Here is a 72,089-nt window from a genome sequence, read left to right on the forward strand (position 1 = left end):
ATTAGATTTTCCATCGAATATTGTTGTAGGTAGGTGTATAAGTTTTCTTTAAAATTAGTTTCTTATTTCTATTAGCTGGCATGTACACATTTATAATATGCCAATTAAACATTTTAACACGTAGCAACCGTCCCTTAAAAAATTCCCCCCTCCTCAAACCTTTCCCAGCGTTTTAAAAATAGTATTGTTGCAACCAACTCTAATATCATTATTTGCAAAATTGTTGCATATCTTTATTGCGTTAAGTTTGTCTTCTACTAAAATTTCGAACTCTGGCTTAATTCTATAGTGTGTTTCTTGTATCATTATTACACCAAAGTTTGTTTCTTTGGCTACTTTGTCTGCTTTCGCTTTGTCTATCCCATTGCTGTTGATAGTAGCGATCCGGAAATTTGTTTCTTCCATTTTTGCTTTACTCCCAGGTGCCGCATCACTTTTATATAGAATTTAATTGTATATATTTCAGTTAAAGTTATTATATTCCATTTGTTTTTGTACACACACACCAGCACGCTCGACAAAGAGCGCTTGAGTAATATACAGTTTGATACATCCTACATGGTAGTGGGCAGGAATACATATATAGGTCGTTATCCTTCTCGACCGAAGTAGTAACATTGTTCCAATGCTAACACTCGACGTCCTCGATTTGTGCTTCATCGTATTTGCAGTCTATACACTTAAAGTTACAATGGAAAAGTGTACATGAACATATTTATACCATAGACAGAGCCTTGAAGTACTACTTTTTTCGGTCTAAAACTGTCCCCCAAAAAAAGAAAAAAAAAACAGCATGTAATAGTTCATTTCGATACAGTTGCACAGAGCATTTGACGTTCATTTTGATGTCAATATATATTGATATCGATTAAGTGCGATTTGTTTTCAAAGCTGCTTTATTGCTGGTAGTGCTTCTGTTTTCAAGTTCGATATATAATATACCCATGGAGCAGTAGTAATACAGAAATCAGAACAACAACCATCATCATCATCATCGGGAGTATTATTATCGTATATGTTGGTCACATCGATGATCATTAATAAAAAGCGGTTGAAATATGAACAATATTCCATCTCTTCAAATAGCAAATAACTAAGCAAAGTGTGTGTGTGTGTGTGTGTGTGTGTAATTTTTAACGTAGCTTTAAAAAAAAAATGCAATCATATCGCTACCATGTCTGCATTGTGACAGTTTATAATGATGTCTAGCAATGTGGCATCATGCCACAAACATACAGCATTTTGTCCCACCCAATCACATTATCCTCACACCAATATCTTAATGATGGGCGCCAAAAGAGGCAGCTGCTAGTACCATTTTTATGTCTTTAGTGTGATTCGGCAGGGGTTTGAATCCGCGACCTCTCGCATCCAAGGCGGACGCTCTGTACAGACACTGCACCACCTGAGCGATCGCTTAGCAAAGAATGTACGATACTGTTTCCTGTTGTTCATAACAACTCGACCTGGAGACCCACCTGACGGAAAATGAAAGCGCATTATAACGTTATAATATACGAATCCGGAATTTTTTTTGATTATTATAATTTTCAAGAAAGTTAGTGCCTTTTAGCATTTGACAAAGTGTGCTTGCAGTTGCATACTAAGGGGAGGGGGAGTTTACAACATACTTCGATGCTGACTACTGATTTGAAGCATAAAATTAAAACTAAACAACAGCATAACATGTTTATATATCTTATTAAATACGTCTTCATTTGTCTTTCCGTGCGCCAAAATGCCTTCCTACACGAACATGTTCCATATAGGTAAATAAGTTGTACCAATCGTAAACAACCACCGATTTCGACATATATGATATCAATTTATAGGTTTCTCATCAGTTTAAATCGATCTCTGCAAAAAAAAAAAAAAAAAAAAAATAATTAAAAAAAATGTGTGAAAATGAATAATAAAAAGGTTGCTATTTGCGACTCATTGTCGCTTGCGACTTTACCGATCTTCGTATCCTTGATGCTTCCATCCTTCCCGTTTAGGGATGGTAGCACCTACTTGGATGCTAATACTATAGATTTGAAGCATATAATTAAAGCTGTACAACAGTAAATAATATGTTTATGTATCTTCTTATTAAGTACGTCTTCATAATGTATGTTCGTGCGCCCAATGCCTTCCTCTACGAACGGTTTCGATATACACGAATAAGTCATACCAATAGTAAATAAACACCGATTTTGACAAATTTCATATTAATATATAGGTTTCTCATCTGTCTAACTCGATCTGTGCCAACAGACATGTGTGAACATGCAGAATACAAAAAAGTGTACTTTTTACTGAATATTGGGTTCGACTTTACTGATCTTCATATCCTTGCTACGTTCATATACCGTTCCCGTTCTGCGATGGTAGCACATACGTCCATGCTAATACTATAGATCTGAAGCATAGAATTAAAGCTGTACATAATTATAAAATATGTGTATGTATCTTATTAAGCACGTCTTTATCTGTCTTTCCGTGTGCCTACATCTGACCTATACGAAAGTTTTCCATATGGGCGAATAAGTCATACCAATCGCAAAGAACGATTTTGACACGTTTGATATCAGTTGATAAATTTTTATCAGTCTAAATAGATCTGTGCCAATATAAATGGGTGAAAATGCAAAATAGAAAAGTTGGTATTTTTCACTCAGTATCGCTTGCAACGTTACCGATCATCGTATCCTTGCTACGTCCATCTGCCATTCCCGTTTTGCGATCGTATCACATTTTTTCGATGCTAATTCTATAAACCTGACACATATAATAAGAGCTGTTCAACGGTAAATAATGTGTATGCGTCTTATGAAGTACGTCTTCATTTGTACGTCCTTGCGTTTAGTGCCTTCCTAACCGAATATTTTCCATATAAGCGAATAAGTCATACCAATCGCAAACAACCAACGATGTTGACAAGTTTGATATCAATTGATACGTTTCTCATGATTCTAAGTCGATCTCTGCCAATAGACAGGTGTGAAAATGCAAAATAAAAAAGATTGTTCTTTTTACTGAATATCGGGTGCGACATTACCGATCTTCATATCCTTGGTACGTGAAACTACCATTGCCGTTTTGCGATTGTACCACATATTTCGATACTAATACTATAAATTTGAAGAATATAATTAAAGCTGTACAACAGTAAATAATATGTGTGTGTATCTTATTAAGTACGTCTTCATTTGTCTGTCTTTTCTCCTAATGTCTTCTATACGATCGTTTAACAAACAGGTGAATAAGTCATTACAATAGTAATAAACACCGATTTAGCAAAATTTGATATCAATTGTTAGGTTTCTCGTCAGTCTAAATCGATACGTGCCAACAGAAATGTGTGAAAATGAAAATAAAATAGTTTGTATTTTTGACTCGATATCGGTTGCGACTTATACGTGCCTCTACCATTGCAGTTTGCCACGGTACCACATATTTCAATTTTAATATTATAGATCTCAAACATATGAGGAAAGCTATACAACAATATATAATATGTGTATGCATCTTATAAAGTACATCTTTGTGTGTCTGTATGTCCGCTCAATGTCTTCCTCAATGAGCGTTTTCCATATAGGCAAATAAGTTATAACATTAGTAATTTTTTAAAAACGCGATTTAGACGAATTTGATATCAATTGATAGGTTTCTCATCAGTCTAAATTGATCTGTGAAATATATAAATGTGTGAAAATGCAAGTAAAAAAGTTGATATTTTTTACTTGGTGTCGCTTGCGATATTACGGATCATCAACGGATCATCATATTCTATATTCTACCTACGTGCCTCTACCCTTGCCGCTTTGAGATGGTACCATATAATTCGATGATAATCATTTGAATGTTAGTGCTCCTAGATCTTTACAACACGAACGTTTATCTTAGAGTCGAATAAGTCATACCAATCGTAAGCACACACAGATTTTGACAAATCTGGTATTATTTGGTAGGTTTCTCATCAGTCTAAATTGATCTATGCCTACAGAAATGTGTGAAAATGCAACCTAGAAAAGTTTATATATTTTACCCAGTATCCTTTGCGACTTTACCATTACCAGTCTTCATATCCTTGTTACGTGCCTCTAGTATTGCTGTTTTGCGATGGTATCACATACCTCGATGCTGATACTAGTGATATGAAGCATATACTTAAGCAATAAAACAGTAAAAATTATGTGTATGTATCTTATTAAGTACATCTTCATTTCTCTGTCCGTGCGCCTATATCCTTGCAACATGATCGTTTTCTATAAGGCTAAATATGTCATGTTAATCGTAAAAAAAGCTACAAAGATTTGGACCTATTTGATATCCAGTCATTGGTTTCTCATTAGTCTAAAACGACCCGTGTCAATATAAATGTGTGAAAATGCTACCTTGAAAGTTGCCTTTTTTGTCTCGGTATTGCTTGCGACTTACCGATCTTCATATCTTTGCTACCCGCTTCTACCCTTGCCGTTTTTTGATGGTTTGTATATAACCAAATAAGTCATGCCAATTGTAAAGAACCACCGATGTTAACACATTTGATATTAGTTTATAGGTTTCTCATCCTCCAAATCTTTCTGTTTTTAAGAAACGTTTTTCTAATTCAACTAACGGGTCATCACGCTAAAATTACGCTACTGACAAATGTCACCTTAATATCCTACATACTAAACTTAGACAAGCAGGTAGTCTCCTGAAATCCGACCTTTACATGGTGAATTTAGTTAACTCTTTCACGTGTGCATGTGCTTATGATAATGAAGAAGTTGAACACTTTGTCTATTGCCCCTTACCTAATGCCAAAGATCCCAGCTCTTTCGCTCTACCTTTCAATACACTTCTTGGTTAAGTCTAGATTTATCATTGAAAAGTGACGTGACTACTCACCTACAATAAGATGTCTTTCTGCTTGTGTGATGACCCGTTAGTTAAATTAGAGAAACGTTTCTTAAAAATAGAAAGATTTGGAGGATTTCGGATATCATCAGGCAGAGAGTTCTAAAGACGAATCGTATATGGTAAAAGGTCGTGTGAAAATATAAAGTTTGGTTGAGATTGGTGTGATACTTTGAGAGTAACGTAGACGATAATTAGATGCCTCATATCTCCTTTGTGGAAGAAGTTCGTTTAAATAGTTAGGTACTTGAGTATTTATAATCGAATACATAATGCATAATCTCTTCCTTTTCCTTCGTTGTGCAAACCAAGCAGTTTCCGCATAAAGAGACTATCTAGAAGAATTAATGGGTATAGATCTGGAACGATCCGTGCATCTTCCATCTGATTTTCCCCCCTTTATTCTGATCTTTCCGAATCTTCAATAGAACAATTATCCCAGACTCCAGAAGTATATTCTAAGGTTGGACTTATGAATAGTGTATATAATTTAGCTGAAGTCAACAATTAGTCTGCATTTAGACGGTAGTGTTTTATCTCCTTTCTTATACATCGGTATGTCATACGCTAGCTTGCACTGTGTTAGGAACACGCTGGCTGGGAGTGATTTATTTAAATGTATTTGCAATGGAACATACATTTCTTCAACTATACTTGTACAAGTTTATTACTTATTGGATTGGTTCCAGCGGTTTTGTTTAGGTCAAGACTAGTTACTACATCTATAATTTCTTGTTTATATATAATGATGGCAGAAATAAAAGTTTCATTTCTAACTTCAAAATGCGGTAACTGTTTATCATAATTTTTTAAACGTGTAACATATCAAACTTCCGAGTTCAACAGGTCGCACTTCTCCTGATCACTTGTTGCAAATTTAGATGATCATTTCGTACGTTTCAGTGGAGGTAATAGGTTCCATGTCTTTGTAGAATGTACTTGTTATCTCATTATTTTCCAATAAGGTCGAGGATTTGATCCGATGGCAGGGGTTGAACCTGCATCCTTTCGGTCGCAGGTCTGAGACGCTAACCACTGAGCCAATGTTGCTCCTCTTAAGATTAATATACCCATATGATATTTTCCAGTATCATACGTAACTATATGATACGTTTAATAACACCCAGTAACTCAGCAAATGCCGGCATGACGACATATGAATTGAAGGTGTAATGACGAATGTAATTTAAAGTCAATTATGTAACCTATTTTTATGCGTTTTATTGAATATCATTTCTGTCATGTGATACACATAACATAATCTTACATTTAAGTTTATTTAAAATGAAATTTATGAAATTCGTTAAATAATTTTAATCTTTTGCGACTCTCGTGAAAAGATCCTTCATTGCTGTTCATGTAATTTTACATGTCATTATATTTCTTTATTGATTTGCACTTTGGTTACAAAAGAGACAACTTTTGCAATTTAAAACTTATTTCATCTATACTACACTAGTATAGCTCATGAAATGAAGGCAGTTTACTTGGCCTCTAATTCATCTATAGGGAATGATACCTGCGGGAGACTGCTCTATCTGACCAGTGTGTAACTATGGAAACGGTAATTTAGTGACCTCTTCTCCAGCCTCGAGCTTTAGGTTAAGACTGAAATTCGCTGTCTTATGTAATGTTCTGTATCTGTAGTTTAAAGCTGGGAGAATTATACAAAGAGAATAGCAAGTAAACCCTTCTGTAAATGGAGCAAACTCGCACTTTTACACTGTAAAACTAATTTATCTTACAATCATTTATGAATAATTAAAAATTACTGAGTAGTAACTAAGAATATATAAATTCTTTAGATGGAGACCCAAATTTCATTTTTTAAATTATCGTATTTTTTATGTTTACTTTCCAGATACTTTTTTAAAAAAATTCTCAAGAAAATATGAAATCTGACAAAAGATAACGAAAGTCTTATTATTTTGATTTTTTGTAAAGAGCAAAGAAAGAAAACTATTAATGACATAAGCTTTCATCATGACATATACACACTAGCCTCCACAGAAGTACCTTTATGACAGTACGGTTAAAATAGAAATAAATATGCATATACAGTTGTAAACTTTCCCGATTTATGACTAAACATTTATACTGTGATAGGGTATTCTTAGTAAGTAAAATGTGTATTATACAATGAATGAATAGGAGGTATTCGATGAATGGACTGCACGCATTTCAGGTGCAGTGGCTACTCAAGATTATTTACTGATGCACAAACTAGTTATAGTTGTCATACTGGTTGTCATTCCAGGGATACTGACAGTCAGTGATTTCCACCTTGTAAAATCTTTCCTCTAGGGCGGACAATAATAATAGTTTCTGAAGCTGATTTTATTAGCAATGGTTTGCAAAATAACAACAAATATCCTTGTATTTTATCAACTCATTATGGTTCCGCTGCTTTGGTAGAACAAAAAGGAATGTTCTTTATTGTTTTATGAATTTTATGCCCTGTGACAATGGCCAACATTTTGTAGGTCACGATCACTTTGGCATAAACTTATTTTATGCATGGCAGTTGGAAACTACGAAAATCTTCTTAGAGGCGAGCTGTATAATCGGCAGTTACATTGTTATTCTGAAAGAGTTCTGATAACTAAATAAATAAGTAAATAAATAAAAACACCATCTTTTATCATTAAAAGTTGCCAAGTGTTGTTTATACATTGTACGTGGCGTAATTCGTAAGTTTACTCGGCATATTTTCAACTCGGTAACGCCTGGTAACGGTCATACTTTTATCTAAATATGTGGGTCCTTTGAGAGCATCGTAAATGTATGGAGGAAAAGAAATAATTGTATTTTATGCTCAACTCAAAAGATTTGTTTGTATTTCTGCGAAATAGTCATGCCTAACCAGATAATAGTACAGACCCCCCCCCCCCATTGTAACTACAAAGCCTTGAGCAAGTGCGAAGTTACCAGTTAATTTTATTGTTTGTTTCTATTTTTCAAGTTGTCTTCGTGTGTGCGCGCGTAAATTGAAAGCTTGTTATTACCAGTCAATATCGTCAATCATATTTGCTCCATTATTCCATGCAGATAAGAAAGGAACTAATTTTGTGTTGAATTTGTGCCCCCCCCCCCCCCATCCCACCCCGCCCCGGCACGGTACAATAAACAAACACTTGATTGAAAATAAAATAAAAGAAACTAACCTTGCATTGTTATAATGTATTCCTTCTTTTTTCATCATGCGAAATTTACAGAACAAAATATATCAACGAACTCCGTAAATGTAGCGGATGCCGGCATGCGTATGCATCCTTACTGTGTGTGTATCGCTAATGTCAGATAAAAAAAATATCGCAAAAGAGACGAAAATATCACCAGATTGCTTGAAGGCGCCTGCCATTCACGCATGATAAGTTTCAAGGTGCAAACGGACCAAGATTATATTGTATCCAGGTTAACTATACGACGATATCTCGCAAATAAAAAAAAAAATCATTATTTTAAAGAACATACAATGTGAGTGCAAATGATAACCTTTCGCAGGTATGAGTTACGAAAGTATCATGGGGGGGGGGGCACCAGACAGATGACCCCCACCACATAAAAAATAAAGTGTTTTCATGTACTCTTGTATACCCCAAGATGTGTGTGCTTGTTTAAAGTTTAAAAAAGGAATTTTGATCAAACTTTTAGTTTATAATTAGTCCTAGTGTTTTCTAAAGGGTAGTATTCTGAAACATGGGTCTTATTCCCATTTTCAGATTTCATATCCTTGATTTTTAGTGATCTTTGTCAAGAATTTTCTATGTTCCGTGTATGCTATGTGTATCAATGCTATGGTGTGTGTATGCTATATAGTCTGTGTGTAGGGACAGCAATACTATGTCAAATTTGTCTCTGTTGTCTTAATATATATTTTTCTATGGACTTTTCAAATTTATTTGTTTGTCCTGGTATAAATTTAGTTGCTTTTGAATTAATTTGCAATTTAGAATTCCGGCGAGATGAACGGTATACTACCATTTGAAATTAAAATAAAACCTTTTGTTTTATGTGATTGACTATGGTGTGGTGTTTCTCACATTAAAGTCTATTTTCAAAATGAGGTAGGCTGTATTCGAGTCAGGGTCCGCACTTTCTTTCTTTATTTATTTGTGTTTCTCCCGATTCGAGTTAGGCCTCCTCTCTAGTATTTAATTTATAATGTAAAAGAAGTAAATATCCAACCCAAAACCCCTTAGGAAGCTTTATACATTTACTGGTTTAGTTTTAGCATGAAAAACATAAGTGACATCTACAAAAATAATAAACTGGTAAAAAGACTAGAAACAACAAGGACCTTTAGAAGTATAAAGGAACTTTTATGTAAATATAGGGAAAATGAGGAACTTTGGGGACTTGAAACTAAGGAAACATATAATTGGATAAGGGAAAATTTAACCTCTAAAATTAAAAATAAAGTAGAGGAGGAAATATCTCGGTTAATTGGGACAGACCTTAGAGGTACTGGACCAACATCGGCTCTCCAAAAATACAAAGCTTGGTATTCAAATATCTACACGACATATGCATACATGTAAATTATCTCATGTGCAAATGTGCGAACTTCACAAAATATCATGCGATGGCACAGTGCGAGTTTAGGAAACAAGACAGGATACAATTAATTATGGAGATATCCAAGAAATAAAAATACAGAAGAAACCAAGTTTTATATCAAGACGGCAACTTTAACAAAACTTTAATAGGAAAAATAACAGATAACATAACTAAAACCATGATGGCGTGTGACCAAGTCATAAACATAAAAAAAATGAATAGGCCAATTTTTTTGTAATCCTTTCAAATTAATTAGAAAAAAGAACTTCTAGGAAGATTTGTGAATGGGAGGGACGGGGCTGCAAAGGGTGAAAAGAAGGGGAGGGAGATGGGGCAATGGATAATCTCCCCTTAAAGGGGACCATCACAAAGTGAACCCTTGCCCTCATACCCCCACCCCGGATTGGAATCTGCTGTAGCCGCCACCCTTTTAGATTCTTATAAATTTTCCTAAACAGCTTCAGTTTCTTTTTATTATCCATTACAATTAAAATTAAATAAATAAATAGACTTTAATTATATTACGTAAACTATCACAAATCCTAATTATCGGGACAGAGAAACTATATGGGAAAAGAACGAGATAATGACGTCATGGGGCTATGAAAGAGTCGGGGAAAAACACCTCATATAGGAAACTTTACATACATACACGAAAACAAAGGATCTAATAAGTCTCTCTTCTAATTCTATTTGCTCAAAATGTGCAGCTCTCGCACTGCACGGTAAATCCCCACTGTGTGTGTGTATGTGTGTGTGTGTGTGTGTGGGAAGAACAACCATTTTTAGAGATTTTGGCAGAAATCCAATAAATAATTTGAGACGGCCTAATTCTAGGTGGGAGAAATACAAGCAAATAAAAAAGTGTATGGACTCCAACTCGAGTACAGCGGATTTCAATTTACAAATCCAATATGTGAATAATGACACAATATATTTGCACACAGAACACATTAAGTTTTTTTTTTCTTAATTAAATTATAATGCACCGTTACTTAGCCAAAATTCAAAAATATATTAAATAAATAAAAATAAACCTTTTCTTGATCCGATTATAAGGTCCTAAGATTACTGGGGAGATTTGGGAAAAAATAAAGGCTATCCCAACATGGAAGCAAAATATAGCATACACAAACTATAGCATATATATATATAGCACACACGGGATATAGGCGACCTCTAGCCAAGGTCAACCAAGAGTATAGGGAAGGGATTTCAAGTCAGGTGATGGAAAGATGGAAACCTATTCGGAAAAACAACCCTATAGATAAAACTAGGTTTTAAAAGAAATACCCCGTTAAAAAGGAGAATTAAATTTTTTTGACCTAAATTCTTTTGCATAATATAAAACATACAACACATGGGGGGGGGGATAAATACACATAAAACACTATAATTTTTTGGAAAAGTGGGGTGGGGGGTCTGTCTGGTGCCGGCCCCCCCCCCCACCAGTACTTCGTCTTGTGGGGATAAAGGTACGTCATTTCCTGCTGGCGTCCTCTATAGGTGGAAAATCGTATCTAAGTAACAGTGATGTATACTTTTATTTCGAGAAATTAAATTATTTTTTCTGTACACTTTATAGGTTTTTTTTGGTTCTTTTTGTTCAAGTATAACTACTTTTAATCATGTTATGCAAATCTGATGTATAAAGAAAAATGTTGGTGCATGGCCGGTAACTTTTATACGTCATGGCAACGGAAAATAAATTCCGCGCATGCGCATTTTGTGTGGGAGCACCAAAAAAAACCCCACACAAAAACAAGCAATCTACTAAAACAAGCCATTACGTGAGAACTTGGCCTGAAAAGAGCAAATATAGGTACTATAAAATATTGCTAGTCTCGGATTTGACAAGCCTTAGTTTTTTATGCTGATGAAACATTTTTCAGTAGAATTTTTTTTCCTACAGTTTAAATGCCTAATTTTACTGTTTATAATCATACATGTTCAAATGTACTGGTCACATATAACAATATCGTCGAAATATTAACTGATACCATGCTGGATTTATATAGAATGTCTAAATAATCATAAAACTAAAGGTGTAATTGATTATAACCAATATATATTTTTTGCAATAACAAGATAATGAGATCCGAACATTGACCAAACAGTACTTAGAGAAATTCAATATCGATTAGTTCATCCTCAACCTCCAACTGATATACTTTATTGCAAGGGGTAAATGGTACCGTATTGAAAGACGTGTTAGGATAAAAGATACCGTTGTTAAAGAATATCCTGACCGACTGAGATCTTAACATCGTACATCATAGCTGCAAAAAGTGCAAGCCAATATACACATTTGCATTATGCTCACGCAAGAAATATTGTATCAACCAAATGGGTTTCTTGACCGAGCGATGTCAAGCCCTTGCGCGAATCCCGCTACGAGTCATAGGTTTCCCCGATTCAAAGGAATCCTGTACAACTACTTCTGCAAACTGGAAAGTCCAACGCGTCCAATCTATCAGTAATGTTACTCTAATTAATACATGACCACAAATCCCAACTTCCCAATTGTATGTCAATGTCACAACTGCAAAGCTTCTCTTCGTTAACTTTCCGTAACTTACCGCCAGTATTTCACGCCGTGAAACTATACAACTCAACAACCTAATACAAGGAACCGTTTTTACTACGCCACCTTAGGCCTTTTAAATCATGATTTTTAGCTTCATTTCGCCTGTAACTTTGTAACATATTTACCACCACAGCAACAATAAATGGCGCCCGCCGACGGCGGAACAGTCCTTTTCTGTTGATTCCATTGTATAATTTACCAATCTCCAGTCATAAATACTGCACCTGGAGTCACACGATCAATTCACGCAATTAGATTTGAATAGGGACTACTGAGTGACAGGGATACTCATGCGGCTCTTACCTGAATTCACCAAAAGTAAACCATGTCATCTTGAAACTCACTTACACTTCACTCCGTAACGTTTGCCCCTAGTAATTGGCTAATTATTTTGGTCTAAAGACTATAATCCCAGCACCGACTTCCCATATTCAAGCAAGTATATAAGGAATCCTTAAAATGGAGAGCGGTAAACAAATGCGCATACTCCAAAATATATTACAATATTATACATACCTTGGAATTTTATTAACTATTTTTGTTTACATATTTTCATTGTACTCGTGGATGGGTAATGTGATTTTGCGTTCTGCCTTGTTTATAAAATGTATTGTCTTTGGTCAACAAAAGTTGATTTAGAGAGGATAAGAAAAGAAGTTTTGTTAAACGATGATGGAATTAAATAAACACTGGGGACAATATCGTACGTTGCACATAAATCGCAGAGATTAATTGAGATTTTGCTTCACGGTCAATCAGTCCGCACTCGAAGTAGGGAAATAAGCGAATAGTGCAAAAGCCGACCATTGTCTGATAATCGACGTACATCTGCCACAGCCATATATTGTAAAAATCCCATTACTACAGGTAAAAAAGAATTAACTACAACTGCTTCTTTGGGGCGTCATGTGTGACCAGTGTATATTAGTACTGTGTTAGAAAAATATTGCGACAAACCAAAGTAAAGAAAACAGTCACTTTTATCAATCAGTCCATATCGTTTTACAAATTATACTGAATAACTGACTTCAGTAGAACTCAGAAGAATGTATTCCTGTAAGCACATCACGATTGCGGTGTTTGTACATTTATATAAAGTGGGATCATTTTACAAGCAAAGTATACATTTAAAAATTAACACTACAAATGAGACAACGCTTAAGTACATACGGATTATAATCGTGAGATGGCAAAGAATGGTTCATATGTTGAGAGGTAACCAATACACCAACAAAATAAGAGTTTGTAAGAACATCTTATTTCCTTCTTAGATATACTTAGCCATAATGCAAATTGTTTCCTAATATGAAACATGTAAACATATTCCGACCATGCTGGAAACAAAAATAGTAAATTTAATTTAGTTCAGCGTAAACTGTAAGTTAGTTCTTTCCTTTTGGCATGGTGTCTGAATAAAAAAGTATATTTCTCAAATTTGCTAACCACTACACTGTCATTATGTAATTAGATACCTAATTGATGTACCATGGTTGTATACATATATCTATAAATATATATAGTTTTGTGGACATGTACGGTTGAATAATACCATCCCGTGTTTGTGTAGGGAAATGCGTACATCACAATCGCACTCGTAAATTTGAATCAATACCATCTCATGAATGGTTAGGGGCCGTCCATTTAGTATGTACGCATGGGGGGGGGGGGTAACCCAAATGCATAGGCTTGAGCATGGAGGTATACTGATAATATATGTACGCATTTAAGGGGGGGGGGGCGCTGAAACCTCGAAAATAAGTTGTATAATACGTAACCTGTTCGACTTGGTTCAGTAGGCTTTTGCATTTTAGCGGACATAAGACAAACTTGTCCCACCCAGTCACACTATCCTGACACCAGGCCGACTAATCCGAACACTAACCTCTTAATGATCGGCACCAAAAGAGGCAGCTGCTAGTACCATTTTTATGTCTTTAGTATGATTCGGCCGGGGTTTGAATACGCGACCCCTCGCATCCGAGGCGGACGCTCTATAGACACATTGCACCATCGGAGAGGTCGCTTAGTAAAGAATGTACGATACTGGTTCCTGTTTTTCATGACAACTCGACCTGGAGACCTACCTGATGGAAAATGAAGGCGCATTATAAGGTTATAATATACGAGGCCATAAATACATAAATATTTTTAAATTATAATTTTCGAGCAATTAGTGTCTCTTAGCATTTAACAAAGTCTGCTTGCAGTAGCGTACTAAGGGGAGGGGGGTTACAACATACTTCGATGCTAATACTACTGATTTCAAGCATAAAATTAAAGCTAAACAACAGCATATAACATGTTTACATATATTATTAAGTACGTCTTCATTTGTCTTTCCGTGCGCCAAATACCTTCCAACACAAAGATTTTCCATATAGGTAAATTAGTTGTACCAATCTTAAACAACCATATATTTCGACATATATAATATCAATGTATAGGTTTCTCATCAGTTTAAATCGATCTGTGCCAAAAAAAGTCGAGAAAATTAATAATAAAAAAGTTGGTATTTATGACTCATTATTGCTTGCGACTTTACCGATCTTCATATCCTTGATATGTGCATCTACCCTTCCCGTTTTGCGATAGTAGCACATACTTGGATGCTAATACTATAGATTTGAAGCATATAATTTAAGATGTACAACATTAAATAATATGTGTATGTATCTTATTAAGTACGGTTTCATATGTATGTTTGTGCACCCGATGCCTTCCTATCCGAACGGTTTCCATATAGGTGAATAATTTATACCAATAGTAAACAAACACAGCTTTTGACAAATTTCATATTAATATATAGGTTCTCATCTGCCTAAATCGATTTGTGCCAATAGACGTGTGTGAAAATACAAAATAAAAAAGTTCCACTTTTTACGGAATATCGGGTGCGACTTTACCGATCTTCATATGCTTGCTACTTTAATACACCCTTCCCAAGTTTGTGATTGTAGCACATACTTCGATGCTAATATTAGAGATCTGAAGTATAGAATTAAAACTATACAATATTATAAAATGTGTGTATATATCTTAATAAGCACGTCTTTATTTGTCTGTCCGTGCGCCTAGATCCGACCTATACGAAAGTTTTTCATATGGGCGAATAAGTCATAACAATCGCAAAAACAACGGTTTTGACACATTTGATATCAGATGACAAATTTGATTTTAATTGATATGTTTCTAATCATACTAAATCGATCTGTGCCAATAGACATGTGTGAAAATGCAAAATAGAAGGTTTTGTTCTTTTTACTGAATATCGGGTGCGACTTTACCGATCTGCATATCCTTGCTACGTGAATCTACCATTGCCGTTTTGCGATCGTACTACATATTTCGATGCTATTGCTATATATCTAAAGCATATAATTAAAGCCGTACAACTGTAAATAGTATGTGTATGTATCTTATTAAGTATATCTTCCTTTGTCTGTCATTTCGCCTAATGTCTTCCTATACGATCGTTTTCCATACAGGTGAATAACTCATAACAATAGTAAATAAACCCCGATTTTGACAAATTTGATATAAATTGATAGGTTTCGCATCAGTCTAAATCGATCTGTGATAGTAGAAATGTAAGAAAATGCAATATGAAAGTTTTGGTATATTTGACTCTGTATCGCTTGTGAATTTAAAAATCTTCATAACCTTGATACGTGCATCTTCCATTGCCGTTTGTCTCGGTATCACAAACTTCAATGTTTATAGTATAAATCTGAAGCATACAAGGAGAGCTATACAACAGTATATAATATGTGTATGAATCTTATTAAATACATCTTGATGTGTCTGTATGTCCGCCCAATGTCTTCCACAGCGAGCGTTTTCCATATTGTGTATTGTTCCACTTCCTATTTTTACACTACTTAATTTTGACCTAGTTTAATAAACACCCATTTCTACAGAGGACACATCTGTCGCAGCCTCGACATTTTTTTACACTTATCAGCATTGAGTCACTTGGACAAAAAGATTTGTCAAAAGTCATATCATTATTATTAATGAAGTGAAACAAGGACACATACGATGAAAAAAATAATACATTTCTCCAATTCACTTTTTTCCAACCAGGAAGTCCTCTTAAAATCTTTACCAACTATTCTGACAAGGCAAATACAATTCGTTCCATACCAATCATCCAGTCTGCTACTCAACATGTGTTAGCTATGTGACTCACAGCTGATAACTGCATCTCCATCACCTTTTTAGAATTGTGTTTTGTGTTTTACGTGAATATGTCATTACTGATTTTCTGAGGTGGTTCTTGGGTATTTTACTTTGGAGTAATGAACATGAAACACACGTTTATGGTATATTTCATAAATAAATCAGCATCCTCTACATTACTGCTAATTTAAATAAAATTACGTGTATTACTATTAGGATTTTTCTCTCAAAAATAGGCAATTTTACTTTAATAGTAAATTTTCAAACGTCCATTAAACTAATCTTGATATTTAACTTATTTTGACAAATTAATTCTTTCTAAATGTCTTCTGTCTCCTATTATTTGCACTATTAGAGAAATAAGTTATGAAGTATGCAAAACAGTTTTGTACCTTAAACAGTACATGTACATTAAAGAATTGGGGTTCTGCATATTCACAATGCCATTTAATTATTGCAAGGATGTTGTACACTAAATCCAGTATTCTTTTATTATAAGTAAACAATTGTATTATTATACCATCATGATTTTCCCCCAATTTTATTCTTTCAGCTTTTCCAACAAAATATCTGTTCCAAAACAAATTTTTTGATAAATATAGGAACAAATTCTGAGTAAACACCATTTTTCTTTTGTTCTCGTTGTTAATGGTAGACTGAGAGAAGAAAATGCAGCAGCATATAATATGAACTTAAGTGAAGTTATGAACTTACTAAGCCTGGATTTAAATAAATGGTATCACTTGTATTTCTAATGACAGCCACAATCCTCTTAGTTTGGGCTCAAGACCAGCAATAGTGAATAGAGGTATTTCGAAAGACATATAACAGCTCACTCATTATAATGTTACTAATTAGCATTATTGAAAACTTCTTAGATATCAAAATAAATAGTATATATGTATGGTGCTTGTTGGCGACATTGGCAGATTATTCACTCCACATCCTGGTTCCCGGGCAGTTTTGATCTCTCACAATAATAATCACGGGCATAGTGGCTCGTTACAAAGAAAATCAACAGATTTGGGTTCTAACCTGTAACACTGTTAACATATTATATTGTTACAGGTTAGAACCCCATCCCTTGATTTTCTTTGTAACGACCCCCTGTCATCATGGGCAGTAAATTTGAAACATACTACTTCCGGGTCAATCTATTTTTAAGGTGCAATATATACTAGTACATAATGGGAGGTAACTCAAGTTGTGCTATTCAATTCAATTCATTAATGAAAAAATGGAAATAAATAGGTAAAAAGGCAATTATTTATTTTGCAGATGAATATTTATCGAATATTTAACATTCAGCAGCGTAAATATGCATTTATTTTATTGATATTTGTGGCAAGAGTGCAGAAAAGGACGACGTGCTTCGTGGGCAGATGGAAATCTGCCCACGAACTTTTATCTGCCCACGAAACCGTCTGAGGACGACAAAACTGCCCACGACCCACCTTAAATAATAGTATATATATATATATATATATTAACGAAATAGTTTTAAAATATGTAGAGAGAAAAGGAACTGTGGGGAAAGGAGAGAGAGAGAGAGAGAGAAACATTCAAATGGATCGTGGGGAAACAACAAAAGCTGTCAGATGTAAAGTAGAATAAAACATCGGGAGATTAACTGGGGAAATCTGTGGAAGATATTGGCGGAAATTAAAGTACTTACAAGTTCAAAGTATGATATTTAAATTTGTGCATAATGTATCGCTACGGGTTAGTGGCTTTCAAACGCCACATGGTAAATGAAATAGCCAAATGCCCAAGATATAAAGCAGACACTTTACAAAATATCATTCAATAGCTCAATGTGAGAATAATAAAGTAGAAAGAAGTAACTTCATATTGCAGATATGTAAATAAGGGAGATATCGAAGAAATTATTTATTATATATAATGATTATCTGATATAAAAATGTATACAAATGATAACTGTTTATATTGTTAAAACAATGTTGAAATGTGGTCATGTAGTTAGGATTAAACAATAAGTGATTGACTAAAACATTTTTCCTGCACCCTTGTAGACGACCACTGTGGGAGATCGGCCTCAGTTCATCGACCAACTTAGGAGGCGGTTCCAGCCCGTGCGCGGGCTTGGGCTCCTCTCTCACATATCACAATTACACAGGGATACTGTAGTGTAATTTTTAAATCTTTAAATATTTTGTCCTTTTTTGATCGGTATCCCCCTAAGTTGTTCTTTTTATTTTCGCTCATTAGCATAATATAACATTTAAACTCGCATTCCAAAATGTGGGAAACCCACCAATCTAACACAACATTAACAATCTCTTTAGATAGGTACACCATGCCTCTCAGACGGGGAACAGGGAACCTACTCGTACAAGAGAAAGTAATTATCGTAGATAACAGAAGTGAACAGGGCTGTGGAGTAGTTCATAAAAACCTCGGACACAACACATGGACAACCATACAAAAACATAAGGGATACACGATCCCAAAACTAACAACATGATTTCCCTCACAATAACAAACACACACACAAATAAACATACAGAAGCACGGGGAAAATGTTTTCCCATTTTATTATCTTTTCGATTTTCGGTCTTGTGTTTCTTCAGACTTCTTTTCCAGCTTTAGGAAAACTCGAGGCACCGCAAAACCACGCCCCAAAATAAGGAGCAGCAAGATTATCATATAAAGGCAGTGTAGCCCTCTTATCAGGCTAGGCAAAGTGCCCCGAATAATATTAAAAGAAAGAGAGATAAATTTAAAACAATCACAAAGAAAAACACAGTTTAGGGTTTTCTTTGTATTTTGTACCTTTTGATAGAATAAATAAACGTTCCTCATTCTTAAAGAAATTTAAAAGCAATAAAGAACCAAAAAGTACCCTAAAACGGAAAATGTTCCTATTTTTAAAATAAATAGTAAAATAACAAGTGTACAACCAGGTGAATGATATGACATAATGCCGTCCTGATAATAACTTCTACAGCATATAAACACGATAGCAAATATACATATAGCAAACACAGGACATAGGCAATTACATAACAACAGGAAGAAGGGAATCCGCCATAAGCAATGGTCTTTGGTCGGATGAACAACCCCCATTAGCTAGAGGAACCAACCTGGGTACCTCACACATGCACATAAAAGCTTTCTCATATTTTGGCAAGGGGGAGCAAAAAAATAAAATTTAAAAAGTTAAACATTAAAACGTTTGCAAATAGATAAGCAGACGTTGTAATACAGTTTTTAAAGGCATATATTTATGATTTTGATGACCTTAAAATATTAGTTTATTTCTTTGTTTTGTTTGGTATGGCAATAAAGCCCTTAAGAACACTGTCGCCTTAAAGCTGGATTAGACACAATATGTGTGTCGGCATAATTATGAATGTGGATGCACATATTTAATACAGTTTTAAAATCCATATATTTGAGATGATTATCCTCTAATATATTTTTAGTTTCCTGCTGTGTTTGGTATGGCAATAGGGACATTAGAAACGCTGTCACGTTAACGCTGGACTAGTCGGAATATGTGTGTGAATGAGTCAGATTTGTAAAAAAAAATTATTCCTTAACTTCGCTTGCATTTAACAAAAATAAACTCATTAATATATGACTATATAGTGAAAAAAAATGTGATCAGAGTGTTCTGTTCATCTGGAAAGATAATTGTATTTCAGCAATGTTGACGAAGTACAAACTTTACAATTGGCCGATTTTAGTTCATACTTTTGGTCAGCAGTGGCTTGTTATAATGAATATATGAACAGGAATAAAAACAACCAACCATTATCATGATGAAAGTAAGTGGTAATTAAACATATCGAACCATTTTGTAAAGTTAATTGATGAAACTATTAACATATTAACTGCTTGAAATATCTGTACATTAATTGTAATCAAGGAATAACATCGAGACATTGGTACAATGAATATGTGGGTAGTAATAATTAATGCTCCTCGAGCACTTTTGTCGTATAACTGTGACACTGACGATTCAAGTTCATCAGCTACATACATAATCATTGTTGAATTAGCACAAATTGCCACGTTATAATATATGCCTGTGACAATAAACTTTGGTTTCTTTTAACTGGCAGCACAAATTGTAAGATATGAATATATTATATTACAATTTGATGAAAATAATACTAAATAAGCAAAAACCGGCTACGTTTTGGTATGACAATGCTTAGACTGGAGTAATGCTTCCTTCACAACTAAGATTTACTTCAGTGCGTTTGACTTGGGCAGTTTTTTAAATGTACCTAGAATTATACGTTTTGACATTGATATGTTTCAGTTTAGATATGTTTTGACTTGATTCCATTCACTTAAAGTACATTTTCGTGTGGGTACATTTTGAATCATTATCAATAAACTATGTTAATTTCTCATTGTGGGGGAGTTTAGAAAAATTTTAACAAATTATAAAATCAGGATGAACGAGATTAAAATAAATTTTGAACATAAAATACCAGAAAGTATAAAATATTTGAAAGCCGCACCGAGATTCAAACTCGCGGACCTTTATTTGGCACGCGTCACACACATAAATACCAATAAGGGTGTTTGCACTTAAGAGTATATCCAAGTATATGCCATGGGAAATATATCTGTAATAACAAAGGAAAACCGTTGTTCCCATTGCAAATGTAAAACACGGAGTTTCAAGCACGTAAAAGAATATCATAATTTGAAAAGGGTCGCCAAATCACTTATTGAAGTTCTGAGAGAAAAGAATATGTAGCTCGCGTAGCAAAGATGATTAGGAAGATGACTTGTTGGATCTACTGTAGATACATCTAGCATTATACTATAATGTAAGATACTTTTTTAAAAATACATATACCAATGCCGTTGATAACAAACAATTGAAGTTTTCCAGAAAATGAATAGAAGACAGTATTAATTTAATCCTATACTAAAGTGTGAACGTGTTACGTAGACGGCCTTATACATGTCATATTTACAACAGTATCTCTACTCTAATCATGATCAATAGTGTTGCAAATAAACAGTAACACAGAAAGAGGAAAAATGAAAAAAGGAGAAGAACTTACGGTTTCAATAATCAAACCCAAAAATAATCTAAGAAAGATCCACGAATTAAATTGCAGAAGTCCATGTAATAAATGTTTTAATAATGTCAAGTTCGAATCCTGATGGAAAATCCAAGATGGATGAAGTATGATGTAGTCAGTACTGTGCTTATCTACAATTTCTAGTAGAAATACAAATAATGACACTCCGGTGTTGGAAATAAAAACACATTTGTAAGCATTGTCTTTCTAAAATTTCTGTGTGAACACTCATCAAAATATTTCCAGAGAATAAAGAATTAATCCTTTTGAAATCCAAATGATCTGTAGATAATTAACTCAAAGTCTGCCAACAACAAAGACAAAACTTGATACCAAGTGTAAAACCCCGAAAACTGAGAATTCTCTCCCAAAACAAAGGTTATATTGTATCATAAGACGCATTTTCGAAATTCTCCAAGTTGCGAAATCCGGAGGGGGTCACGTGATCATGTTTATATCACGTACACAAAATATGGCCTTGATCAGACGAATAATTTTCTCTAAGAAATAAAAGATAAAAAGGTGTTTACATATTAAATGTAATCCCATCATGACCTTGGAAACAACAAATCATTTTAAAATAAAATAGAATTTTGTTTACTAACTTTGAATCAAGGTCAGAATTTAGATCATCACCTGGTGTTTATGAAAAGAATGATTCAGGTCAATCAATTTTCTGAAGAAAATATCATCTCCAGTGAATAAATTTACATTACAATAGCATATAAGACAAATAAAAATTTAAAACTGACAAACAAACAAAAAACAATCAATTTGTATATATATATATATATATATATATATATATATATATATATATATATATATATATATATATATTAAATAAGATATACGTAACAATAGAAAACCATTTGCTACCTGAACTACCTGAATAATGGGGATGACAATCCTACTGACCCTTAGTCATTGATATGACAACTCAGTAGGTCCTCTAATTATGGTAGTAACAATCCTAACAAACTCTCGATTTGTCATAAGGTGACAAATTTGCCTCTCCGGTAATGACATGGGATAACAAGCCTACTTCTTCCTTAGTCATTGGGACAACAATCTCACCTGTAGTCCTTTAATCATGGGATGAAATATTAGTCAATGTACATATAACAAGTAGGTACCTTTGTTTGTTTTTTTTAAAAATTAAGATCTTTAGCACTAATACTATGAATTTTGAAAAGTTGTTTAAATTTTAAAAATTCATAATTATCATAAATTGTATTGCAACTCTATATAATCTTGCTCTAGCACACATAGTGAGCTAGTACCGCAAACACAACATTATGTTTAAATTCCTTATTCGCGTCTACGTCAATCAAGTAATTCGGAGTTTTCTTTATACGAGATGAGCTTGCATCAGTGATTCCACGCACAGGGTAAATTGGTACTGCAAAACTGGATTTGGCAACAAAACATTAATCGCATTGGGTTGTATGACCAAGAACACCAGAACATCTCATATTTTGAATCGTATGGGATTGCACCACAAATTGACGTTATTGGTTATTTAAACCGTAACGCCAGCACCCTTAGCGGTCGATATGGATGAGAACAATCGTATACCACTGCTCTATTGAACTTTAACCTTGAGATCTCGGTTCGACTGGCCAAAATGATGTCACCTTGTTGCTACAGTATAGTGTAGTGAGCACGTGCGTGAAGCACATCTTTCTCATCATCTACACCACAAATGCTTGTGGATTTTACATAAAACAAATTATGCCTAACACTTTAAGTCTGTATATTAATACATACGGACGGTACACAACTAAACAAGTCGCTGGTGTGGATCTGAATAGGTTTGCCACCAAAGTTGATAGCTGAGTTTACCGTTCGGGCTTTTGCTGACATTGACTCCGGTTTGCTTGTGAATTCTGATGATAGAACTGGTAAACATAAAACGTCTAACTTGGATGCTGTAGCGCAAATCCTTGCCGTAATCGATTAAGTTGGAGGAATCAAATAACTACTTCACTGATTGCGTTTAACAAAGACAACTTTGAGACAGATACTGTATCGAAAGTTAAACAGTCTTGTCACGAAATGGATGGAGACTTGATCATGAATATAAACCGAATAAACTGTTGATAGAAGAATTATAATGGACCCTCTTTGTTGCTGGCGTGAAAAAGTAATCGAGAAGGACCAACAACTGCCAGTGTAAGTGGCTACGAGAAAAGTGTTGCTCATAAAATGTTTGAGCATGAGTGTGGTTGTAGATGCGATTTGTTGGCTTTCCGCGGCAGTAGATGATGGCCTTGTCGTGGAGCAATCAGGACAGCTACACATCTTACAGGTGTGCCAATCGGAATTACTGTCGGTGATATTAAGCGATACGGCTGGAAGTTGTAGCAAATTAATTTCGATACGCCCTTTTTCGCGAATACGTGCCTATTCAGAATATGTGATGTGGCACAAAGTAATCTCATTACGATTAATAAACTCTACTCAGTAGCCATGTATCAAAAAGTGACAAATCATGGTGAAAAGTTAAAACTACCGCCGACCACAAGAATGGATACAGTACCATGGTTAGTAGATTTATAGATATTAAAAGTGATTAATTTCCTTTAAAAACAAAATAGTTTATAAATACTATAATAACAATGTACAGTGTCCTTGTTGCGTCATAAATGTAAAGACGTGTATTGTACAGTGTCCTTGTTGCGTCACAAATGTTATGACTTGTATTGTACAGTGTCCTTGTTGCGTCACAAATGTAAAGACATGTATTGTGCAGTGTCCTTGTTGCGTCACAAATGTATAGACTTGCATACAATATTAGTGTCATAATAGCGGTTTTCAGTTTGATAATGATGATCGACATCAATTGCTTTTAACCCAAATGTGTATCCTCTTGCATATGCACCTGCTGGTAACATTGCCAATTGATATTCACTCTAGCATGCATACACGTGAGAGTTCGTGTTTTATGTATATATGATTTGTATTGTGTGTTTGATTTAATTAGTCATCATTATATATTGTAAGGCCCTACATGAATAATTACATTTATTTTGCAAACACCATAATACATAACTATATTTTTCTATCATTGTAGGTTATGCCTTCAGATACATATTAATTGTAAATACGTTTTCATTAGTTTGATTTATAGATACAGCATGTTGGCACATTAGCACATTAGCAGCTATGGATACAAGAGCATATTCAAAATTGGAATTCATTCAGATCACTACTGGAATTCGTTAGAAATAATATTTACAGGTGTACCTGTGATATAACATTTAGGACCATTTGGGATTGATTCACAAAAAAAAAAAATGTAGGTTCTCTTGAAGTATTCACTTTGTATTCTACGGAAATAAATTATATGCTGAATTCTTCAACTTTGTTGATTTTCGCTTTTCCGTTACTTAGTTTACGACCATAGAGTCCTAACAAGAGTGATATGAGGACAAATCATATGCGTAGAAGGATGTAACGTAAGCCAGTTAGCAACGATTTACAGACGTTATTATAATGATTCTCGACTACAGAGTTTATGATATTTCACAAGCAAAATGTTGACAAGATAGACGCATTCAGTGAGAACTTTTCATTCAGAGATAATAATCAGTATATTGATCCCAATTCTGAGGAGTATGTATTTATATTTTGCTCTATGAATTCTTATACAAACTTGGAAAATTGTAAGGTTTCATGGCTTTGATGACCAGGAAACGACTAAATTAAATTTTCATTGCATTCATCTAGTATCTATTCGTGTGATCGACAAACATACATTGAAAGACTTTATATTTCTTTTTTCAAAGTAGTATGACATCATTCCGTTGATCAGATATGTTGTTGTTGATACTACATGCTAATTTAATTAAACCAACTTTAGAATCTGTATTTTCTTTTCTCGTACAGCTACGTATATGCACATGATTAAAACATTGCTAATACAACTGGATATAACGCCTATATATAGGTGTCAAATAAAACCAGTGTACCACATGGATCGTCGTGTACATGAATAATGATTATGTGTAAGGCTAAGGGCAGGAATATAAACTGAAAAGTTTATAAGTATAAATGTTGCTACCTTAAACATACAGATCAACACACATGACTTGTCGTATATTTGATAGATTGATTCATCTAACGATGATAACATTACGAGGGTACATTTTTTAAAACTTCAATCCTTACGTCTTTAAGAACGTGTACATATTAGGAAATAAATAAATCACATATAGTAATAGTCATTTTATCAATAGCATCAATATACAATGCCGATGTACACATATATTTCAAGAAAATTCATATAAAAGATTTAGCCCACTCCATGTAATGTCAACGTTACAATCATGAGAAGCATGACAATAATCGAGGAAATGGTATTGAATTAAATCATATCCAGGAACTACACTTGTATAACTTGGCCAATAAGTATACTAAAGAATTTACGTTTGTAAAATCTTACCAACATGAGAGAGCTGTTGATAAAATCCGTTATTTAATCTGTTGAGGGAAAGCGTACTAGAAATTACAAAAAATTAATACAATGCAACCTAAATTTTATATTGAAATATTACATTGCTTGTGCATGATTGTATTCATACTGTGTTATTTCGAGTTTCGCGGATGGTTTACCAGCCACAAATTGACATGTCAAGCTGGATTTAATTTCTGGATAATTATTTGGGCCATTGTTAAGATGAGGTTTTGTGTTTACCGTTCTTTCTGTACTTTCTTTTTGTTTGTTACTTCTTTTTTTTCGGGGGGGGGGGGGGGCATTCAAGCAAGTTTATATTCTGTTTATTCGTTCTTTTACAGAATGGCAAATTAACTGCAGTAGGTTTTGAATGTCACACATTTGAGTTTATTTTCTATGTCGATTTAAAAAATCTACTCAAATTAATTCTCTTCTTCTTTAAAAGCTATGTTTTTCCTCGTACTGACTTTTGTTTTTCTTTCTGCAGTTTAAGATTTTATTTCATTGACATTTAAAGGATGGTTCGGTTCCTAGTTTCCACTCATCCATTTTCTTACTAAATTATTCTCATTGGTGTCCAATTTTGCTCGAATGGATAAAGCAGATATGACGTTACTGGTACCGCTCATCCTAGCCGTGAAATACCATAATAAGACAAGGAAGTACTGACTTTTATAGTAGCCGTCGCACAATTGCAAATATCGCCTATAACCGCAACTTTCTCATGAGTACTTTTCTGCGTTCTACATTGTGTACTATCTTGTAGGGGTAGGCCAAAGCTATGGCATACGGTAGTAGTGGGGTTCATTTAGAAAGGAACATGAACGGTACTTTGACAACTGGTTCTTATTTATCGTGTAGTCCTGTCTAAGAAAAAAAAATTAAATATTAATTTGCTTTAAATAATGAATTAACATAAGGAAAAAATAAAGTTTTTTACGAAGGAGATAGAGAAACAGGACTTAGTTCTAATGAATAGAGGTTTTTGAATCAACATAGAGAATACAATGAAACTATGGACATTGAAATCGGAGTGTGCTATTTTGGACAATTGACAATGAACGAATTTTGGAGAAAAAGATATGAATTAAGGACAGGAATGGAAGAAAATGGTAATAAAACCGAACTAAACTTAACAATGGAGCTACAAATTATGTCAATTAATACGCCATTATGGTGTAATCGGTATAAATAAAGCAATGCAATAATTATGGTTAAGTTCGGGTTGGAAAGTTAGAACCTTAAGCGCTTTCAAGTCTGTTTTCCTTCACATGAATAATTTTGGGGATTTCTAAAAGAAACCATAATGTAGCTAAACATAATAGACAGCCATGATATTGACAGCTAATGCAAAATTATAATGATAAAAATATACAAAAGATAAGATATGGAAAAGAGGGACATAAGGGCAAAATATGACCTAATGAAATGAGACAGAGAGAGAGAGAGAGAAAGTTAATGATGTAAAACTCAGAAACAAAGCAACGATCATGCAAAAGCTCTGTTATCTCGTGTCATTCAATTACTATGTTTGGGTGGCGAGCTGAAATGGTTCTGGCCGAGAAAACTCGGGAGCTAAAGCGTAATTGATATATTTACCAATACCCACACCCAACTACCATCTATAGTAATGTATTCATCCAGATAGTATTACTAATTATCATTGCCTATTAATGTTCTGTAGATAATACATGGAATAGCTATCGTACGTGGACCATTCGATATTGTCATATATGAATAAAATGCCACATAAACTCCAATAATATCATTTTCTTATGGATTTAGTAGAATAAGCATTAGTAGAATAAGCATTACCGATCCAACAATCGCCTGAACAATGTCATAATAATGCACAAAAAGCGGTAATGTGTCTAATATTACTGGCTTATGTTTATAGCAACCTTATCCAGATTCGTTGTCACTCTAGGCTTATATCACGTGATCTTAAAACGGAAAAGAACATCGAGCGTGTCACTTGATGTTAGCCTGGATACATAGTACCTTCTAATTAAATTTATTCATGGCTGATAACTTTCTTCAACCAATCAAGCAAGATTTGCAACCACCGGAATTATTCAGAAAGTCTAAACTAACGGACGTAACACTTTTGGTTGAAGGTCGAGAGCTGCACTTTGCAAAATATCCACTTATGGAAGGATCTGGTGTGTTTACACAGATGATTGAGAATAGCGTAGACCAGTCAAGACTGCTAGTCAATGACGTGGCTTACGAAGACATGATTGCTTTCCTTGAATGTTTACATCCTAAAAAGTTCCAATCGATTACAGGTAATTACTGTTATGTATTTATTATATAATTATAAACGAGGTGGTATTGTAAATATAACTAAATTAACATTTCCTTTTATGAAATACATATTGCTTCATTTAACACAGAATGCACTAATAGCGTCAAAAACGCTAGCGAAATAACCGACAAATACACATTATCTTGTAATCAATATGGCGATAGAACATCGTTTCTATTCTCTGGTAGGTATGCATGGTTAATGTTGTGGAAAAAATCGACAAGCGGACAAAGAAAATACAATACTGAATGACTAAGTTTAATAGTATCACTGTTATAGGCAGGTGCAAAACTGGATAATATTTACAATACCGTATAAGGTACAATATTAGTATATTAGTAAATATTTCTATATATATTCCTATCCACACCTGACCCTCGTCTTTTAACCTAGTCAGACTAATGTTTAAGCTCGCTAAAGGCTTACCGGTTTTGATAAACGTATGCAACGTTCAGAAACATCCATGCGTCATTTTGAAAACAAAGGTAGATACAAATATGGGTTTTACTGACCAGTCATCAACTCTCGAAATATTGCTCCACCAACGTAGTTTCCATCAACACTAGCTTTCACAACCTCTTCAACTGTAAAACTGATTCGAGGCACGCAAGACAACGAATCAGAATAGCTCACACGTTACTGCCTAGACTTGTTATCGCGTCTTTTGTATATTAAGTGTTACCATATTTTTTAAGATCAAATCAAGAGTTTTAACGAGTGTGAGACAAGTAACTTCAGTTAGGCACAAAAGAGAAAATTAACGGAAATACTGTATAGCAAACTACCACATGAATATAATGAAATCATAACTAAGCGTCTTCATGGAAAGGATTGCAGCCGGTATTCCAATGTCAGGTGTGGAATACAGTGTTTCGAATTAATGCACCGTGTTTCTAATATAATATTAACAATAGGATCCAGCAGTGATGTGATTAACATTATGCACCCAATATGATATTTTCTTTCCCAGTTGTTTTATATTATGTTCAAATTGTTTAGCTTGTATCCCGTACGTGTCCTACTACAGTCGTGCGTGAAAGCAACGTAGACAAATATAGTTCTATTGTGCAGATCTTGATTCTAAAAGATATAATAAAGTGAATTATTTTAAATATTGATAAAGAATACGATACTCGATGGTCAGAGTTTCCACTTCCTGACTTACTGTGATTCAAAGGTGGATCCGCTGATTACGCCATCAATTTTTGGTGCATGTAGGCAAGTCATTGGGTGTGGTATCCACAGATACGACTTAGAACCTCAGTAGAAGATAATAAATTTAAATGTATGCTAACATTCTGTCTTCGTCTTCAACATTTCCTGTTATCACGCATCCTCCTTAAGAATACAGATGTTTCACTTTCCTTGATATATATTTGTAACTTCCTACAACCTGTATATGAATGATTTTTGATGCAGGAATCCGGAATGACTGTGTATTTTGAATTAATTACTGGGTCGATAAGTGGGTTTGTATGTGCTTTTGGATATCTATTTTAACGATTCTGTAGGTTATAAATTTGTTTTATATGTACCTGGATATGTATATACCTTATATATTTTCTGCCTCAAGTTAGCAATATATCACAAAGAAGAGAGATGTAATGTTACCTAACATTATAAGTTCAGTAAATTTTAGGTATTAAGAAACCATGTTCTTTTCATCTTCCTTTAAATCTTCTTCTTCTTCTTCTTCTTCTTCTTCTTATTATTATTATTATTATTATTATTGTTTTCAGACACAACTCTGCAACGAGTAGCGAAAATTGCGCAACAATTTCAACATGAAGGAATTCTGGCAAGATGCAATGACTATATTATACAACAATTCATGGAGAAAAGAGAATCTTTGGACGGAATGTACACAAAGTTCTTTTTCCATCTTAAAGTTGCAGAAAAATACGGCCTGGAAAGGGCATTAGAAGTGGGATTGTCTTCAACACAGTTGAAAAAGGCCTACTTTAGCTCTTCTAAAAAATTTATTAAAGTAGGTGACTCCTCAAAACGGATAACAGGCTACGAAAATAATAAAGATTTTTTGAACCTATCGTCGGAAACGCAGAACAAAATTTTGAAAAATAGACTTCAGGTAGCAGAGTCCAAGATTCCCTATGACAATCCATATTAGCCAGATAAATTTTATTTTTAATTCTCTCAGCAGACTATAACATTACTCACATGTTTATAGCATTTTCTAGCAAAACTAAAGATATGGAAGAACGTTTTTGCGGGGTTTCTCTACAACGTATCGGTTTAAAGTACTTCGAATATTTGTATGTATGTATGTATGTATGTATGTATGTATTGACAGCATCATTCTCCTAATGTTTTACAATTGCTAAGTAATCATATGCACAATATATCATTTGAAGTACATTATGTTTGTCATTAATGGTGTTCTTCAGCTTCCTATTGTGTAGTGACTGAAAAATATGCGTGTTGATTAGAGAAGATGATGTAAGTTTGAAATATCTTTGATTTCGATCTATTTGAGAGTAAGATCGATCGACTCGATTCCTTCTTAAAATAGCGATGCACTGTCTTGCAAGCGAACTGTTTAGTGTGATTTTCACTAATAAAGGCTGCACTAGACTTTAAGTAATCCTCAGAGCAAAAGAGTGTAAATGTTTGACGCATTGATTGATTTAATTTTATTGTTTGTGAATTTAACGTGCATCAACTTTATACCTTTATTCAATGAACTATCAATCTTAAATATTTGTTTAACAATCCGAATATTTATACAAATGTCCCAAACAAATGTCATTTTTAATATTTGTTCATAACTGGGTATATCTGTTTTACTTATTTGCAGTTTTGTGTATACAAAACGTATTTCTATAATAGGTCTAGCCATAATTCAAACGCATCGGGATCGTATGACTCCTAACTAAGCTACGTAAGTTGTTTTCCCTCGTGCACAATATAACCATTTAAACTCATTCATGTATTACTTTGGATTGTACGGGTTGACCGAAGATCAGCGTAGAAAGGAGATATATACACTCTGATCACGTAATGCTTGCATAATGTTTAGCCTTGAATGGTATTCATCAGGTGGCTAGTTATGTCATTTATCCAGTTAGATCGGTTGGGGTTTATAGAACGCACAAAGTACAACGTTATAGCTATTACATCTGCCAAGATATTAAGTGGTTGAAATCTGTATTCCTTCTTTTATTAATCAAAATATTACTTCATTATCAGGATTATAGTGCAGTTTGCTCCAACATTTTAATTTATTACAACGTGCATACATTACAATATAAAATGTATTTACCGGTCACGACACCAACTTGCTGAGATACAAATGTGTACAATTATAATTGCATTTGTAGCATGGATACTTTCAGTACAATTTTAAGGCACAAAATTGTAATTATGAGAGCGGAAATGAGAACATTAAATCCAATGAAATAAATGTAGAATATCGGGTTCATGTTTTTCATTCGTAGAGGCCTAGAAAAGTTTACCTCCCCATAATACGTGACAAAAAAAGAATATTTTTACAAAAATATAGTTAATATAATGTATATCTTTCTTAAAGAAAACACAAAATACATGAAGAGGAAACTCCATAGTATTCCGGATAGCTTTATTATAGTCTTAGCATTATATTATCGCCCTGCTTGAATTTTAACATTATGCAGATCGTCACATAATGGCCAATCCAAAATGGTATGCAAATTTAGTTCATAACGACAAGTAACAAATTTGTCGATACATTATCTAACCGTAAATCATTTACGTTTATAATATAACTCAATATAACAATAAAAAATACTATTCGTGTTGCATACAAATGACAAATATAATAAACAAGTTGCAAATTAGCATTGTCTCAATGTACATTGTCCTTACTCTCATGTTTGCTTTTTCATTATGAGAAATCCACATAATGTAAACCCTTAGCAATAGACAAGACGAAGGAAAACACCTAATTATTTAGTTCGTTTCCTTAAAAAACATCGTTACTATCCCTCCCCGAAATACACTTTTGACGTAATTTAAGTAGAAGTCCTATGTCACTATGATCACTATGATAACTATGATCACTATGATAACTATGATAACTATGATCACTATGATCACTATGATAACTATGATCACTATGATCCTACTGTGGACATTTAAGCTTACAAAGAAAATATCGTGTTTCTCCTTAAACATTAAACATTAACAACAATTTAGTAATCACGACATTATAATAATGCAAACGGTATGTCTGAAACATCTTATATTTAATCAGGAAATATTAAGCATTAAATATTGCTTTACAAATTATTCGATGATATATAAGTTTATTAATTCGACGTTTTTACTTAATTAGAACGTATGCATGTGATAGGCAAATATGCAGGAATCTCTGAACAAGACAATCAAATTATGAATTCAAGAATAATAAGCTGTGCACTAAAATCTTTGAAACAAGAGTTCTAACGTTATTTAGCACACATACAATGGTATGAAAAAAATCCATTACCTTGCCCTATTGAAATTTAACAGCAATTAACAAACTTTATAAGATTATTGCGGATATCCTATACGTATTCAATACTTGCCCTAGATACAACATTCCAAGGGAAAAATTAATTAGTTCTCTTAAGAACATTGACTCTCCCTACAGCTACAGTGAATTAGTATACCAGAACAACTCAAACCCAAAGCTAACAAAGGAATCCATATTAATCTTCCTCTAAGAGAAGAGATAAAGTAGGAAATATATAAGCAAAAAATAAATAAGCAGTGCAATATAACTATTGATCCCATTCTTATAAATTTATGTTATGCATTTTACAATTTATCTACCCATAGCAATTTCAACCGCACATTGTTCGTTTCAATAATAACTCAAAATTGAAACAAAACCCCCACCCAAAATGATTCATATAACTAATGCCGCTTCCATACAGACGGCTACGAATTTAATAGACGCCTGTATGAATTTTGGCCTTGTGGGAAAGTGGGTGCGGAGGTCGCATACGAAATATCACCGAAGTAGGGGTGGCTCAGCTCGTACGCGGGCCGATGTTACACCTAAATCTATTACCCACTGCGACAATGAAGGCGGCGTTAAAACTGATTCGTTAAACAATGCAATATGACTGCGAGTATCCAAAAATCGTCAGCAGGCAATCCATCCCGATTTCTCTCAAGTACAACTTTCAACAATTCCTTCCTTCTCTCTTCTGCCAATCGTGATATAGTGGATCACTATAACATTAGCAATCAAAACTGGCTAAATAATCGTAGTTATTATAAGGTGGCTTAAATCCCAGTCATCTGGACCAGCTGCACAATGCAGCAACGATTTTACTAACTGATTTACTAAGTATAGCGTAAGACCCCAAAATTAGATTTATAAGCTGGCTAAAATCCAAAAAGCCATCAGACCCAGCCGCACAATGTGGCAACTAAACTAGATAATGAAGATACAGGACCAAACAAAATAGATTAATAAGGTGGATAAACAAAGCCATCAGATCCCCCGCACAATGCAGTAAACATTACATTTAAAGTAAGTTTCAGTAATAATTAACTTATTAAATAAAATGACTATAAAATATCTTAGGCAGATCCATTATGCCATCTCTTCCACTACGAACAGCACGAATACTATTCTTTCTAACTTATAAATACGGCAAGACGACATAATTATATTATCATTCGGAAAAATGGGAGATAAAAATAAATGGTCCCGGATATATGGCGCCTTCCTACGATATATTTCGACCCTCCTTTCCCCCGCCGGACATCTCATACCAAAGTGAGTGCATGTAGGTCTATGGCAAAAATGAATTTATTATGATAAATATTTATAAATTTGGAAATGATTTGTTGATTTATCGAACGATAAGGATAAAACTAAGACAATGGGAGCTTTGTAATTCTGACTGTCGATATCCAGATCGTCCTAATGGAGTAATTATACTTATTTCTTTTCCGAAAAATATACAAAACGTCGATGATTAAAGACTTATTTTGTGGTCATGTGTACGATCAGCTGAATATGGAATAATTGAAGGCAATTACAAAATGTTTGTTTGTATAAAAAGTATGTAGAAAAGCGGGTCATGTCGATGGCTTGAGGAACACAAAAGGAATGAAACTAAAAACTATATGTAAAACTAAACGTGTCTAGAATATTGGCGGAGAATCCCCCAACTTTGACGTATATTGTTTTTCTTCTATAGGTAACACTGACCCCAGACTGTATAATTTTAAAGTTTGTAAATTTACACTTTAATGTTGGCTTGTCCCAAAAACAATGATTTATCGTCTCGATCTTTCACACGCTTGAATGTCTCTTTACTTTCTCATTGGCATGAAGGAGGGGTGGTATACAGACATGTAATAATAAAGAAATATAAAAACAATGGTTTCAGATAAATATCGTCCGATATATTAAACATGTATTTACATATTTATACCATAAGTCATGTTTGATCACAATTCCAACTGACTACCATAGTAGAACTTTAAAATTATTATGTCTAACGATATTCTTCTAACCAGTTTTTATTTACGATTTTTTAAATTAATTTTTAATTAATTTACTTCCATGGCGGCACGAACATAAACCAGATAAAATTAATAAGAATAAGATTATATACTAAGTACATTAGCATCTTTTCCAACAAATGTCTTTGTACATGAATAAGTTCTCGAGAAGATTTAAGATTTAAATTTATTATTTACTGAATTAAAACAGGTTATTACTATGCGAACTTGAGCTACAAATATACATACTGTATACAGAAGTATAATTTACGCAACTTTTGAAATTTTGCATTAGTAAAAAATAATACAATCCATTTTCAATAAACATATCACTAAAGCTGAAGCATATTTATTTGCCAAATACTGCATATTTATCGGACGTTAACAGGGAGTCGTGTCACATGATTTGGTAGGAGAAGCGATCTATCACCTCGCGTAAGGTCATTTATATATACGATAACACCTGCGTTTATCATTTCGCGAGTACAGCTGTTATCGTGACGGTTTCATCTCGCAGCTTTTGTTTCGATTCGACTACAGTTTCATGTCAGTAACTCTGAGGGTCCATCAAAGTTTCTGTATTCATAATCGCGGATATTAATTTCTAGACAGGATCAACTTGCATGCAACACGTGCATTTACTTCCAAACCAATCGTTGTTTATCAACGCTCCAATTGCCATGCAATCAGAAAATATCTGCCCAGGTAATATTTATGTTTGCGATGATTGTGAGTGTGCTATTATTCTTCAAACGTTGCTTCATAAGGTTATTACGCGTATTAATGAGAACATGGCCGACAACACCTGGACGATATTTACACCTAATTATTGTTTCGAAACAACAACAGCATCGTTGATGAACTTGCAATTATGAGATCGATCTTGAAAAATCACAAGCTAGCCCAGGCTGACGCCAACGTAAACCCGGTTTACCAATTTAAATAAATCCGCTTTAGTGGTAAATCTCCTGATGTTTCATAATCGTTGCATCGGGCGCGATATACTGTTAAGCGTAGTTTCCAAATAACAATTCAGCATCGAGTAACCCTTGTGATGTGGATAAACGCCCAAGTACACTCGTCGATTTAACGGCGAGATGTGCTCATTTCGGTCTGTGTCATCGACTTTGCAACTAAAACGTTGAGTACAGCAGTTTTACACGAGACCGTCGTCTAGGACAACCCAGATAAAGACATCATTTAGATAATCAGCCACCTAACTCAGCAGTGCAAACCTATCGCGTATGAGACCCGATGTGTTTTAGGAACTGTGTTCGAGTCCAAGTTGACACTTCCGCATTCAAACATGCGATAAAATCATCGACAAATATTCATCCCGGGAAGAGCTTGATTGATTGTGGCATAGCGAGTAAACGAATATGGTCAATGGAGCATATCCGTTGTCATCAATGGTGATGTTACACTCGAAGTCCGCATGTGTACGCGTCCGTCATTATGTAAATTAAATGTCTGACAGAGTTATGATGTACTGAGTCTACCAATGCAGTGCCAACATATGGCGCCACAATATGGACTGCGTTAAATGGTGTAAGTGATCCTGACAATATCTGGAGTAAAATGTAACTAATTCCGCTCGCTCCTGTTCGCATAATCCATTGCAATGAATTATTTTTGGGGCCAACAAAAACCAGCGAATACTGACCAATGCCATCCGATTACTGCGACGATCATATCGAGATGGCAGAGCTGAGCATGGGTTCGAGTACTCGTGTGCTGTGTTTAAAATTGTGCGTGGTCACAAATGATGTCCTCTCTTAGATATCATGTAAGAGCAGTGGAAAGTCTAACTTACATTGTAAGTTGCGCCACCGTCATACAGAAGCAGAGAGAGTTATGTGTGTGCAGACTCACGAGCGTTCGCGATCGGATATTGATCAAACTATAAACAAAAACCTCGCAACATTGATAGTGCAATCTTAAGTGTTGCGTGATTTTCCATATCGATTTTAGCCGAAAAGGCCAGAAAAGATTCTTGTTCAGTTAATGAGATTGAATTCACTGGGAGGACGTTGCGTTTGTATTTTTTTTTTACTGTATGTATCATTGACGTCTTCAGTCCGTTCAGGCAATTAAGTGCAGAGGCTCATCTGTTTTATGGTGTGGTCGGTGAGCACAATGGACGTGGCCTAACTGATGATTTATTGTTTGCCAGTTGATGCACACGCGCGTAGGCCTGTTGCCACGTAGGTTCGTCGGTAGTTGTAGGGTTCGGGGTCATGTTTGCGGGAGAAGTGGCTGCTTGGGATGTTTACTAGATTTGAATTGACAATTTCCTCGTTTTCTATTAATGCAAGCTTGTGCTTTCATAATAGAAATTCTTTATTTGCATTTATCCGATAGGCCATTAGCAAGTATTTACATATATGTTTACATTTCTTGCAAAAATTGATGGTGGCACGTTTGATACATAAAGAAAAACAAAACTATTGAATTTACAATCATTCAGTAATTACTAACGATCAAACTTATATATACACACACACACACACACACACACACACACACACACACACATATATATATATATATATATATATATATATATATATATATATATATATATATATATATATATATATATATATATATATATATTTGCCCACACTCCAAAGTACATTTGTACATGCATTTAAATACATGTAAAATATATAATAATATGTATCTACCCGTTGACCTGTGTACATAAACCCCATACATTTATGGTAAATGATACGAAGAGAAAATACAACACATTAATTTGTGATCTAAAAAAAGAAACAGAATATGTTTGTTGAATCACATGCGTGAGTTCCTGTGCAATCGCCTTTGGGAGAAAACTAAAAGAATTTCATCAATAAACCTGTGTCAATGCATCAGTCATGTGTACATTAATCAATAACCTCCCGAGATATCAACCTATATCACTTTTGTTCAGCTCAGAGTCATTAGGCTTAGCTGATTTGCTGAACAGGAGCTCCCTTCACCTGACAGTTCTGTAATAAATATCACCCATGTGATTTCTGAAGAAAAAAACACAGACGACCTTCTTCTGTAGATAAGTGTTGTGGTGATTCCCCCAACGATCTTAATCCTTTTGGCAATGGCTGTAGAATATTTGCAGCCGTCTTCGTTGAGAATATTGATGCCTTTAGCAAGCAAGCCAACTTTCTATCCGATTTCTCTGTTGTCGTATTTCAGTCTTCTTGGCATCGAATATGTCATGTCTTTGATAGTCTCTTCAGTTTCTTCCATATATTTGCTCCCTCACAAATCGTACCATGCTTATTCTCTCTTCTTATAATAGCGTCGGTATTTTTTGCGACTTTGTTTACCTCTGTCCGTCCGTGGATCAGATCAACGGTGCTAACGCGTTTTCAAAATCTGTGTGATTGTTACTACTTAACGTTATCTTTAAATCGTTCTCGAAGCAAATGGCTGTGTTGCGTCGGCCAGCACTCTCATGTCGACCATGAAAAAAACATATGACAGCCACTACCATATTCCGAAAGCCATCAAACAAATGGTCAACTGCGCATAAAGTTCAAGGAGCGATTGCGAAGCCGTATGCGTCAATGCCGCGAATTAACATCATCATGTTACTATTGGCCAAGATAACTTTGGGCACCTAGACCACGGCTGCATCATTGTATCGGGGTGGTCTCCCTGGTCAAGCTCTTCATGCTCGTAGATGCCAAGCTCATCGGTTCAGAATATAGGTCGCCAGTGGTGGGGGCTGCGTCGATCGTAGAAAAAAAAAAGTGACTGGAGTCCATTGAGCTGAAACATTATAGGCAAGAGTTTCTTCGACATCTCTAAGTATATCATAACACGGCTGTTCGTACGCGGATGATGCAAACTGATTCTGCTTAACTATCAAATGATTAGATTTAGCAACAGCTGTGGGTTACTTTTACAATCATACGGCCTGGCCAACGATCAGCGGGCGGGTAGAGCTCAGATATATGGATCTTTGACTGGGCATTCGAGGCTTCGCTGACGCACATAAGTCAATGACGAAAAATTTCACCGACGATGACATTTTGAGACGTCACTTGAGTTTTTATAATCATAAAATCATATTGTGTGCGATGCTACCAAAAAAAAAAAACGATAACAGCTGCAATAACTAATGAAAAAGAAATGTTAATTGACATCCGATAACAGTTCCTACTTGACGTAAGTGTTCCCCGAGATATAATGTAGTACGCTGTATCGAGCTTGCAGTCACCGAGGTTTAGACAACCAGATGCGGACCGGATACTGCTTGCGAGTACTTAGTCGTCGACCGAAGGTCTTTTGTCTACATGTAATGATGATGCGCCACTGAGCCATGTAACAATTACACATAAACACTGAACCGCCTGAGTAAACAATTTTTTAAATACTTTTTTTATGGTTTTGTTTCTTTGTGTTCTGGGGGAGGAGGGTAATAGCCAATTGCCTGACATTTGCTACCCCAAAACATATTGACTGAGAAGGCAGTTTTAAGTTGTTCAAACCTAGCAATATCTGTAACTTGTGCATTTAATTATATTCTGCAAAACTAATGCGAACAGCGATGTTGTAGATTCTGATCTGTATTTTATCGTGTGGGATGCAAAGCGAAATTGATCATCCATTATAAACACCGTGTGTCACCGTTTTTCATTTGTATCTCCCCTCGTCACAGTATACACACTGGCTTTGGAATATACCTCGACCCGCGGAAATTCTTGAGTTTGGATTCATAAAAATAAACTTTCAAGCATCTTAAAATAGATCACACTGTACTCTGTGTGCTATTAAAACTTAATCGAGAACTGTTTAAAAACCTTCGATTTCATCACAAATGGCCGCTGCGTCTTTGTGGTTCAATATCTCACGGCGACCACTATGATATTATATGGGTGAGATTTTAATTTTATGGCGACATTCGTGGACAACGGTCAATACATGTAGGTACGTCATTATATACCCTACAATGTTAAAAATGGAAATGTGAATCGTCCTTAGTCCTACCAGTGTGAATTGCACCATCACATTTGTAAAATGTATCTTCCTCGGTTTATATAGACACTTGCTAGTTTTACATACACTCAGACAACACAGGAAATGTTCGTATCACATACATACGTGCATTATGTTTGATCCTTTAACAACGTAACAGACCATGATAGACTGGATTTTATTTGTTTCATCGTCTGTTGGTGTCTTGATAACAAATGTACCTGTTGGTGACAAGGTATGTAAATGATACCGTGCAAATAGGAAACATAATTGTTCGTGACAAAATATGGAATAAAACCATGTAGATGGGAAACGTACCTGTTGAGACACGTTTCAACTGACAAGTTATCACTCTTATTTTTCGGCACAGCGTCAGTGAATAACCATTCAGCAATTGTTTGTTTTTACCAATCACCGTAGCAACATATGCATACACATTTACCTATGACTCTGAGGAAAATTTGTTCTCATGTGTTTATTTTGCTTTTTGTTTTTCACGTTAAATCAGTGAGAAGAAGATATTGTGCTATGTATTTGTAAAATGGTGTAATACATAAGCAATTTACCTTGGTCCAGGGAAATTACAAAATACAGGACCATCACAAGGACAAATTATTGAACATATTGTACTGGTGGTGTTCACCGCTCCGGTTGCCTAGTGGTTATAGTGTCCGCCTCGAATGCGGGAGGTCGCGGGTTCGAGCCCCGGCTGAGTCAGACAAAGACTTATAAAAATGGTACTAACAGCTACCTGGCTAGGCGCTCAGAATTAAGAGGTTTGTGATAGGACTAGAGGGCCTGGTGACAGGATAATGTGAACGGGAGGGACATCATGCTATACGTCTGTGGCATGATATCCCAGTGCTAGACATCTATATAAACTGCCACTCTGCAGACATCGTTGCGACATGACTGAAAAATTGTTAAAGCTATGTTTCAAACCCAATCAATATTTTATCTGTTTGTGTGGTTGGACGTTTGGAACCTTTAATCAGCTGTCTCAGTGTTTCCGCGTCATGTGTCAAGGTTTTCAATTTAATTTACTTCGCTACACACACACACACACACACACACACCACACACACACATATATATATATAAATATATATATATATATATATATATATATATATATATATATATATATATATATATATATATATATATAGTGAGAGAGACAGAGACAGAGACAGGCAGACAGACATATATATAATATGTACGTATCTCTGCTATACAATATTTGACCTTGGTCATAACATCTTTAAAATGTCCAGTTCGAAGTCTGTGCCTGGAAGAGGATATACGGGAGCTTCACTTTTGATAGAAGACTTGCATCTACTCTCTGTGACTGAAATTTGTGCTCCTAAATATTGAATCTCTTTAGGTCCATTTTATGTTATTGTTTCAGTCGTTACCGGTCATTGTTCAAAAGTCCAAGATGACAAAAATTCCTCCCTCGAGTCTTTTTAACCTAATCGTGCGCCTATTTTGCGTTCACAATTCACCTATGTTTGAAATCTGACATCAGACATTTAAAAGAATGTACTTATTTATTTTGCTCTTGTGTCACGCTGCTTCCATACGTGAATCCCACACAAGACCAGTTCCTTACTGGAGCCTGTCTGACTTCCTTTGGCGATCCGTGCGTTTATATCGTTCCAATTGATGTTTTGTGTACGTTTTATACCCTTCCCTAATCGTAGAGCATATAGTGACTGCATAACTGAGTGTATGTAAAGGTCTATTGTGTATTATATATTGATTTTACACAACATAGTCTTTTTCAAGTATTACCGATGATTGTTTCCTTATGTAATATGTATGTGAACCTTAAAGTTTCAATGATATATTGGTGCATTTGATCGTAATTTTCTGTCTAATAGCTTCACAACATTCAAACCATTTTGGATAAACTTCTAAAACAAAGGAACTACAAGTGATAGTCTATTTTGAGTGGGGTCTATTTAACATTTTAATTTCTCCTTTAAATGAATTTTCCTTCTCAATCAAGAAATACAAATACCGATTAAAAACACGAGGACATTTGCAGACAAGGGAAGTAACTATAAAATGTACATCAACACTATTAAATTTATTTCCCTTGACCACTTTTCCCTCTGTGTTGTATCATTAGTTTTCAACATATTGCGTATATATTAGAAAAGCAGACAGATTAGGTGCAAGCTCTAACAACTTAAAAAAGTATTCATCCCAATAACAATATTAAAAGACGAGATATGCAAATTTGTATTCGCTTTACTGATGACATTACGGGATAGTATTTCTCACTTTGGGTCAACAGCGCTTTCATGGATAAGATGTGAGTTTGCTTTTGCTCAAGGCTTAACAGTATTATCATTAAATATTTTCGATATTTTTATTTTTTAGTTTAATGTTGTTGAATCCGTACACTAGAAATTTTGTATTTTGCACTAGTATGCTAGAACGTTTGTGATTTTATGTTGCAGATTTGTGTTTGATTCATACACGAGTGGGACGGTTTGAAAACGTTCTCCCATGCTAGACCTAAAGGAAGTTTTACTTAATTTAATGTTTAGAATTATAACATCATCACGAAGTTTTATAAGGCTGTTATTATATAAGTTTAACTGCATCCCGATTTTAAGTATAGAAACAATTTTTTTCTCGTAAATTGTTCTCCTTATATTTACGTGTCCGTCACGTCTCAAACTGTACCTACACCATTCTTCCCTTATTATCTATGAACTGTCTTTGGATTTAATACACTGAGGGAGAACCTTACGGAGACAATTGCGCATGTGTTTAGTTGAAGATGAAATATGGTATAAACCAGCGCAAATTTTATATTAATAAGCTTTAACATTCATATTTATGAAAGTTAAAACATGATAGATGTTTCTCGTCAAATATAAATTAATTATATGAAAACATGATGACATTATGATACTGTATTCACAACATGGTTTATTTGATCCTTGTCTGTATAGTCTTGAGGTAAAGGGGAAGATTGTGCTGCTGTTTAATCCTATGAGTCTAAGTTTTAAGTGGTGTAAAGGAATTAAATAATATGTCATCACAAAATATTACAAAAGTAAAAGACACAGATTAACGAATGGAATAAAGCTATTTCCAGTGTTGACTGATTAGTCAGTATTAATGTCCTTCAGGAGGTATACGATGAAGACCGTGCGTTTTAATTAAGATTACATACATGCATATGGATTAGGAAAGAAGCTTATACTTTTTAAACACTACCAATGATTCGCTGGCACAATTGTATAACTGCACCGGGTTGATCTGCTTTACATTATTATAATCAATGGTAATTCGCATTTCTAGTTCTCTCTACCAATAGACATAACGCAAATATCCAGCGTCTAAGTCAATACCTGAGTTAGATACCCAGGGCCTAGATCAATACACCTGACGCACTTATCATTGGCCTAGGCCAAGACCATGACTCACATTACCAAAATATGGAAGAAAGGGAATCAGTCAAGAAATGGGTGTACATAAAACATAGTACATATGGGTTTGGCTGGCCATGATCGGGTGACAATGAATATATTTAGTGCCTGAGTATTTTGGAGAACTACGGAAGTACACAGGTTCCACGTATGCATATACCGTTAACTTTAATATAAACGCAAAATGATTTTTCTTTTTCAGGATAACGAGCAAAAGGAATAGCTTTTCTCTACCTCAGAAGGATTTTCACTTGGACGGATATTTTTCAAATATGAAACCGTTGACATAAGGATAGGGGGTGGTGTGCATATTGTGCAAATTGGAGTCCTTTGCACATTGGTCAATATACATGTTATAAAATATATAACGTTTAGTCTATTTAACATTTACGTAGTAATTACGGTCACCAATTTGTTATTTCTTTATTGTGTTTTGAACAAATATGATTCAGATTTGATCACTTACGTCCCTACCAACATAAGTACTGCTGATGACTGCTCATGATTTTGTTTCCCACCCATTTTATTCATTCAATGTATTGGAACGTCATAGTTTGCATTTTAATTGGCTTATGCCTATTTTACATTAATTTTAAATCGTGTGATTTGCAGAGGAATTCTATGTATTTTCTGTCATTTAAATTTACTTTTTTGAAGCAACACATACACATAGGCGGTGACAAAACTATGCATACTGTTTAGGTCTACATTATACTGCCATATATAGGTATATCAACTAAATCAAGGGTGCATATATGATTCACGGTATTAACGATTTGGCACAATGGGAACCAGTCCCTAAATGGGTGAATATAAAATAAATTATACATGAATGTATATGGCCAGGACTAGTTGGTAAGGAAAGTAAACTTTTAGCAAAAGGAATCTTCTTAGGGTTTAGCCAAGTTGTAACTAAAAAAATAGAAACAATGCTGCTTTTTATTGATGGAATTTCGGATGTGATTGATCAATAAAGGCAAGCGCCTTAGACAACTTGGCCCCATGATAAAGTATCCGTCAGTAATACTCGAAGGCGAACCTACTCTTGTAGTACTAGTGACGTTAAGTGTATAGCAAGGTTTTTATTGGTTCCAGTCTGGTTCTGATATATATATATATATATATATATATATATATATATATATATATATATATATATAGAGAGAGAGAGAGAGAGAGAGAGAGAGAGAGAGAGAGATACCGACAGGCAGAAAAACAGACAGACAATCCGAAACTGAGACAAAGAAATAAACGAATACATGCACAGACACATACAGAGAGACAGATGGAGACAGAAACAGACAGACAGAGACACGGCGTGAAACAGACATAATGATATAAAAGGTAGCTGAAGATACTAGCTACATCTTGTACCGTTTCTGTTATTATCCGAATTGTGTTCGTGCTTATTTCTCTTACTGTCTGTTGTAAGTGTGTTTGTGAAAAGTATAGTCGATTTCACTGGTTGCGTAAAAATACAAGAATACCTCTGCACAGTTTAACCCAACTGCAACCATTGACTTATTCTAAAGAAAGGTTTGCAGATTTGAGGAAAAGCCGTTAAGTTAAATCTTTTTTTTTCAAAGAGTAAATCATGTCTCAGTTAAAACTTAGTTTACAGCTAAATTCTTATATAATAGTTAAACGAGAAATTATATATTAAACATATGTTATGGCTTGAAAAGACAAATATTTCTAAGAAAGTGAATAATTTTTTAAATACAAATGTACGATACCAATTCCTTGGCCAGTAAATAGTCACGTTAATAGTGAAAATTATTTGTACTATGTGGCCTCGTAGCCTTCTGTCAATGGGGAATCAAATACAAATGTGTTTATGGAACATGGATACCACTCGAAGTGCCAGTAATTAATTAAATAAGCTTGTTATGGATAGGGTGATGGAAGTACATATGAATGAACAAGGGTAACACTATAGTCCACTTTCACTATCCATATATATATATATATATATATATATATATATATATATATATATATATATATATATAGATAGATAGATAGATAGATAGATAGATAGATAGATAGGTACATCTTTTTTTCTTGTAAGAAAAATTGAACGTTATTTATTAGAAATGTTCATTTTTAAACAAGGGGGTGGGAGATAACAGTTTTTACATACTGATATTTATTATTAGGCAACCAAACAAAGCAAGTTTAGAGAAACCAGTCGCGTTACTGATCATAAGATACACATACAAGATGTTCTAAACACGTTCTAAAATCGCCTTGCAAGTGGCTTATTACCAATATTAAGATTTGTGAAAACACTATTCGTGTACTTCTTTTATAATAATTATGAGCACTCAGAAAGTACCGTGCATTTCAAAACATCGCACGCCGCAGTCTTTCACTGAGGAACTAGAAAATAATATTGCCCTATGAGACGAAAATCTTATCCAATTGACAGAGTGAGGATTACATGGACCGATGGTTTAACTAAAGCATAATTAGGAATGCTGAATATACATTTTTTTATTATTATTATTTGAGAGCGAAAATATGAATACAATAAAAGCTACATTTACAATAAAAAGAATTAAAACAGAACTTAAGTGGTCGCAATTTCAAGTCTGATCATCATGTTTATAATATTGTTCCAAAAGTCAACGCAGCCTGACAACTGCTCACATGTGACAAGTTCATTTTATCAGACAAAGTGGAATAACAACACCTTTGGTCATTTCAACGTCAGGCTACACTAATATCATCACCTATGTTATTAGCTTCAGCAAAGACATTGATCCTTTTCCGAACACATCTGCAACTCCGGCCGGTACTAATACACTCCCCATCGAGGCCGGAGCATCCCCAGGGGCCGGGGGCGTCCACACATTCTCCACCAATCCGCAAACAAAATCTGAAGGCCTGCGAGCCTACTCCAAGGAGGTACAATATGACGCCGAACAAAAGAAATTTCATGATGTCACAAGATACCTGAAATATCGAGCGAACAACTCTAATTGCATCATTATGTCAGAATGATTTGCCGTCTCACTTCTCTAAATCAAAGCAAAAGTTATATTAACTTCGGAAGGTATGTCAGCCATTCTGATGTAAAATGTAACCAAAATCCATAAGAATATAAGAGTTGGTTACTCTAAGTGAATTAATTTCAAATCGGATATACGTATTATGTTTAACAAATGTATGTTACAGAAACTTGCTATAGCACTAATATACCCAGCCTGAGCATGTAACTTAGTGGGATAAATGTACCTATGATTGACATGTAACTTAGTCGGATAAATGTTCCTATGATTGACATGTAACTGAGTCGGATAAATGTACCTATGACTGACATGTAACTTAGTCGGATAAATGTTCCTATGATTGACATGTAACTGAGTCGGATAAATGTACCTATGATTTGCATGCAACTGAGTGGGGTAAATTTACTAATAATTGGCATGCAACTTAGTCGGATATATGTACCCATCATTGGTATGTAACTGCGTCGGATAAATGTACTTATAACTGGCATATAACTGAATTGGTTAAATGTACTTATCATTGGCATCAGGGACGTCATTGCCCCCCCCCCCCCGCTCCCCCCCCCCCTTCCGAATTCGCATGTGCTGTAAAATTGATGTAGCCTATATATGAAAATTAACAAGCCCGTCACGTTTTGCCCCCCCCCCCCCGGGGCCCTACAAAAAAACAAACAACAAACAACCAAAAATGAAATGACCTCCCTGCTATTACTTATCTCTCCAAAATGTTAATCAGCCTGACCCAACATGTTGATTGCCGGTAGCTTCTCGTGGGTCGGTGGTTCTTTCCGGGGTTTTCCCGGTTCTTCCTCCACCATTAATACTGGCCGCCATGCATAGCCTATCTTGTGCTGAAAAATGGCGTTAAACCCTATAACAAAAACAACAACAACCAACACGTTGATATTTGCATGATATCATCAGCATGCCAATGCAGCTGGCTGGCTGCCAGCAGTAAGCGACCGCTATTATGGGCACCTTTTTTCACTTCGATAATTCGATTGTATAGTGATTTCAGACTCAGTGTCAACACTTACGTCAGATCGACCTTTATTCGTATCTAGGACAACAGGAATTTAAACACAGTAAAACATAAATGAGAAGAAAAAAAAAATGGAGCGTTTCTTTTTATTTTTGTTTTAAAATCATAATGGCAAAGAAAGCAACAGAATTATCAATGTTCAAGTTTTTGAAGAGACAAAGCATACCGGAATTGGAGTTAGTTATAGAGTTAGTTGCAAGTATGAAAAAAAAAAAAAAACATAATCGAATCTGACCAATCAGTTCATTACGATGCAGTAGCTTCTACAAGTGGAGCCCCATTAGACCTACCTCAATCACCAGCATTGCCAGAAAAAAACAAGTGTAAATTGTAGATGTATCACGTTTTCATCACAACGTTCCAGTTCAACCAATACTACAAGAATATCCTTAAACATCTAAGCGTCGTTTGAACTGCGGATATTTCCAAACATTTTCCATGGATCGAATACTCCATTAATCAAGATGCTGTATTTTGTTTCAGTTGTCGCCATTTTAGTTCCAATATTGTCCGTCCTGGTGGAACGTGTGGGAACATAAGGTTTGTCGACAAGGGATTTAGAAAATGGAAAGATATGAAATAACTGCTGACACAGCATGAGTCCAGTAGCAAGAAATGTCAACATTGACACAGTAATTGATGATTGCGGCCGTACGAAAGAAATACGATATCCTTTGTTTTAGCAAATCGTTTCTAATTTCTTGGAAGTATGTATAAATACAAAAATCAAAACCTAATTTATATTAGATGACAATGGGGATTATCCGATTTTTTATTTCTTGGTATCATGTTAAGGTCGCAAACTTTTGTGAGAATTTATGACCGAAAACTTTCGTGTTTCAGCTAGATTCTCCCAATTGTTTGCAACCTTCGCATGCTAACAACAAATAAAAATTCCCAATATGCGCACATCTTGCAGCACTGGCTCGTACATGTAGGCTGTAGCTTATATACGAAAATTAACAAGCCCGTCAAGTTTTGCCCCTCCCCCATCAAGTTCTGCCCACCCACCCACCCCACCCCCCGAAAAAATTGAAATGACGTTGTTGATTGGCATCAAACTTAGTCGGATAAATGTACGTATCATTGGCATGTAACTGAGTCGGATGAATGTATATATGAATGGCATGTAGTGTCGGATAAATGCACTTATGATTAGCATTGAATTGATTCTGTTGGGGTAGGTGACTTTTATAACGGTCATTATACACCTGATGATAAAGACCTTTTATCACGCCCAATGCTAATCAAATCAGATTGGCGTCTGATATAGACTTAGATTCCAAATGGATTAATATAATTATGTTACATTTGTATGAAATGTAAAATATGAGTATACGGATGTAGTCAAAGTAAAAGATCAGCACCATAGAGTGAACTATACACTTGTTATGAAATACTTAGAGTTTATAATGAACTTATCGTCAGTATAGCAACTTGATATGGCTGCTTGTATCATATCTCGTTTGAAAGCAGAAGGAGAAATGGTCTCGCGGGATCTAAATCATTCATGTTCGACGCGACACAAGCATCCAGATCAAATTACGGTACTGAATAATATAATGAAAAACTGGTGGAGAATAGTAGCTAAATGGGTAAAAATAGAACCTTCCCATTGCAGCTTTGTCAAAAGTATATATATATATATATATATATATATATATATATATATATATATATATATATGAGTGTGTGCGTGTGTGTGTGTGTGTGTGTGTGTGTGTGTGTGTGAATTGACCGACTAATTCAAATAGAGAGACGGAGACTTACCTTTACTCAGCTTGTTTAGTGGTGCTTTTAGGCGGTGTGGTAAATATATCTGTAAATATATATATATATATATATATATATATATATATATATATATATATATATATATATATATATATATATATGCATCATGTTGGCATCGGAAATATTTATGTTATATAAATTAGTTAATTCAGTACAACACTATCATTTTCCAATATTGTAAACAAGCCCTCATCATACAACTTTGCGATTAATTCTTCTTCTTTTTAACTGTTCTTTATATTGACGCGATAAGAAAATTTAAAATATCTGTCTGAAATTTCATATACTCATGAAGGAATCCATATAAATATTAGCTACATATTACAGCCTAGTGTTGAATTAGCATGAAAACGGGCATCTTTTCTGAGTATATTTAATCTGAATTGGCTATATCGATAACAGCACTAACAATAGCAACACAAAATATAGTATTCCAAATTGAGCTATTGTTAATGATGATGTACATACTGGTGGTGATTGCGTTTGTATACGTGCTACAAACTGAATTCACCGTCACTTCTAACATATCAAATCAAATAAATGAGAATAATGAGAGAGAGAGAGAGAGGTGGAGAGAGAGAGGTGGAGAGAGAGAGAGAGAGAGAGAGAGAGAGAGAGAGGTGGAGAGAGAGAGAGAGAGAGAGGTGGAGAGAGAGAGAGAGGTGGAGAGAGAGAGTTTACCTCTTGAATGTTTGCTTTCCTGAGGTAGACCTATTCTAGGGATGAAGACGTGGAGGCTTTTCTTATATAGCAGCATGAGTGTGCTGCTGAACACGTGGAGCTTTTCAAAATATACTTTTAATTCAAAACATTGTAAAATGCGCATGATGTACGACACGTTTGGTTTCTGAGGTGAATAGGAAGGCGCAGTTTATCTCTTGACCTCTTAATTTCCGAGCTTCACTTGTTGCTCGAATCAAGACGTGCAAGCTTTTCGTTAATAGCAGAATGAGTGTGATGTAAAGCACATGACGCATTTCAGAATATAAATGTATTTCAAAACGTTGTTAAGATGCGTATGATGTATGGTATGTTTTGTCTTTTGGGTGAAGAGGGAAGCGCAATACATATGCACAGTATCTAGAAGTGTACGATCACGTGGCAAATGTTTGGATTATCTATTCCCTCCGTTTGCCCCTATGTGCGGGATCCATGGTTTAGAAAACACTTTAAAAAGATCACATTTTCAAGCGCTAAACATAAATTTGAAATACTCTATGGAGGAAGTTTAAATTCTAAAATTATCGCAGCATGTCTTTTTATTTTAATCCTAAAATCTATTAAAACAAATCAAGTAGACTGTAGCGGGTCTGTAAAGTGGGAACACTTTACAATTGTAAAAATGCACTCAAACCGTCGAACCTGCCTTAAATGTCTCCATTTAAGCACCCTCCTGTCCAAAACAGAAAGATTGTGAAAGTAAATAAAACGAAATATTGAAGATATCAACATGTAAACCTGTGTTAAGCAGCCTCCCATAGAATAAAATAGTTGGCCTCTTTGAATCAGATGATTTAATTAAGGAGGCAAAAACTCTATTCCTTCACAAGTTTGATTCTCTCTCTCTCTCTCTCTCTCTCTCTCTCTCTCTCTCTCTCTCTCTCTCTCTATATATATATATATATATATATATATATATATATATATATATATATAATACACAAATTAATAATGGCACAAATGCAAGTTTCCCAGCGTATCGAGCATGCTTACAACTAATACAATAACTACCGGCAATTTCATCAGCCTCGTTTCGTCACTGATATTTTTTTTACATCAACCAATCAAGCATTAAAAGCAAACACCAAGATGATCCTTGAACACATGTCTTGTGCATATCTTAATGAAGGAGAAATAAGCATACCAAAGAAAAATAGAAGAAAGAAAAAAGAAAAAGTTATTAAACTGCCTTGAACTGGGTAAACTACACAGATGTGGTAGGCTGCCATATAAGTTTCTATATGTACATGATTACGTTCGCGTAATAATATTATTAGAAGGTGTGATTGTTTCCATTTTTCCCTCCAACTTTGATTCTTACCCGGCCTTAAGAGAGAAATCAGTTTTTAAGACTTAAACTCGCTTTAGCTGCTTTGCCAGTCAGCATTCTTTCTTTGCTACATGGCTTGGAAGGGATTTTATGGAACGCCAGGGGTGTCTTAAGATGACAATTCTTTATATGATGTGCATTTGTACTGTTTGCACATCATATAAGTACAAAAGCACATCATATAAAAAAGTTTGCATATCATGTAAGTACAAATGTACATCCTATAAAGAGGTTTCCACATCATATAATAATTCGTCGTCTTAAGACAGCTCGTGCGTTCCATAGTTTTTCCCATTCCCTTTAATGTCCTTTTGGGGTCAAACTAGTAAGTGTAAAACGTTTACATTTCTCTGCTAAAGATGTCATACTAATTATGTTAAATCTCCCTAGTATTTTTGTGTTAGTAATGAATGCAACTTTAAGGAAACGTATTACTGTTCTTATCGATTTATTACATGAACCATTTAATGCGTTTCCTTTTGGTGTTTGCTAGCTATTGTTGTTATAATTATGTACTAGTATTATTGCTGTTGTTATTATTGTAACTACAGTCTGTTCATCAACTTACTGATTGTTTTTGATAAAGTGTGTTCCAAAAACAGGACACGGATTTAGAAACGTCTGATTGCGTAAACAAGGTCTTATATCATTCATTAAATACAGAAAACTCGGGCAAAATAATAATTCAGCCAGTGCACTTGTTCTTCATTCAGTGAGTTAAGGTCGAGTGCAGATCTGCAAAACAGCTTGAGTGTGTTCACTTTCTGATTGCAAAGTACGTAGACAGAAAGCATATGTTTCCGGTCAACATAAAAACTACGCAAGTTATCAGCTGATTCTGTTTTGGCCGTCCGCTACTAAAGTCAGTTTCAATCAAAGCATTCTATGATTTGTGTCAAAGCATTCCACATTTTCATGTTAAATATGTAAGATAATGTAAGATATATACAAAATCAATGTATATTAATACATCTTAAAGTACATAATGAGTAAAATCGACAGAACATTCTTAATGAACTAAGATGACCAGAGGCAGCTGTAGCTATTTGGTTCGACATCACATAAAGCGAGCATGCTAAGATAGTTTACACAACTGAAATGGGTTATATAATGGTTTAATGGTTATCTCATCAATATTTGAGTTAACTAAAATAATTCGTAGGATACATGGTGTACTGTGAACTAATATATATATCAGATTATTGTAGTATTGTGAATGTGATACGACGAAATACTTCTATATGTCTCCAATCTCGACAACACAGTCTCTGATAAGGAACATAAGTTTGTTAAGTATAGCAATAACAGGGACAAAACCATAATAATATAATTCCAACAGTGCTGCCAGTGATGAATTATATTGGTATATTATGTGCATATATACGTTTAAGCTCGTCCTGCAGGGAATACCCAGATTGATGTGCCCTTGCCCGCTATAATGTTTTCGAGCACAGTGGTCGGGGGAAAATTCAAATTAGTTTATTAGAAATGTCCTATCATTTTTAGTTATTAATATTTAGTACTTAATACTTCTCAACAACCCCATATATTGTCCATTTTTGTCCAATTTAATTCATTTAATTGCTCCATACTAGATTTATGCACTTGCTTGTCAGTTACAAGAATTACCCCAAGACCAAAATCCGGGCATATAGTTTCCAAGCAAGGATTAAACGGGAAGTAAGACGAGCACTCTCCTAATGTGGTCCCAGCTCTGATCATACTAAGTTTCAAGGCTTCAATATTGGAGTTGCAATTAAGAAGGCCAATAAATGTTGTATTTACCCTCAAATCAGAGAATTGTACATATTGAAATCAGAGGCACTCTTCTTTAACTGTGACGTTAGTAACTGTAGTACACCTGTGACGTTAGTAGCTGTAGTACTCCTCAACCATGACAATCTATGCCTACGCATCAGATCGACTATCTTGGTTGTATGTGTGCTCTATATCGGCTGTTTGTGCACATACACAGGGATTGTACGTAGGAGTGTTGTCAACAACATTTCCTCGCAGACCAGTGGAAACTAGCGTTCATTAAACATTAGCTTTTGGACTTTTAAGAAGTTGTTACGTTTCTCATTGAGGTTTAGAGTTCTCCTATCATTGTCATATTTTCCATTCACTTGAATACTGTAGAATAATATATTAAAACTTTCATCCGATCATTGTACATGGTCCATTAGTTTGTAAACATTTGTATTCCTTTGATGCAACCGAAATTTTTATATATTACATTTGCTGTTTCCTTTCTATGCATGATATGGCGGAGGTACTTACGATTTTTCGACTTCATCATCGATGGCATTTCTTTATGCTTGTGCCAACAAAGATCAGTTATTGTACTTACCTTTTATGGCGGGCGTAGCCTTAAATTTGCCTGTAACGCACAACGTTTTAGTTTTTAAAGTTTATTACGTTTATTACACATAATTCCGAACCTGTTATGATTTGCAGTAAAAATGTACTAGTTATATTCGGTTCTAAAATATTCAAATTCATTATAAAATTACATAATTGGTCAGCATCAAATTGAACTCGGGTCATTGCTGCATTTTTCTAAGAACATAGTTTTGACAATCTTTCTGCTATGACTGCTATTGTTTTAATGCTCAACATTGGTGTTTACGTACACCCATGTGGCGGAAAACAGCATGGTGGGAAACATTCCTTTACTCGGTCATTCCTTTCTATGTGGATAATACCACCATTGCTGATTACGCGGTATAAGACTCGTATCACATTCATCGTGAATTTGCAAATCCTCACTATATTATCTCAGTAAATATTGTTTTGGTAGTGGGGGTATTATTATAAAAAGAGATATTTTTACAAAATATTATGTTTTCGAGGTAAATGACAAGACATGGTGAAACTACATTTTCGTAAACGACCATCCAGTGAATTGTGGCCAATATATCATGTCTACCATGGATTCGCTTTGAAAGCTAGATACGGTTTGTCAAATAAAAAAAAGATAAGCTTCTCGTACGGTAGAACCTATGGTGACGAAAGGATTGCATGCTTTAAAATATCCTGCTATGACGCAAGGAAATTAGTTTCTTTAAAACCTCCTCGTCGACACGTAAATCCAAAGAATCCTTTGCGATAGCAGGTTAAAATGTTTCTTTAAAATTGAAAAGACCTTTTAAGTCGACGAGATACCCCTATAAATTTGATTCAGCCTCTTTGCTATCATGTTACTTCATCTGATATGCTAAAGTAAGGACAAAACAGAAAGGAACGTCAGTAGTGAATGGGGTCAATTTAGCGACAATGGGAATTAGCATTAAAAACCACCCTGTGTCACTTTGGCGACAATGGAAATTTAACATTAACCACCCTGGGTCACTTTGGCGACAATGGAAATTTAACATGGGCAAAAAACCCTGGGTAAGATTAGCGACAATGGGAATTTAACATGGGGAATAGAGTTTGGGTCTGTCTAGGGACAAGGGGAATTGAACATGGGGAATAAAGTTTGGGTCTGTCTAGGGCCAAGGGGAATTGAACATGGGAGTAGAGTTTGGGCTTGTCTAGGGCCAAGGGGAATTGAACATGGGAATAGAGTTTGGGTTTGTCTAAGGACAAGGGGAATTGAACATGTTAGAAAAAAACTACTTTAGGGACAAGGGGAATTGAACATGGGATTTTCTTTTAAAAGAAATTTTTTAAAAAAAGGGTAGGCAATGGAAAGTCAGTCTCTTTTCGAGAAATGTGGGTGGCCCTGAAAAGGGCCTTTGGTTTTATGTTAATATTAACATAGACGGCATCTGTCACATCTTCTTCTTCTTAAACTCCTTCTAACTGCAGGTCCATGCACAAGTACCCTCTTGAGGCATCCTTGTCTTTCTATGTAAACTCTTCTCATCCATAGACTAGTATCTGTCCTATCGACAACAGTCCACTTGGACCGGACATACATGGGTATGTCCGTCCTGAACATCATTGTTGACACAAGGGTGGAAGATTGAACGTCGGTCCACATCTTGAGGCTCCGAAAACAGGTGAGTGATTGCGCTGAACTGCGATTATTTACAGGGAGAGGAAGGATTGAGTTCATTCACCAATCCAAACACGCGTGATAAAATTCAGTAAACCGGCATCCAATCCAAAGAGAGCAGTCTGTGACGTCACGTGGTCTATATAGATTCGCTAGCGCCTGTGTGCAGTCAATCTATGCGACAGTGATTCAACATGACGGAAACTCAGAAAACGATTCACTGGGGTCCACCAGCAGTGGAGACCGCCCAAGGGAACCCGGACTTACTTTCAGAAGAGGTACATTGGGATTTTGTGGATTTTCTTACCTCGCAAGAATTTGTTCCGGAACCTTCGTCTCATTCTTCGTTACCGCAAGTGGAGAATTCTAGACAGAGACAGAAAGAAGAATTGGAGAAATTTATGCAACGACAAAAGGAAGCGGAACAAGCTTTTCTCCTACAGCAACTGCAACAGCAACAAGAAGAGGTAAGAAAAAAACAACAAGAAGAAGAAGTAGCAGCAAAGAAACAACAGGGTGAAAATCAAACGGTCACGGTACTGTTGGACATTTTAGCGGAGTTAAGAAGTCTGAAACAAATGTATCAGACTTCTTTATCACGACCGAAGAGAATACGACCTTCTCGAGCTAAACACGCCAACCCTGTGACTAAACCTACCGTACCACCCTTAGTGATTTCAACCCAATCATCATCATCAGAAGTAGGCCTCGGCCGTGGCAAAGGCTTAAGGCAGTTAAAGTTGATTGCTTAAACTCACCCCTACACCAAAAAAGGCCCTTTTCAGGGCCACCCACTTCTCTCGAAAAGAGATAGCCTTTCAATTTGCCAATAACTCAAAAGCAACAAAAAAAAAAAAAACATTTTGCCCTTATAGTACGTGTCTGTGTATGAGTGCGTGAGTGTAGCTTCTTATTTAAAATCAAAACTCAAAGACACTTACCTTATATAATTAATGTATTCTTTTCTCCATAGTTACAATCCAATTCACAATTTACAACAGAACACTTTATAAAGTTCATACACTTCTTCTGTTTCTTTTTTAACTCTCTCTCTGTTTTTTCAATTTCTTCACCGTCACAGTCTTTTCCTCCTCTTCCTCCTCACTTTCTTCCCTTCTTCTTTTCTTCTCCTGTTTCTTTTTCATCACCTGGTTGCTTTCTTCCTCTGAAGAATCCCTCTCTTCTTCTGAAGAATTCCTCTTTTCTTCTGACTCCTCTTGTTTCTTTTTTGGGCAACCTGGAGACCAATGTCCTTTTTCTTGACAATAATAACAGGTATCTTGACTTTTGTCTTTTCTAGCCCCTGTTTTTTCTTTTTCTTTTTTGACGGTCTGGACACTCTGAAGACCAATGCCCTTTCTTTTGACAGACATAGCAAGTATCTTGACTTTTATCTCGAAAGGAATGAGAGTAGTCCGTGGGCTGGTCTGAAGAGAATTTTCTAATGACCCCTCGCAAAGCTCTGATGAAACGTTCGATTTGGCTAGTCTCTTAGATCGTTGTGCTCGGTTTGAGAGTGAAATGAATAGTGAAAGGACAAGACACACACCCTTTTATATACGCTGGTTTGCCATGATTATAAATTAGTCTATGGTGTTTAAACTTGAGTCATTGACGTTTTGCACTCAAGATGAAACGATCCTATTCATTCGAGAAGAAAGAAGAAGAAGAAAGAGGCAGAAACGTGATCTATCGCCTCGTACCAGAGCTGAAGTCTTGGCACAAATTCATGCCAGTGATTTTGAAGAGGACATGAGTGAACCAGAATCTGAACCCTCTAAACAAAGTTCACCACCCTTAGTCAACCCTGAAAAGTACTATTCCATTCGAGAGACGGAAAAGCGCTCCTCTAGAAAATTTAGAACCACGGCTTACACCTACACGGTGAAGTTTAAAGATTTCAAGTCCGACGTACCATTGGAGAAAGCAGAAGGGTTTATCACCGAGATGTGGGATTCTTTGCTCACCGCACTCAAGCGACAATGTCAACCCAAAGAAGACGATCGCTTGACACCATCCATAGATCACGACAGCTTGAAATCCCCTGTTTGGATCGAGTTTAGTCATGGACAAGATTAAACACGTACAACAAACTAATGACCAGTTTGACATCACCGATGGTAAAGCCACACTGAAAATGGCCCACGTCTCTCTTCCTCAAGGGACAGGACGCAAAAAGGTCTTATTGGTGAACGACCTTCGCAGCACCAAAAAGAGTCTCGTCCAAATTAACAACCCTCAAAACCAGATGTGTTTAGCCCGAGTCATCGTGGTGGGACGAACCTATGCCAACAAGAACGACACGACAGAATGGAAAAGAGCCTGGAAAACTATTCAACGATCCGACCGAGCCAAACAACGAAACGAAGCAGAACTCCTGTTGCGACAAGCTGGCCTGTCCAAAGACACACCCTGTAAGATCCTGAAAGTCAAAAATTGCAAGATGTCCTAGTTCCACGCTACACCTTGAAAGTGCACCCTCAAGAAGTGCGTGGGCCTCTGTTGTTTCGAGGGAAAGACTTTAAGGATGGAAAATCCATTCATGTCTATTATCACGATGACCATTTCGATACCATTACCACTATCACTGGATTCCTGGGATATGTTTATTATTGTGAAAAATGTGACTATGGCTATAAAAATCGAGAACAACACAAACATTGTGGATGGAAATGCTCAGGATGTTTGGCCTCTCCACCCTGTCTGAGCGAAGGACAAGAAAGAGTACATTGTCCTGCTTGTCTGCCTACGTTTGTCAGCCCTGCCTGTTACCAACAACATCTGAAGACGCAAGGTTCACAGCAGAAATGTGCTTGTCAACTCCTGAGATTGTGCCCTACGTGTGGACAAGGCCTAAGTACCAACAGTACCAAGACACACGTATGTTCAGGAAAAAAAATGTCACATTTGTCATGACATCGTGGACTTGGAACACCAGTGCTACGTGCAAAAATACCAACCCCCACCAGAGAAAGAGGATGGACACAAGAAGAAAGGCAATTTCATCTTTCTTGATTTCGAATGCATGCAAGAGACTGGCATTCACGTTCCTAATTTCTGCGTGGCTCATCAAGCGTGCGAGAAGTGCATTCAAGAACCTATCTTCAGTCATTGCCCTCACTGCAGCAAGATTCCCGGAGGGCGTGAAAAAATCTTTCGAGGACCGAACACGTTAGCCGATTTTGCCCAATGGGTCTTAGACCCCATCGACAAGACCTGGAGCCAAGAGGACATCGAACGTTACGGAGATTGTCAACGTCATGCCACAGTGATGGCTCACAATTTCTCCGGATACGATGGACAGTTTCTTTTGAGGTATTATACGGAACAAGGCATCAAACGTCCTAAAGTCACTTTGAACGGAGCCAAAATCATTTTCATGCAAGTGGGACAAGTGCAGTTTAAAGATTCGATGAGCTACTTGGCCATGCCTTTGAGTCGAATGCCAAAAACGTTTGGAATGACAGAAATGGCTAAAGGGTACTTTCCACACTTTTTCAATACGGAAGCCAATCAACACACCGTTCTACCCCATTTGCCTGAGGCTCACTATTACGACCCTGACAACATTCGTACCGAACAACGAGAAGTTTTCTACGCTTGGTACCAGGCTCACGCCTCCGACCCTTTCGACTTTCAGGAAGAAATGTTAAAGTATTGTCGTTCCGACGTGGACATTTTACGACGTTGCTGTGGAAAATTTCGAGAACTGTTCATGGAACACGGAGGGGTCGATCCTTTGAAAGAAGCTTGCACCATTGCCAAAGCGTGTTCCTTAGTGTATCGACAACGATTCAAGCCTGAAAACACCGTGGCTGTCATCAGCCCTCAAACGACCCACTATGTCAAACGTCAGTACTCGGTCAAAGCCCTACGTTGGTTACATTACTTGTGCGACAAGGAAGACAAATGGATTCAGCATGCCCGCAACGGAGGGGGTGAAAAGACCATCGGAACGTATTTGGTCGATGGTTGGGACTTAGAAAACCCCAAGATCGTGTACGAGTTTAACGGTTGCTTATTTCACGGATGTCCCGTCTGTTACCCTGACCGTGGCACTAAAAATCAGTTTTTACAACGAACCATGGAAGACTTGTACCAGGACACTTGTCAGCGACGCCTAAAGTTAGAACAGGAAGGATACTAAGTGGTGGAAATGTGGGAACACGAGTACGATCACCGGATGAAAACCGATCCCGAGTTTAAACGTGTCGTGGAAAGTTACAAGCTGATGGACCCCCTGAACCCGAAGGATAGTTTGTACGGGGATGGACCACTGCCACCTGTTTGCTGTACCAAGCCGACGAAGAGAAAGGAGAAGAAATCAAATACTTGGACGTGTGTTCGCTGTATCCTTACGTGTGCAAATATTGTCACTTTCCTGCAGGGCACCCACAATTGTTCACGGAACACATCGACCTGAAAAACATTCGACAATACCAAGGCTTGATCAAGTGTAAAGTTTTGCCTCCCACGAACCTATACCATCCCGTCTTACCTCACCATTGCCAAGGCAAACTGATGTTTCCTTTGTGCCGTACTTGTGCCGAAACGTGCAACCAAGACCAACCTTGTCAGCACACCCAGGAAGAACGGGCCTTGACGGGAACCTGGGTCAGCGTGGAATTGTTCAAAGCTCTGGACATGGGATACCAACTGTTAGAAGTGTACGAAATTTGCCACTTTCCCAAGACACAACAATACCACAAGGGTGACCCCAGTCAGAAAGGCATTTTCGCCGACTACGTGGATGCCTTTTTGAAACTGAAGCAAGAAGCCAGCGGCTATCCGTCCTGGTGTCACACTCCCGAAGACCAAAATACATTCAAAGAGAAATACTATGAACAAGAAGGCATCTCTTTAGACCACATCGAGAAAAACGAAGGCAGGCGATCGTTTTCCAAAGTGATGTTAAATTGCTTGTGGGGTAAAATGGCACAACGACCGTGTTTACCCAAGACGGAATATTTGACACAACCTTCCCGCTACTTCCAGATGATTCACGACAAAACCAAATACATGAAACACGTGGACGTCGTTCGAGAGGATTTGATCTTGGTCAATTACGAAGAAGATCTGGACTTTGTACAAGACGACCCTTTTGGAAATGTCATCATTGCGGCTTACGTGACAGCTCATGATCGCTTAAAATTGTACGAAGCTTTAGAACTGTTAGAGGAACGTGTCCTATACTTTGACACGGACAGTTGCATTTACATCCATCACCCGATTCAACAGCACCCTGACATCGAAGGAGACCGTTTAGGAGCCTGGACAGACGAGCATCCCGACGACAAGATTCTAAGTTTCGTCAGTGGCGGTCCCAAAAATTACGGCTACGAATACCGGGACCCACAAGGAGAAGTGACCACGACGTGCAAAGTGAATGGATTGACTCTGAATTATCGTACACTTTAAAGTGACCACCTATCAACCGAACAAGATTGTACGTTTACCCACTCACCACATCGTCACTCAGCCCTTGGAAAAAGTCTATCAAATCGTGTACCAGAAGCGAGTGCGACTTTCCAATCATTTCACCTTACCGTATGGACACGTCGGTATTGGTCTGTATATAAAAAGGAACCCTAGGCAAGATCGATAGTTCATTGTGACTACCAAGCGAACAAGATGAATACTTTCAGAGAAACATAAAACAAGTTTAGAAAGGCACAATTCAAGTGTGGGGCTTCTGAAGTGGAATGCGATTGTGAGCCTTGCGACTTTTTCAACCTGTGTTAGTGACAGTAACAGAAGAACCAGTCACCCAGGACAGGACTGTCGTGAACAGGCCTGAAAGACCCTTTCGGGAGGACACTTGTGTGACCTTACCCCCTATAGAACTGGTCAGAACTTTACCCAAAACATGTTGTACAGACACTTGTTTTTATTCCACGTTAATGGTTATCATGCGAATTTAATCCTTGTACTTAAGCCTTTGGCTTTTATGTAATTTTTGTCTTTCGTATTCATGTTTAAAACATTCAATAAACGTGTTCTGAAAAAAGTATATAAACTCTCCTCTTGCTTGTTTTTGTGTCACAAGTGACATTCCTCACACTATGGCTACCTCTGCTGTCTCTGCTCCCTCTTCCTCTACTGTCAAAGTCATCGACGAACACTTAGATCGTGCCAGTTGGGAGGCTTTGTATCTTCGCCATCCTTTAACATGCTCATTGCAGGACCTAGCGGTTCAGGCAAAACCGAATTCGTCAAACGTTTGATCAAACATAAACATCATTTGATCGATCGGCCACCTCAGCGGAAAGTGTGGTGTTACAAAGAGTGGCAATCGGCGTATAGCCTCTTGCGAGAAAGACAAGGCGATTCCATCGTGTTTGTGGAAGGCATTCCTAAAGAAGACGACGGCATCGTCTCTGACTCCCGTCAAACCCATTTGGTCATTTTCGACGACATGTTAGGAGAAGACGAAGAAGAAATTAAACTGTGGTTCACGCGCAAAGGGCATCACCGTAATGCCGGTGTCGTTTACATCACCCAAAATTTGTTTCAACAAAGTAAAGCCCATCGCACCATCAGTCTCAATGCGCATTACGTGGTCTTGTTTAAAAGCCCTCGAGATAAATCGCAAGTGCAAGTCTTAGCCAAACAGTTAGGGACACCTTGGCTGACTCAGCAGTACGACGATGCCACTCAAACGCCACACGCCTATTTACTCGTCGATTTGAAACCTACGACCCCCGAGGATTTGCGATTTCGTACCCACTTGTTTCACCACTGGGGTCAAGACGGAGGGCCTGTCCTGTACACGTCTCCGTCCTCGACTTAATTTCACTCCACAAAAATATCTATAAAAACCTCAGACCCTTTTCGTCTGTCTCACACAACGTCAACATGACGTCCCTTCAGTCGCATCTTCCCGTCAAATTGATTCGTGCCTTGCATGTCATCAGTCGAGAAAAAAATCCACAAATACGAGCTCGTGTCTTAGAAGCTAGTCTCAAAGAAGTCTTAGGATGGTTCACGGTGACGGCACGTCAATTACTCCAAGGGATCATTCAGATTCCTCATCAAACCAAACGCTTTTTTGATCGAAACAAAGTCGCTTTGACCCAACTGGCCGATCCCCGCATCGACACTCAAACCAAAAAACAAATCATTTTGAAACCTGGAGGGAGCGGTACTCTAGGAGGGGTCATCATTCGCTCTCTCTTAAGATGGGATCCTAACGCCCCCAAACTTCTCCCCAAGAAAAAAGTCAAACGAAGCTCCAAGAAGAAGAAAAAGACCAGGTCCCCAAGGAGAACTTCTCCAGTGGTGGGACCCTCCTCTTACCAGACACCACCCCGGAAAAAGAAAAGAAGCCCCCAGGAAAAGAAAAGTCCACAGAAGAAAACTAGTCGCAAGAGAGGCACTTCGGCCAGGACGCAACCTTACACTCGCAAACCACGACCTGCCACGGCGGTGACTGCCTCTCCGGCAGCCTCACGTTCATCCACTTCTCCGTTGATGACATCAAGAACTGAAGAGTACTTGGAGACGTTGATCACACCAAGAACTTCTCCGTTGATGACCCCAAAAAGAACTTCCCCAGTGGCAGGACCCTCCAATTTAGTGGCAGTGGCTGCTGTTCACAAAGTACCTTCTCCTAAAATCAAAGTCCAAGAAAGATCGGGCATGTTACAACGTTTACTGGATTTGTCCAAGCAAGAACTGGCTCGATTTAGTTCGTTGCGTACCCCTGCACGACGTGTCATGCCTGTCCTCAAATTGATACGACGCAAAGACAATAAGTGGCGACGTGTTCCAGTATAAAAATGGTGTGTGACCAAGTCGGGGTATCAGTGTTTTTGGTGCTGAAGACTCAAAGATGTCACCCTCCAGAAAACATCCCTCTTCTAAACAGCCCGAAGGAAAGAAAAGAAAACGACTGCCTCCACGTTTAGTCAAACATGGGGACATGTTATCTGTCCTGTCCAAAGCTTCTCCACCTCTACGAAAAAAAACTCATTCAATCAACCTGTTTGAACGTCTTGAAAGGCACGATCCCTTTGTCCAAACACCAGAAACAATGCTTAGGCAAACATCGTCACGTTCTTCGCCAAATGGTTCAAAAGAAAATTCCCCTTCGTCAAAATAAGAAGATGTTGGTCCAACGTGGAGGCATTTTACCCCTCTTGTTAGGTCCCTTACTGAAAGGAGTCTTGGGAACCATGTAGGGAGGACTGGTGGGAGCAAGATAAAAAGGTCCTCGGAAGTCCCAAAATCTCAGAATCGACCCCTGACAACCCCATGGAAGGACGAAAACTAGCTTTAGTGCCTTACAAACGATGGATGGAATACCATCGTTGGCAAGAACAACGCACCCCGCATTTACCTCCCAATCCCAATTTGAGCGAGATGTCCCAGCTACAACACAAATTGCAGTCCTTGATGGATCGCCAAGATTTGTCCAAAACAGAAAAATCGCAAAAGTACGGTCAACTCTTGCAACGACTGCAACTCTTTCACCAGAAAGCTTTAGACGAAACAGCTCTACCCACTATGAAAGATTTTAAGACCTTAATGAAAAGTCCAGCACCATCATCACTACCACACCACCACAACCACTACTACCATCCCCAGGGGTCACCAGAGATGCTTCCCCACGAAGACCTGAGGAAGAAGAGATGCGAGAAGTATTTCAAACACCGTCAGCAGCACCCATTTCAAGTAAGATTGCAGCATCCTTGTTGACCCCGTCCCCCACACCCCAACGAGAAGAAATGAAAGCTTGGGTTAAAAAGATGATGTCCACTCCTCCTTCGACAGAAGTGGAAAAGAAAGAAGGGAAAGCAGAAGTGAAAAAAGAAAAGAAGACCAAAGCCATTCCATTATCACCTCCACCACCACTACCTTCGACTTCTACTCCCGTAGACCATCGGACACGTAAATCCGTTTCCAAACCACCCTTTCGCCCCACCCAAAGTAGCATCACCGAAGAGTGGGTGACTTATTAACACACCAAAAAAAATGGAGAAGGTGTTAGCCAGCATTTACTACGATCCCTCCCATCCTGCAGGTTACGCAGGAGTTCAAAAATTGTATCGTGCTGCCAAAACTCGACTGAAAAGTCTCCGTTTACCTCAAGTGCAACGATGGTTACAAGAACAAGCTACCTACACTTTACACAAACCCATTCGACGCAAGTTTGCCAGAAGTCGCACCCGAGTGGAAGGCATCGATCATCAATGGCAAGCCGATTTAGTCGATGTCTCTCATTTGGCCAGCTACAATCGTGGCTACAAATATTTGTTTTGTGTCATCGACGTCTTTTCCAAATTTGCCTGGGTCGTACCCTTGACTTCCAAATCGAGCAGCGAGTTAGTGCGAGCCCTGCAACGGGTGTTGAAACAAAGCGGTCGTCACCCTCTTCGATATCAAACGGACAAAGGCACCGAATTTTTGAACCAAGCTTTCCAAAAAGAATTAAAGAAACGTGACATTCATTTTTTTACCACCGAGAATCCCGAAACCAAAGCCAGCATCGTGCAACGTTTTCAACGTACTTTGAAAGAACGCATGTGGAAATATTTTACGCATCACCACACTCTGAAGTACATCGACATCTTACCGCACCTGGTGCAAGCGTACAACCAATCTTACCATCGAAGCATTGGACGTGCCCCGCAAGAAGTGACTCCCGACAACGAAGTGCTGGTGTTTGAGCGCCTGTTTGGTACGTGCCCGACAAGGGCTGTCCCCAAGACAAGTGGAGAGTTGGCCGTAGGAGATTGGGTGCGCATTGGCAAAACCAAACGCACTTTCGACAAAGGTCAATTACCTAACTGGACGACTGAATTGTTTCGTGTCACTGGACGAGTGCATGGCCGTCATCCTGCCGTCTATAAATTGGAAGACATGAACGGAGAAGTGCTCAAAGGAACGTTTCATTTGCCCGAGTTACAACGTGTGACCGAAAAAGAAGACGACGTGTACGACATCGAAAGCATTCTCGAACGCAGAACCCGTAAAGTGGGCAAACGACGTGTCAAAGAAGTCAAAGTTCGTTGGAAAGGATATCCACCCAGTTGTGATTCTTGGATCGATGCTTCGCAAGTCATCGACTATAAAAAGAAGTGACCATCATGCCCTTTCACACAGACGCAGCTACGTCGACCACTCCTTCACCCAGTTCTTCTGTGCAAGATTTACAAAACAAGCCTTGTTAGTGTGGTGTGGAGAACGTGTGCCTAAAACGCAAATCGTCTTTTTCTGCCAAATCTTTGTGGTGTATTGTGTCATCGGGGCAGCCATCGCCAATTTGAGTTTGCAACAAGGAGACAAACAATTGTGGACTATTTTATTGAGCAGTTGCATCGGTTACCTGCTTCCCAATCCCTCCCTGAAATTCTCCTCGAACGGGAACCACGGAAACCTAGTGTGCAGTGCCAGTGCCAGTCACCACTCCAACAACAACCAGAACCCCATTTTGGGCGGAGACACGCCTCTGACGTCCAGTAACCCCTCGGACAGCCACAGAACTCTGGAATTATGAGTCACCAAAACCAATTTTACTTAACCTTACCTAGTGACAGTTCCATGGAGGTGTTTCCCCACAACACGTTGTGCTGTTACACGGCCAAATTACCTCAGGGCATCCAATTAGATCACGAAGTCCATTGGGAAGTGGCTTTAGTGGATATGATTCACCCTACACAAGTCCAAAACATCACCGAAAAGCAAAACTTTTTTGAGTTCGAAATCCTGAACCAACAATTGCATGAAGCCATGATTGACATCGGGTTTTCAGGGATCACAAGACCATCCAACAATCCACCATTCAATATCTACACGTTGAAAATTCCGTCAGGGTTTTATTTTAGTGGCCAATATTTGGTGGATACCATTGCTTCCAGGTTCGAGTTAGCCTTTGGCAAAGCCCTGAACAGAATCAAAAAAAGTGTCACCCTGGAGTACCATAAAGTGGCTCGTCGCTTACTGATGAAATTTCAGAATACCCAAACGTTGTCCCTCAGGTTCAATGGTAGTTTGTTTGAAATTTTGGGTGGACATGCAGGAATGGTTGAAACAATAGGAGCCACAAGATCAACAGTAATATGGATTTTTACAAAGCTTTTGGAAACCCGGTAGAACTGAACCAAGGACTGAATTTGATCTTTGTGTATTCCGATGTGGTGGAGTACAACGTGGTGGGACACACCTCCGTACCGTTACTGCGTGTCATTCCTTTCAAAGTGGATAGTACCACGACCAGAGACCAGGAAGGTGGAAACACCTATCACGTCCACCGCGAATTTGTACATCCTCACTATTTGCCCGTCAGTAAGTCAAATTTGGACACGGTCAACATTGCTATAAAATGAGATCTGGGACAAAATATTCCATTCACCAAAGGAAAAGTCACGGTGAAACTCCATTTTCGAAAACGGTTCTCTCACGACTCGTAAGTCATGTATCCAGTGTGCCGAGGGGTTGCTCGACAGCGAGGACACGGTTTAGGAGATATGTTGAAATCGGCCTTTCGTTCGGTGGCCCCGGTGTTGAAACCGATGGTGACACGCGGATTGCACGCCTTGAAAGATGCCGCACTGACGCAAGGCAAAGAATTTCTCCAAAATGTCATCACTGACAAACAAAACCCCAAAGAAGCCTTCATGATGGCAGGCAAAAATGTCTTGCTGCAAACGGGCAAAGACCTTTTGGGCCGACGAGAAACACCTATAAATGCCCTGCACGCTACCGAGTCAGGCATTCAGCAAGGACAAGGCAGAAAGAGACGACGAAGAAAACACCCTTTCACCAGACTTCACACGTCTAAAGCTAGAAAGACAAAGAAAAGAAGAACCGTTCGAGACTTAGACGTTTTTGATTATTGAGACACAGCAACAAACAAAAAATGATGCACCGAGAGTCTTGTGCCTGTTCCAAGTCGGAACTGGATCTGTTTGTCATGCCCCCCACCATGATGACGATGCAAGAATCCCAGTGGGTGGAATTTCACCCGGTCTCCTCACTGACAGATTCCGCTCCCATCGAGTTTGAAATCAAGGGACAGCCCGAAGATTACATCGATCTGAATAGTAGTTACTTGTACTTGAAAGTCAAAGTTCTAGATAAGGGAGGAGATTCTATAAGCGGCGAAGAGAAAGTAGCTCCCGTCAACAATTTCATGCATTCCTTGTTCAGCTCAGTGGACTCGTACTTGAACAACAAACTGGTCAGCAGCAGCATGGATACTTACCCTTACCGTGCCTACCTGGAAAATCTCTTGACGTACGGAATAGATGCCAAGAACACCCATCTCAATGCCTGTGTGCTATGGGAACCTGACGAAGCGGACGATTTTGATGATAAAGATATTGGTGATGACCCACAACAAAAGCGAACATCAATGAGGGATTTGTAGAACGAAGAAACAAAATCAAAGATGGACATAGTTTAGATCTGATGGATCGTTTGCATTTGGACATGTGGTTGCAAGAGAAATATTTGCTGAACGGGGTCAATGTCCGCTTGAGACTGAATCGCAACAGTGCCGCTTTCCATTTGTTGGCTGATGCTGATGCTACTACTAGTGGCAATCCTAAAAGCAAAATCGAGGATGCCAAACACTACGTACGACGCGTGGAAGTGTTACCTAAAGTGAGAAACGACATCAGTCAAACGTTGAGCAGAACGACCGCCAAGTATCCCATCTGACGCGTGGAAGTGAAAACGTTCACCATTCCCCGTAACCAACAATCCATAATCGAAGATCATCTGTTTCAAGAACAGTTACCCAAGCGTTTAATCCTTGGTATGGTCTTGAATTCAGCCTTCAACGGAGACTTCGATCAAAATCATTTCAACTTTCATCACTTCAACGTGAAGAAAATCGAAGTCAGTCGCGATGGCAAGACCTCGTGTACCTGACCTTTCGAAACTGACTTTGAGAAGAAGAATTACTCGAGATCGTACTTGTCCCTGTACCAAGCCACCGGACAGTTAGGAACCAACACCAGTCACGGTATTACGTACGAAGATTACGCAGGATGCTATGCTTTGTGGGCTTTCGATTTCACTCCAGACCAAGGCAGCGACGAGGGACATTTTCACCCTATAAAATCTGGCCAGATTCGTGTGGAACTTCAGTTTGCAGAAGAAGTGAAAGAGACAGTGAACGTCATCCTGTATGCAGAATTCGATAATACTATAGAAATCAACAGTTTGAGAGAAGTCATTCTAGATAATTAGAAGCCATGGAAGACTGTTATCCCTCTTTACCTAGTGGAGAAACTTTGGACATGGAATGTGAGGAGATCGTGGAAGGAGAATCCCAAGACAAAGACGAAGAAGTTGTCATGATGAGTGTCAAGATGGCCAGAACAAGAAGCCCAGTTAGTCTCCTGTTTTGCCAAACACTTGGTCGAAAAAAGTACGGAATTGATCAAGAAAAATTGCTATGGATGTCAAAACGATCATCCCAGTCAAATTCAACACGACAAATGCCTGATGTTGAATCAAGAAGAAAAATTGGACGAGTATCTGGACGAAGCTTGGAGTCTCATCTCGGACGAAGTCGTGTTGTACCAGTGGTATAAAGACTTGCGTGAACATTCTTGTCCACCATTAACCACTCAAGAGATCCATCGTATCGAAGCGCTCCCGAATCAGAGTGAGGAGACGAAACGAAGAAACGATTATTCGTCAGACATTTTCATGAAAAAAGTCAGGATCGAATTGATGACTTATTATTACCTGTGAAGAAGAAGAAAAAAACATGGATACCTGGGAACTTTATTACCTTTTGAACCACAGTTCGTATACGTCTTCTTGGAATCCTGTCGTCTGTGCTAAAGATGAACTCCCTCATCGCAAACCTCAAGACCATCTAGCTTATGTCATCAACAGGGACGACAGTCATCTCCCAGGAACCCACTGGGTAGCCGTCTACTTTCCTCAAGAAGGATGTGTGGAATATTTTGATTCGTACGGATTGCCCCCTTTGGAAGACGATATCATTGACTTTATGAGAAGAAATGCTCAGACCACCCGATTCAATAATGTGAAATTACAAGGCACAGATCCCTTGGTGTGTGGACAGTACTGTGTGTATTTTCTGCATCATCGCAGCCTGGGCTATTCCTTAGAACATTTAGTGACTCATTTTGACCCTCGTTCTTCTTCTTGAAACGATGTGAAAGTAGATCGATGGTTTTGTGACCATTATGCTTATCTTTTTTCTCAAGTGTCCATCAATGGCCTAATGACTTCCAACAGTGGAAATCACAATTTCATTCACAACGTTGTCAGCTCTGTTTAAAATAGAGTATGAATTGAAAAAAAAATGTTTGTCATTTCAAAAAATGTTTGATGTTATATGGTTGGATTATTGTTAAAAAATGTTAGAGTTGTTGGTTAGTGTTAAGTGATTTTGAATAAAAACTGTTGTGTTTTGAAAACAAATGCCTTTGTGGTTTGTTTGGCTGTAAGAATGTTGATTTATGCTCTTTGATTTCTTACTATCCCTCTCATGACACTCATTGAACGTTGCGGCTCGAAAAAACCGTGGAGGGATGTTTTCCTTCACGTCCGCGCTTTGACTTTAAGAATCGGGGCAGTTTCCAGTCTAACCATCCATTGTCTACTCATCCTCCTACGAAAATGTGCTCCAAACTAGCTAAGCTAAACGAAGACTACGTGAATTTGCATAGCGTCAGACACAGTCTGATACCGAAGCCAGAAGAGATGGAGAATGTGAGAATACTAAAAGTCACTGAAGACCTGATAGAAGAGCTCTTCAGAGAAGAAGTGAACAGGGAGAAAGAAGAATGGACAGAGAAGTACAGACTTCAGAGACAGCAGCAACAGCAACAACAACAGCAGCAGCAGCAGCAGCAGCAGGAACCTGAACCTGAGAGAGGCTTTGTCGATTGTCGTATCGACACCAAAGAGTTCTTCTTCTCTTTCCGAAGAAGCAGACCTATCGTCAGAAAGTCTATCCTCAGAGGACGTCGCATTCTTAGAAACTAAAAGATTGCCATAGCAAACAAAAAAAAAAAAAAAAAAAAAAAAACCCTTTTCAGGGCTACCCCAATACTCTAGAAAAGAAATAACAATCGATTTGCCAATGTGTGTAGGTAGAGTAGTGTGAATATAAACACTGACTCTTTTTACAGTGAGAGGGTATGTGTTTGTGTATAGGATTGTGTGTTTTTAAGTGCTCACGTACGTTGGTGTTGATAGCAGATTAAGATCATATTTTTGGCTGTTTGAGGTGTGGGGAGAGTAGATTTGGGGGTTTGATTGGATTGCTTTGCGTATGTGGATAGTATATTGAAGTGATTAATTAAATGTTTTTAGAATAGTAATGAGTAGTATAAAAAAAAGTGAGTGAGTGTTTCTTTTAGGTCCGCTCGTTGTTTTGGTCATGATCTAGGTAAGATCAATTTTATGTTTTAGGGGCATGTTTTCCTTCACGTCCGCGCTTTCAGTATAAATTGAAACTCGCTGGGCAGTCTAGCTACCCTTGTTGATTGATGAAGAGAATGAATACCAGAATTGTGAAACTGCTAGAACTCCAGATGCACCTGGAATATGCCAGGCGCCTGTTGAATGAACTGGCCGCGGAGGCCATTGTCGAAGAGGGAAGGATGAGAGAGGAGGAGGAAAGAAGAAAAAAAGAAGAGGAGGAAAAGGAGAGAAGAAATTTCAGAATCCCAGAGACAGAAAAAGAGTGAAAAGAGACTGGGGGAAGAAGATGTGTGTGTGGCCCCAGGCCATGAAGGTGCCAGCATTAGATAGGTGCATCTGGAGTTAAAAACCAACAGCCCTTTTCAGGGCTACCCAATACTCTAGAAAAGAAATAACAATCGATTTGCCAATGTGTGTAGGTAGAGTAGTGTGAATATAAACACTGACTCTTTTTTCATAGTGTGAGTGTATGTGTTTGTGTTTGTGTTTGTAAGCGCTCACGTAAGTTTGTGTGAATAGTAGATTATGGGTTTGTTTATTGTTTCTTAGCGTATGTGGAAAGTATAGTTTGGGTTTTGTAACCGTTCACGTACGATTGTGTGGATAGTAGATTATGGATTTGTTTATTGTTTCTTAGCGTATGTGGAGAGTATAGTTTGGGTTTTGTAACCGCTCACGTACGATTGTGTGGATAGTAAATTATGGATTTTGTTTTAATGATTTGAGTGTGTAAATAGTAGATTTGGGGTTTGTTAAATGATGCTTCACTTATGTGGATAGTAGATTGTATGAAATGAGAAGGTAGGGGAATGTTTTCCTTCACGTCCGCGCGTTGTTTGGTTGTGATTTAGGTAAGATCAATTTTATGTCATAGGGGGATGTTTTCCATCACGTCCGCGCTTTCACTATAAGAACCCACAGTATTCGTCGTTCAAACCATTCTACAGAGAAGATGACTTCAAACCACCTCGATAAAATGCAAACATTGCAAGACGTCTGGACAATTTGGGCATGATGGAACAAATGCTAGTGAGGCTAAACGAAGATCACTATTCTTATAGCCCCCATCGAGTGAAGATGGAGATTAACAACTTAAGAAAAGTAAAGGAAATGATAAGTGCTGTGATGAAAGAAATAAAGGAGGAGAAGGAGGATGAAGAGGAAAGGATAAGGATAAGAGCATGGAATGAAAAAATTGAAAAAGAAGAAGAAAATGAGAAGAGGAAGAAAGAAGCGGAGGAGAAGAAGAAAGAAGAGAAAAAAGGAAGAAAAGAAAGAAAAGAAGAGAAAGAGTGTAGGAGAGAAAATAAGAAGTTGGTGGAGAAATAGAAGAAATTAGAAGCAGAAGAAACCCAAAGGTCCTTTACAGGGCCACCCACATTTCTCGAAAAGAGACTGACTTTCCATTGCCTACCCTTTTTTTTAAAAAAAAAAATTTTTTAAAAAATCCTATGTTCAATTCCCCTTGTCCCTAAAGTAGTTTTTTTTCTAACATGTTCAATTCCCCTTGTCCCTAGACAAACCCAAACTCTATTCCCATGTTCAATTCCCCTTGTCCCTAGACAAGCCCAAACTCTATTCCCCATGTTCAATTCCCCTTGTCCCTAGACAGACCCAAACTCTATTCCCCATGTTAAATTCCCATTGTCGCTAATCTTACCCAGGGTTTTTTGCCTATGTTAAATTTCCATTGTCGCCAAAGTGACCCATGGTGGTTAATGTCAAATTTCCATTGTCGCCATAGTGACCCAGTGTGGTTTTAATGCTAATTCCCATTGACG

The 72,089-nt window shown here is 37.0% G+C and overlaps 1 protein-coding gene and 1 long non-coding RNA gene across 2 annotated transcripts; one reads left to right on the top strand and one right to left on the bottom strand.

The window, feature by feature from the left end:
* The first annotated feature begins 27,631 nt into the window (after window positions 1–27,631).
* LOC149783962 (BTB and MATH domain-containing protein 36-like) lies at window positions 27,632–31,886 on the top strand. Its single transcript, XM_089933182.1, has 2 exons — window positions 27,632–28,032; window positions 29,792–31,886. The coding sequence occupies exons 1-2, from the start codon at window positions 27,765–27,767 to the stop codon at window positions 30,178–30,180; spliced, it is 657 nt and encodes a 218-aa protein (XP_089789308.1). The 5' UTR covers window positions 27,632–27,764; the 3' UTR covers window positions 30,181–31,886.
* Window positions 31,887–45,469: 13,583 nt separating this feature from the next.
* LOC149783963 (uncharacterized) lies at window positions 45,470–49,644 on the bottom strand. The gene is made up of 3 exons (XR_016413697.1): window positions 49,520–49,644; window positions 48,815–48,863; window positions 45,470–45,946 (listed from the first exon to the last, which is right to left on the bottom strand). It is a non-coding gene; the product is annotated as an uncharacterized LOC149783963 (long non-coding RNA).
* Window positions 49,645–72,089: the final 22,445 nt, after the last annotated feature.

The sequence above is a fragment of the Sinohyriopsis cumingii genome, chromosome 14 (assembly GCF_028554795.1).
Source record: "Sinohyriopsis cumingii isolate HCF-2022 chromosome 14, ASM2855479v2, whole genome shotgun sequence".
Lineage (NCBI taxonomy): Eukaryota > Metazoa > Mollusca > Bivalvia > Unionida > Unionidae > Sinohyriopsis > Sinohyriopsis cumingii.

Excerpts from the sequence above, each read along its gene's own strand:
- LOC149783962 (XM_089933182.1), top strand. The coding sequence starts at position 27,765 with ATGGCTGATAACTTTCTTCAACCAATCAAGCAAGATTTGCAACCACCG. Across the intron at positions 28,033-29,791 it reads AAAGTTCCAATCGATTACAG|ACACAACTCTGCAACGAGTA; the intron begins GTAATTACTGTT and ends TATTGTTTTCAG.